This window comes from Papio anubis, chromosome 16 (genome assembly GCF_008728515.1).
Source record: "Papio anubis isolate 15944 chromosome 16, Panubis1.0, whole genome shotgun sequence".
NCBI classification, from domain to species: Eukaryota; Metazoa; Chordata; class Mammalia; order Primates; family Cercopithecidae; genus Papio; species Papio anubis.
In genome coordinates this window covers 13,664,054-13,720,658 of record NC_044991.1, presented here as the reverse complement: position 1 = coordinate 13,720,658, position 56,605 = coordinate 13,664,054, and the positions used below count along the sequence as shown (strand labels likewise).

At 50.4% G+C, this 56,605-nt stretch overlaps 3 protein-coding genes and 1 long non-coding RNA gene across 8 annotated transcripts; 2 read left to right on the top strand and 2 right to left on the bottom strand.

Annotated features, from left to right (window-relative positions):
- Positions 1 to 3,731: 3,731 nt before the first annotated feature.
- TEX33 (testis expressed 33) lies at positions 3,732 to 26,399 on the bottom strand. Of its 3 annotated transcripts, XM_009217234.3 has the most exons (7): positions 24,322 to 26,067; positions 24,066 to 24,166; positions 19,761 to 19,820; positions 15,779 to 16,245; positions 13,793 to 13,937; positions 4,088 to 4,198; positions 3,732 to 3,883 (listed from the first exon to the last, which is right to left on the bottom strand). In XM_009217234.3, exons 3-7 carry the CDS (start codon positions 19,780 to 19,782, stop codon positions 3,786 to 3,788), a joined length of 843 nt encoding a protein of 280 aa, XP_009215498.1. In that variant the 5' UTR covers positions 19,783 to 19,820; positions 24,066 to 24,166; positions 24,322 to 26,067; the 3' UTR covers positions 3,732 to 3,785. The 3 variants fall into 3 exon arrangements, with proteins under 3 accessions (XP_009215498.1, XP_009215499.1, XP_003905542.1); XM_009217235.3 differs by lacking the exon at positions 4,088 to 4,198 and having other exon boundaries at positions 24,322 to 26,399; XM_003905493.4 differs by lacking the exon at positions 24,066 to 24,166 and having other exon boundaries at positions 24,322 to 26,072.
- A 1,038-nt stretch (positions 26,400 to 27,437) lies between these two features.
- TST (thiosulfate sulfurtransferase) lies at positions 27,438 to 35,807 on the bottom strand. Of its 2 annotated transcripts, XM_017945292.2 has the most exons (4): positions 35,684 to 35,807; positions 34,426 to 35,041; positions 33,345 to 33,449; positions 27,438 to 27,904 (listed from the first exon to the last, which is right to left on the bottom strand). In XM_017945292.2, the coding sequence occupies exons 2-4, from the start codon at positions 35,018 to 35,020 to the stop codon at positions 27,606 to 27,608; spliced, it is 999 nt and encodes a 332-aa protein (XP_017800781.1). In that variant the 5' UTR covers positions 35,021 to 35,041; positions 35,684 to 35,807; the 3' UTR covers positions 27,438 to 27,605. The 2 variants fall into 2 exon arrangements, with proteins under 2 accessions (XP_017800781.1, XP_003905539.1); XM_003905490.3 differs by lacking the exon at positions 33,345 to 33,449.
- LOC103888352 lies at positions 31,780 to 32,888 on the top strand. The gene is made up of 2 exons (XR_652829.4): positions 31,780 to 31,855; positions 32,857 to 32,888. It is a non-coding gene; the product is annotated as an uncharacterized LOC103888352 (long non-coding RNA).
- Positions 35,808 to 35,923: 116 nt separating the features above from the next.
- Positions 35,924 to 46,673, top strand: MPST (mercaptopyruvate sulfurtransferase). Of its 2 annotated transcripts, none has more exons than XM_003905486.4 (3): positions 35,924 to 36,058; positions 40,798 to 41,416; positions 46,071 to 46,673. In XM_003905486.4, exons 2-3 carry the CDS (start codon positions 40,822 to 40,824, stop codon positions 46,367 to 46,369), a joined length of 894 nt encoding a protein of 297 aa, XP_003905535.1. In that variant the 5' UTR covers positions 35,924 to 36,058; positions 40,798 to 40,821; the 3' UTR covers positions 46,370 to 46,673. The 2 variants fall into 2 exon arrangements, with proteins under 2 accessions (XP_003905535.1, XP_003905534.1); XM_003905485.3 differs by having other exon boundaries at positions 36,035 to 36,156.
- The last annotated feature ends 9,932 nt before the right edge of the window (positions 46,674 to 56,605 follow it).

Here is a 56,605-nt window from a genome sequence, read left to right as displayed (position 1 = left end):
CTATTGTCCAGCTAAAAGGCATTTAGGTTGTTTTACTTTTTTTTTTTTTTTTTTGTATTTTTAGTAGCCAATGTTTTTGTATTTTTAGTAGAGCCAGGGTTTCACCATGTTGGCCAGGCTAGTCTCAAACCCCTGACCTCAAATGATTTGCCCACCTCGGCTTCCCAAAGTGCTGGGATTACAAGCATGAGCCACAGTGCCTGGCCGATAACAAGATCTTTTAATACTTGCCAGGTTGTTTTCCTATTGTAAACTACACTGCAATGGAGATCTTTGCACACGCTCCCTGTGCACATGTTCAAGGATTTCTCTAGGCTATGTAGAAATGGAAATTGTAGGTTGTAGGATATAATTTCAATTTTGCTAAATACTCACCCACAGCTCTTGGCTCATAATTCATCAAGTGTATGAAAGTTTCCATTTCCCTCATTCTCAGCTACACTTGCGTTTTAATTTTTGCCAACCTGATGGATTGTTTTCATTTGCATCTCTGATTATTGGGGATAATGAGCATCTTTTCAACTCTTCTCTGTGGCGTCTTTAGTCATTAACTCTTTATGTTCTAGCCAGACTGTAAATTCCTAGAAGGAAGGTCTGAGTCTCAAATGTAAGGCCCTCAGAGAGGACAGCCCTGTCCAGGTACAGACTGTCTGCTTTCTACCTCACATCTGTGCTCCTCCTTGAAGCCCTATCTTCCAAGCTTAACGAGTTACCTGCAGCTTGCCAAATACATCATACTGCAGTTTCATGCATACCATGCCCTCTGTCTGGAATGCTGTGCCTCTTCCAGTCCACCTGAACATCCTTACTCACATTTCATGATTCATCTCAAGATCCACCTCCTCTATGAAGCCTACCATATGACTGGCACTCCACCCCATCCCAGGCAGAGCTAATCACATTCTCCTTTGTGCTTTTGCTGGCCCCACGTGAACGTCTCACTGCATATGTAAGACTTCTGAGCATCTATTTACTGATGTATCTGTCTCCCCACTAGACTCTGAACTCCTTGAGGACAGGCACCATGTCTTATTTATTTTTGCACGTCCAGCTCATTGATCAGGGCTGGGCAGGCTCATATCATGGGTAGATAAGTCTCTCAGCCAGCTTGTTCCACATCAATCTCCTGCAGACTGCAAAGCTCTGAGGTCTGGACTATATGGCATTCATATTGCATATTGCATATTGTATTGCATTCATATTGATGTTTTCACTGTGCCTAGCAGGGCTGTTTGTGGTGCTCAGTCAACAGGCACCAGAACCACTCAGCCCTGTTAGGCACTGCACTGTCATACAATGCATACTGTCCTACCACTGCAGTACGATTGCCTGGTAGAATAGAAGTGACTTTGGATAGAAATTCCTGGGTTTGCACCCCAGCTTCCTATGCATATCATCTTGAACAATTTCCTTGGCCTCTCCAAGCCTCAGTTTCCTCACCTTCATAAAGGGGATGATAACAGCTTTGAGGACTGGTATAAGGATAAAATACAGTTGCATATATAAACCATGTGGCACATAATCATATTCATTTGCCATGTTATCAGAACAGCACAGAGTCTGCTTTAGCCACTAGACTTTGGGTAGCTCATTTTTTCAGATGTCACATGTGATGGGCACATAGTAGTTAATAAAGACAAAGTCTGGTGTTTCCAGTGCCCAGAACAGTGTCTTGCAGAAATTAAGTACCCTGTAAAGAAGTTGAACTGAACTCTGCACTTTGCACACAATTAGGTACTTGATAAATACTAAATCAAGTCAGATTCACTTCCCTGTGTTACGTTCTGATCCAATCCTATCTTTAAGTCATTCCCAGACGGCCATGGTGGCTCACGCCTGTAATCCTAGCACTTTGGGACACTGAGGTGGGTGGATCGCTTGAGGTCAGGAGTTTGAGACCAGCTTGGCCGACATGGTGAAACCCCGTCTCTACTAAAAGTACAAAAATTAACTGGGCATGGTGGCACACGCCTGTAATCCCAACTACTGGGGAGGCCGAGGCAGGAGAATAGCTTGAACCCGGAAGGCGGAGGTTGCATTGAGCCAAGATCGCGCCACTGCACTCCAGCCTGGGCAACAGAGCCAGATTCTGTCTCAAAAAAAGAAAGAAAAGAAAAGAAAAGAAAAGAAAAGAAAAGGAAAATAAAGATAAAAGTCATTCCCTTCTGTGGGAGGAGGGGCAGTTGACGGAGAAACAGGAACGTGTCTCCTCTTCTGGTAATGATTTTGATTCTTCCTTTTGCTTTTGATCTTTCAAAAACAAGACGACCACTGGGACAAACTATTATTTTGAGGTCGCCAATAAACCATTCCTGCATATAGTAATACTCTTAGTAATACTGTTATGTAGTCCCCTCTCACAAAGTCTGGGCTTGGCCGTATGTCTCTTTGACCACAGGGACATTGACAAGCCAGTGTAAGGCTTGATAAACCATTGCACATTGAATCTTGGCCCCTGAGGAGGCTCCTTCTTGAAACCCAGTCCACATTCCAGAAGAAGCTCAAGTGAGCCATGAAGAGAGGCCCCACGAGAGAGAGTGATGATCTGCCAGCCCCCAACTGTGGTTCTCATCCCAGCTGAGGCACTAGGCATGGGAGAGGAGCAGGTGTCTTCACAGCAGATGCTATACAGAACCAAAATGAGCTGTACCTCCTGAGCCCTGCCTAAATTGCTAAATCGTGAGCAAATTAGGGATCATGTCATTGTCATTTTAAGCCCACAAGTTTTGATGGTGTTTTGGAACACAGCAAATAATAACCCATGGGTAGAGCACGTTCTGAGGGTGCAAGTCAATGATCTGGGGGTGGAGTGTGCTGCAGGCTTAGAGGCTCATCAGGTGAAAAGCTTCAGGATCAACTGGAAAACAGAACTGTCTGACCTAGAACCCATTATCTGGGGACTCTACCCTGGGGCTCCAAGTCCCAGGGATCTTATGGGCTGAGGATGCTTTTGGCTGCTTAAACAATGAGGAGATCCTCGGGCTCACATTACAGGAAGTCCAGAGGCCAACAGCTTCTGGTCAAGTTGATGGAGCAGCTTGGGGAGGCCATGGAGGACCCAGAATGTGCTGCGTGGTCTGCAGTTCCCCTGGTCATAGGTGTCTGGCAGGAGTGGTCTGGGCTGCATGGTTCCTCATTCATTACATCAGGAAAGACGGATGCTCTCCCAGCATTCCCAGCGGAGAAAAGGTTTTCCCAGAAGGCTGCTCACATCCTCACGTTTCTTTGCATCTTATTGGCTCAAATTGAGTCACATGTGCATGACTGAACCAATCATGTGCAAGAGGTGGGGTTGGGGGTAGGAGTTAAGAATTACCATGAGACCAATCAAATCCACCACTAGATTGGAGGAAATGTGTGTGGCCAATTCCTCTGAAGCCCATGTCTCATGTCCGGGAGGAATGGATGTCTGGAAATAATTGGCATCTTCTAGGAAGAGCATGTAGAGTAAGATCGAGCAGTGCCCACTATAGGACCCCCTCACATAGGGCATGTGGGAGAAGCCAGGAACCCTGGGCTTGAGACAGAGTCATGCCCAGCTCTCATGTCCTTTCCTGGGATAATGGGTGAAAGTGCGTGTGTGTGCACGTGTGTGCAGGAGGGAGGACTAGGGAATAGTTTGGGCCTTCAGGGCTTCTATCTTCCCCTAGTTGGTCTCTCCAACACGGTACATGGGCTTCCACTCAAATGTGATGAAAGTCACCAAGCACAGAAGGACTCAGACCTGAGCCTTTCCTTATTGTTAGCACTTTATTTGAGTAGAAGACACCTCTACTGTGTCAAATCTAGTACTTTGAGCTCTTGGATTTGCTGTTTTCTCCATATTTCTCTTCCAGTGCTTTCTGCAAGTTCAGATTCATAGCATTTTTCCGGTGCCACCGTCCTACAGAGAGCAGGAGAGGAGCCAGCACAGATTAGATCATCCAGCAGTCTCTGGAGTGCCCAGACCCCAGGGATGACTCATACCTCTTCCAAGTCCACCCTTGGCTCTGTCTCCTGCTCTGATTTCTCTCTGAACCTTAGAGCCAACACACCCTGCCTGTGGAGGACAGTCCTTGCCTCCCATCACCCGCAGCTCCTCACTTACCCAGATCATCCGTCTTTCTGCCATGCCAGTGTTCTAAGTCCCTAACTGATTTCTCAATGACCTCTGGTGTGTAGGAAGCCTTCATGAGGCTCTTTGTCTCCTCAGCAGCCCCTGTGGAATGCCATGAAGAAACCCCGAGTGCCCAATTCAGTGGCAGTCAGGTACTCCATAGTTTATATTGGGTGTCAGTTTCCTTTACAGATGGTAAATTGCGGAAGGGAAGGGGAGTGAGAAGGGTTTCAAAGTAAAGTCATTTGGGTTCAAACCCAAACTCCATTATTTACAGATAGTATGGCCTCAGAGAAATGTTTAACCTCTCTGAGCTTCAGTGTCTTCAACTATACCAAGAAATGAGATTTTTTTTGCATGGCTGGGAAGACAAAATTATTGGACATTCATCAGGACATCTAGCAAGTGACAACTAATACTTGTAACTTAAGAAAACATCTCTATATTCAAAATTCAAACATGCACAAGCAAATACGTTACAATGATCAAGAGTCAGCAGAAACACCAAAGGACAAAATCTCCCAAATTAGCAAAGATTTGAATGATCAGATACAGAATACAAAATAAGTGTATTTAATGACTGAAACCATAAAAGAGAGAATAAAAATATAAGGAAAGAATAAGAAACCATCCAGAAAGAGCAGGTAGATTAGTAAGAGAAGCAAATGGAATTTCAGAAATGAAACGTAATAATTGAAAAAATTAAACTCCATGGATAATAAGATGCCTGGGACTTGCTTTGAAATAATCTTGGATGGGAGCGGATGGGTGGGAGAAAAGATGAGACAAGATCGGCTATGTATTCATCACTGTTGAGGCTGGGTGGCATGAGCAACATCTATTCATAAACTAAATTCTCTTCTTTTCCATAAGCTTGAAAATTGCCATCATAAAAGTTTAAAAAGAAATTCAATTAACAGGTAAAATAGCAGATCAAATACAGCTGAGAGAAAATGGTAAACTGGAAGATACACCTGAAGAAATTAGTATTAGGATGCAATATAAAGAAAAAAAAAGATGTGGGCTGGGCGTGGTGGCTCATGCCTGTAATCCCAGCACTTAGAGAGGCCGAGGCGGGCGGATCACCTGAGGTCCAGGGTTCGAGACCAGGCTGATCAACATGGGGAAGCCCTGTCTCTACTAAAAATACAAAAATTAGCTGGGCATGGTGGTGCACGCCTGTAATCCCAGCTACTTGGGAGGCTGAGGCAGGAGAGTCGCTTGAACCCGGGAGGCGGAGGTTGCAGTGAGCCGAGATCGTGCCACTGCACTCCAGCCCGGGCAACAAGAGCAAAACTCTGTCTCAATTAAAAAAAAGAAAAGAAAAGAAAAGAAAAAGATGTGGAAAACATGAAAGAGGCGTTAAGATGCTGGTTAAATGAGAATGCCCAAAACACATCTCAGTGGAGTTCTAAAAGGCGAGACTAGAAAAAATGGACAGAAACAAAATTTGAAAAGATGATGGGTGAAATTTTTTCAGACTTGAAAGATGTGAAGTCTTAGATTCAAGAATCATAGGCCTGGCGCGGTGGCTCACGCCTGTAATCTCAGCACTTTGGGAGGCGGAGGCAGGCAGATCACTTGAGATCAGGAGTTCGACACCAGCCTGGCCAATATGGTGAAACCCCGTCTCTACTAAAAATACAAAAAAAATTAGCCGGGCAGGTGCCCATAATCCCAACTACTTGGGAGGCTGAGGCAGGAGAATCGCTTGAACTTGGGAGGAGGAGTTTGCAGTGAACCGAGATTGTGCCACTGCATACCAGCCTGGGCAACAGAGCAAGACTCCATCTCGGGAAAAAAAAAAAAAAGGAATCATTATTCTCTAATCAAGGTAAGTCAAAGGAATTCCTTATCTAAGTACATCCAAGTAAAATTCAGAACACCAGAAACAAGAGGATGTTAGAAGTAGCCGTGGAGAAAAGAAAAATTACTTGTAAAGAATAACAATTGATTTGATTAATCATCAAAGACAGAAAAAAATGGATCAATATCAAAGTACTAATAGAAAACAATCAGCAATCTATATATAATATAACTACCTTCCAAGAAGGAGGACAAAATAAGACTTTTCTGAGAAACGGAGCCTAAAGTTCACCAGCAACAAGACCTCGCTAAACATACCTTCTAAACATACTTCAGGAAGAGAAAAAGTGATCCCAGAAGGAAGGCCTGAGATACAAGAAGGAATAGGAAGCAAAGAAAATGGAAACAGAGTAAATCTAAATATATGTTCATTATAGTAACAGCACCAGCATCTAATTTATGGAATAATATAATAATGGTGACGATGATGGGAGCTTCACATGAACTACCCATTGAATCTTCTCAACGACTCTTAAGAAGTAGATATAATTATTATGCCCATTTTACTGTTGAAGTCACTGAAGCACAGAGAAGTTAAGTAACTTGTCTGAAGTCACACAGCTGGTACATGAGATCTAGAACTTAAACCCAGACCTTGTGGCTCTAGGCTCCACAGCTTAAAGTACTTTGCTTATGTCTAATTCTAGGCGAGGAACAGTGGCTCATGCCTGTAATCCCAGTACTTTGGAAGTCTGAGGCAGAGGGATCATTTAAAGCCAGGAGTTTGAGACCAGTCTGAACAACAAAGCGAGAACCAATCTCTAAATATATATATATATAATATATATATTCTATATATACATATATATACATTCTATAAAATAATAACATGTAAGCTGAGGTGGAGGTCGGGAGAGTAATTAAAATTATTTTATTTTATTTTGTTATTATTTTTTTAGACGGAGTCTTGCTCTGTCACCAGGCTGGAGTGCAGTGGCTCGATCTCGGCTCACTGCAGCCTCCGCCTCCCAGGTTCAAGCGATTTTCCTGCCTCAGCCTCCTGAGTAGCTGGGACTATAGGTGTGCACCACCACGCCCAACTAATTTTTGTATTTTTAGTAGAGACAGGGTTTCACCATGTTAGCCACGATGGTCTCAATCTCTTGACCTTGTGATCCACCCACCTCGGCCTCCCAAAGTGCTGGGATTACAGGTGTGAGCCACCGTGCCCAGCCAAAGTTAAAGCCTTCTAAGGACCTTATAGTGTTCAGGAAAACACAAATGCCTAGATTAACTTTATAATTTGTTAACTATGCACATAAACATGTCAAAGGTAACCACTCAAAGAATAAGAGGAGTAGAAAAGAACAAATATCAGATTGAGAAAAATAAGAAAGCTGATGCAAATCCAAAAAGAGAAAGAAAAAGAAGCCACAAAGAAAAAGCAGCACAAATAGAAAACGCAAAATAAGATCATGGAAATAAATCCAAATAGTCTATATCAGTAACGAGAATCAATATGAATAAATTAAACCCATTCGTTAAAAACCAGATTACGATACTACCGAAAATGTTTTCCAGGTATATATCATTGAAAGCATATTTAAAAGGACACAAAGAGAGGATAAACGTGGAAGAACAGAAAAAGATACACCCAGGCAAACACTAACTAAAAGCAATCTGGTCTAACTATATCAGGCAAAATAGACTGTAGTGCAAAGGCATGATGAAAACAAAAACAACCGCAATTCATTAAGGTAATGCAATGATTCTGAACTTGCTACATTGAGGTAATTTCAAAATAGATAAGGCAAAATTGACAGAGCCACAGGAGAAATGGACAAAGCTGCTATTATAGGGGAAGATTTAGAGACACATATTTTAGTACCTAATAGATCAAGCAAAGAATATTAATAAGGATTAGAAGATTTGCATGGAAATCATTAACAAGCCTGTTCTATTAGACAAATGCAGAATTCCTTACCCAAGAGATTATTATTATTATTATTACTATTATTATTTTGAGACGGAGTCTTGCTCTGTCGCCAGACTGGAGTGCAGTGGCGCGATCTTGGCTCACTACAACCTCCGCCTCCCGGGTTCAAGCAATTCTTCTGCCTCAGCCTCCCGAGTAGCTGGTATTACAGGCGTGCACCATCATGCCCAGCTGATTTTTGTATTTTTAGTAGAGACGGGGTTTCACCATGTTGGCCAGGATGATTTCGATCTCTTGACCTCGTGATCTGCCTGCCTCCACCTCCCGAGATTTTTTTTTAATTATTTATTTATTTATGTATTTATTTATTTGAGACTGAGTCTTGCTCTGTCACCAGGCTGGAGTGCAGTGGCACAATCTTGGCTCACTGCAACCTCCGACTCCCTGGTTCAAGCAATTCTCTTGCCTCAGCCTCCTGAGTAGCTGGGATTACAGGCACATGCCACCACACCCAGCTAATTTTTGTATTTTTAGTAGAGATAGGGTTTCACCATGTTGGCCAGGATGGTCTCGATCTCCTGACCTCGTGATCTGCCTGCCTTGGCCTCCCAAAGTGCTGGGATTACAGGCATGAGCCTCTGCGCTCAGCCCCCAGAGAGATTATTTTTAAGCACACACAGATCATCTACAAAAATCGCCATCTACTGGGCTCTAAAGTGAATCTGAACAATTTCAAAGGATTTACATCATTACAGGGCTGTGTTCTCCAATGACAATGACATCAAGCTAGGAGATTGAATCCACCCCAAAGACAAGAGAGCAAACCAAGAAAGAGGAAGACACCAAATAGAGGAAATCAGAATTCCAACAATGGAAAGAAGCGAAAAAAAAAAAAAAATCATTGGTAAGCTGGTTCGGGGATCCCTGGATACCTGGACACAGAGGGAAATGGACAGGACGTAAGCTACCATTCTGCCTGCTCTGTGACTCAAAGACACAATGTCCAGGTGAGCCCAGTCAAGGCTTTGATTTGTACTTGGCTTGTCCTTACCATGGGCTCACCCTCTACTCTCCTCCCAGCCCTGCTGCCTGGAGCAGATGAGGACCTTCATGTTAGCCCACAGGGGTGTTCTGCTCTGACCTCCTTCTGAAGCTGGAGCCACGGTGAGTTGGGAGGCAGAAAATACACAAAGGGCCACTCACCCTGGCCATATTCCTGCAGGCCATCCCACATGGTCCCCCCGCAGCCCTGTCTGGTGCCTGGCTGTGGGAAGCCTATATACCGAGGACTCACAGCCATGACAACACTCTCCCCGCATGAAGTTCACTAAACTCTCAGGACACCCAAAGCCAGACTAAGACCCAGAGCCAGCTCCATTTTCCCCCATGCTGTTTTCATAGTAGTGAATAAATTTCATGAGATCTGATGGTTTTATATGAGGAAACTCCTTTCACTTGGTTCTCATTCTGTCTTGTCGGCCACCATGTAAGACGTGCCTTTCATCTTCCGCCATGATGTGAGGCCTCCCCAGCTACATGAGTCTATTAAACTTCTTTTCTTTATAAATTACCCAGCCTCAGGTATGTCTGTATCAGCAGTGTGAGAACTGACTATATTATATTTAATAGTGTAATGGTAGAATCAAGAAGGAGATAAGGATGCCTGTTTTTCCTGCTTATATACACCATTGTCCTAGACAGGTCAGCTAAGTGCTGATATAAAGGTAAGAAAAGCCTAGTGTTTAAGAATTTAAACTCTAGCCTCTGACTGGCAGGGTTTAAATCCCAGCTCTGACCGTTCCTACCTGTGTGGCCTTAATTAAGTTATTTAACTTTTCCATGACTCAATTTTTTTCATCCAGAAAAAAAAATGGGAATTGTAGCATTTACCACATGGGATTCATGTGGAGAATAAAATATATGTATAAAGTATTTAGACCAGTACCTGGCATATGTTAGATACAATGCATAAATGTAGCCATTATTACTATTCAAAGCACTCCTAAAGAATCTATAAATAATTATTGGAATTAATTGGTGAGCTGCATAAAGCTTCTGGATATAAGATTAATATACAAAAACAAAAAACTGCATTTACGTATACAGTATCAGAAGCAAAGTTAGAAAATAGAATTTTAAAAATATATCATTTTCAATAAGCAGCAAAAAAAGAGATTCTCCTAAATAAGTCTAACAAAAAAAACCTGCATGATGTTTATAGAAAAAAAAATTGCAAAATGTTACTGAGAGATATCAAAGGAAGACTTAAATCAATGGAGGTATACACCATATTCATATATTAGAAAATTCATTATAAAGCTGACAACAGCCCTTAAATTGAGCTGTAGATTCAATGTACTTCCAAACAAAATCCCAACAGGGTTTTTCATGGAAATTTCCATATATTAATAACATTTGTATGGAAGAGTAAAGGGCCTAGAAACCTAAGACATTAACTGGTGATGGTAGTGGAGGGGTGGTAGTGGGAGTATTGCCTGACCAGATATCAGGTCACTTATAATACCTTAGTGATTAAAAGTGTAATATTAGACCAATGGACAGAATAGAGCCTGGAAACCGATCTATGCATGTGTCAAAACCTGATGGATAACAGAGGTACCACTGCAGGTCACCGGGAGGAAAGATGAGCCTATTCAACGAAAGGTGCTGAGGGAATCAGTAATCCACATAAAGAAGGAATTGAAAATGAATCCTTACTAGGGAAAGATTTTTGTTGTTGTTGTTCCATTATTTTGAGGGCTGGGCACATAGATGCCCAAGGAGTGCCCGAGCTCATCATCTCACTTTTTATACAGCTGGGCAAGCTGCTGAAAGTTTCCTCAAGCCTAGTTTTACTACTTTCTTAAATGGCTAAAACTCACAAAAGCCGTCTACAGTTTTTGAAAATGAATCCCTACTTCATACTAAAAACAAAAATCAACTCCAGGTGGATTAAAGACTTAAATGTGAAAAGCAAAAATAAATATTTTAGAAGACTGTATAAAAGATGATCTGTATGATTCAGCATAGGATAGGAGTCCCTCAGCCTGCTCCCCTGGCACCTTCTCTAACTCAGTAAATAGCCATCTCATCCTTCCAGTCGTTCAGGTCAAAAACGTTGAAATCAACCTTAATTCCTGTATCTCACCCCTAAATCTATTCATTAGCATATTCTCTTCTCTCTGCCTTATACAAATATCCAGAATCCTACTACATCAGGCCACCTTCACCATTACCTCCCTGAGCTGCTATATTGCACAATGGTGCCTTCCAGAATCGTGCAGTGCACTAGCCCAGCTTCCAGGACCAAGCCACCATCATCTGTCCCATCTGGAGTTTTGCAGCTGCCTCCTACCGGTTTCCCTGTTTCTGCCCCAGCTCCCTATGTCCATTCTCCCCATAGCAATTGGAGTGAGCCTTTAACCTGAGCCAAACAGGACCATTCTCCTGCTTAAAACCCTGGCTTGGTTTCTCATCTCACTCCGAGTAAAGACCTTCCAGCAGGCTTCACGACCCAGTGTGTTTCCTCTGATGTCTTCTGCCTCACTCCTGTGCAGCCATACCAGTCTCACCAACCTCAAACAGCAAGCGCAAAGGCTAACCCCGGGTGGGTGGAGACAGAGAGGGACAGACGGATGGGCACACTGACAGTACTGTGCTGCAGGCTGAAGCCCTGATTCATAGTGTTTGCCAATTTCCAGAGTGTAAATACTACTAGCGTAGCCAATTTTAAGACAGCATTTATGTGCCAATCAGTGCAGCGAAACAATTGCCTCCTGTGAGCTGGCTCAAGCTGCTAGGAGCTCCAGCACATCCTTGGCACAGTTCTACTTCCCAGGCGGGATGATGGGACATGGACATTTTAAAAAATAGATTATATTGGCCGGGCGCGGTGGCTCACGCCTGTAATCCCAGCACTTTGGGAGGCCGAGACGGGCGGATCACAAGGTCAGGAGATCGAGACCATCCTGGCTGACACGGTGAAACCCCGTCTCTACTAAAAGTACAAAAAACCAGCCGGGCGAGGTGGCGGGCGCCTGTAGTCCCAGCTAATCAGGAGGCTGAGGCAGGAGAATGGCGTAAACCCAGGAGGCGGAGCTTGTAGTGAGCCGAGTGGGCGCCACTGCACTCCAGCCTGGGCGACAGAGCAAAGACTCCGTCTCAAAAAAAAATAAAAATAAAAAAAATAAAAAAATAAAAAATAAAAAATAAAAAATAGATTATTTTACATTTAAGTAGACATTATCATACAAAGTTGTATGGAATAGCTATTTGGTGACCGATACTTGTTAAAGAGAGAACTGGAAGGCAGGATCTGGAAGGCCCAGAACAGAGAGCAAGCAGAACTGTATTCTTGCTTTCCTCCCCCAGCACCATCCCTTCTCCAAACTCAAAGAAAAATCCAGAAAGGCTTCCAGTGGGTGTCTGGTTCCTCGGGTGACAGGGATCCGAGCCAGGTGGAAGAGGTTTGTCAGGCCTCTGGGAACACTGGAGAGGGCCTGGAGTGAGGAGAGAGGAAGGAGCCATACCAGAAAGAGTCTCATTTTGCAATGAGGCCAAATCAGAATATGGGGCAGAGAGAAGTCCCTGTGTGCTGTGACGGGCATCTGAGCCATCTAGAAGACCCTGGGAACAGGATCAAAGCTAGGGAAGAGACTTAGTGGTCAGGAAAAGACTATGAGGCTGTGGAGGCAGAAGGAACACCTGACTTTGAGTCCCAGACACAATGCAGACTACTAAAAGTTCTAGCGCAAATGATCTGAAATCTGCCCGTGAAGTGGAGCTAACAGCACTCTCCTCATCCCAACCAAACAGAACTACAATGACCCAATGGAAACCCTCTGTAAATGTCAGATCCTCCAACCCACCCTTCCTGTCTTCCCAGGTGGCGCCACCTCCAGGCTGTGGAGAAGAAAAATGATAGCCTGACAGCTACTGAGTGCGCACGACTTGCCTTGGCCAAGCACCTTCATGTGGCACTTCATAAAGTCCTGCCAATGACCCAGCGAGGGCCATACTCTCATTATCATCTCCACCATACTGAGAAGGCAGTGGAGGTTTGGAGAGGTTGAGGATCCCACCAAAGGTCACACCCAGCTAGTGAGCTGAGTTTTGAACCAAAAAAACTTGATATTGTCACTGTGAACAAAGGTTCCTGGGATGGGGCTGGGGGTGGGGAGCAGCAGTCCTGGGCCTTCTACTGAGTCCTGGGCCTCCTACTGGCAAATTAAGAACCAGAGGTGGGCAGGGTACAGTGGCTCACGTCTGTAATCCCAGCACTTTGGGAGGCCGAGGTGGGTGGATCAATTGAGCCCAGGAGTTTGAGACCAGCCTGGGCAACATGATGAAACTTTGTCTCTATCAAAAATACAAAACACAAAACAAAAAAAAATTAGCCAGGCATGGTGACATGCATCTGTGCTCCCAGTTACTTGTCAGGGCAGGGTTGTGGCTGAGGTGGGAGGATTGCTTGCTTGAGCGTGTGAGGTGGAGATTTCAGCGAGCCAAGATTGTGCCACTGCTCTCCAGCCTGGGCCACAGGATGAGACTTCAAAAAACACAAGAAGACAAGGGAAGAGAGGGGAGGGGAGGGGAGAGGAGGGGAGGGGAGAGAGAGGAGGGGGAGGAGGGAAGGGAAAGGAAGGGAAAGGAAAAGGAAGGGAAGAGAAGGGAAGGGAAGGGAAGGGGAGGGGAGGGGAGGGGAGGGGAGGGGAGGGGAGGGGAGGGGCCACAGGTGTCTGGGAGCGTGAGGGGCTGACTGCCAACTGGGACGAATCATCGACACATTGAGGACAGGGGTCTGGATGCTCCCAGCACTCGCAAGCTGACATAGAGGACACATGGGCATGAAATAAGTGTCCTTGGAGATGTGCCCTGGGGTAAAGGCTTTCCCTGCCCCATGCCTGGGAGACCATGGGTGTTTCCGGTTCCACCCTTTTCCCCTTTGACTTGACCTTGAAACAAGTTTGACCGCATGTTGTAGCCGAGATCATAGTAGTCTGAGAAGACGGAGGAGATTTCCACAGGATTCGGGGTCCTGCTGGGCCATGAGCTTGCCTTCTTCTGGCCCTCGAAGGCTTCATCAATAGCCCTTTGAGCCTGAGCAGAGAGGCAGGGACAACAGACCGGGGATGGGAAAGCAGTGTCAAGCCCCATATCTCCCTCCAACCCCTCCTCCCTTGACGCTGCCCTCCCCACCACGATCCCACCTTCAGCCTGCAGCCCTCAACCTGTTCACAGGGCTGGGGAGCTGGAGTATACAAAGGCCCCAGCCCCAACCCCTCTCAGCTGCACTGCCATGGGTGGGGGGCATCAGGTTAATGATCATAAAACCTCTTCCAAGCATTAAGCACCTGCTACATGCAACATTGGGGTGGGGGGTCTCTATAGGGTGCCACTCTTCCCACCATTTTATAAATGAGGAAAGCGGGCCTCTGGAGGCCAGAGATCACCCAGTTCACATGGCTGGCAGGCCACAGAGCCCTGGCTTGCCTCCTACAACTGAGGCATCACACAGGTCAGCTCTGGGTGGGTGCTTAGCTTTCAACAAGGCCAACTCCCTCTTCATACCAACAGGGAAACTGACACACAGAGAAGCTGAGCCCAGGCCCAGGGATAGAACACCTGGGTTTGAGTTCCAATTCTGCAATATATCAGCTGCTGACTTCGGCAAGCCTCTTCTCCGCTCTAAGCCTCAGTTTCCCTACATGTAAAATGTGAAGGCAGGGTGGAACTGGATGCTCTTTGAAGTGGCTTCCAGCTCTGACACTTGCTGGCTCAATGACACTTGTGACATAAGTTACAGGTGGGCAGAAAACACAGATTTCTGGATTCCAGCCAGGGACAATGGCGGCTGAAGAAAGAAAGGACATCTCTCAAGGCTGGGCAGGGTGGTGAGAGGTAGTGGCCATAGAGTCAACCTCAAATTGGGACAAGTTCCTCCAAGTGGGGCAGAATATGTCAAGATTGTGACCTTCCAGACTTGCTGGTGGTGGGGTCACCGCACTTTAAGATGACAGAGTGGAAGGGTAGCCTGGGAGAAGCCTGACCCCCAGCTTTTGTGACCCAAGCCCCTCCTTGGGACTTGGTTATACCATCTGTTAAAAATGAAGCAGTAACTCCTGCCTGACCTTCCACACAATGCAGTTGCTATGAGGGTTGAGATGCTGGCTTTGAAAGTATGTCTCAGAATGCCAGGGCAGAAAGAACACAGCATTTGGCCAAAAATGGTAAATGAATTTTATCTTAAGTTTCAGTTGATTCATAGTGACTGCCTGGAATGCTATATCGGGTGGAAAAGAGTGCTGGCATCGACTAGCGATGTCTGCCATGAATGCAGGCTGGGAGGGTTGTGATATACACACTGTGTATTTGTCAGCCTGACCTAGTCCAACTGCCTTGCTTTACAGATGTGGAGACTGAAGCCCAGAGAGGGTAAGTAATTTATCCAAAGTCACCCAGCATTTAGGGGTAGGTCCAGGATTCAAATCCAAGTCTTCCGATTCCCAATAAATGCTATCCATCCACTAAATGCTGTCTTCTTTGGGAGACTTGTTCAAATGGAAAACATCCAATTCACACAAAAGGCTTTTAACTGCAAAGTCATTAAGGGCCGGAGTTCCAGAACCTGCCGACCCAGTTTGCACCCTCGTCTCACACAATTGGGTGAATTTGGTTGACTGACTTAACCCCTCTAAACCTCGGGCTCCTTAACCATCAAATGAGGAGAATAATAGTACCTTCCTCATGGGTTGCTGGGAAGATGTAACAGCTTGTTATATGTGAAGCGTAAACAGTGCACAGTGCCTGGCACACAGCAGGTGCTCAGGAGATACTGCTTTCTAGTGTTATTATTATAGGGAGTCTGTACTCAAGAGTGAGTTTATCTTGTGTCCTCATTTTAAGACTCTGCATCACCCTCCTGGCCCCTGCTGTGACACCTGCTCCTCGGAGACCAGCTCGTCCACCACGTTGCTCCCAAACTTGTGGCGAATGTTATTAGGAATGATGCTGCCCTTCTGGTTCGTGGGCGTGCTCCTCTGGTCCTGGGCCCCCAAGCTGGGAACGTCATCTGTCCCCTGGCACGGCTGAGCGCCCTCTCCTGAGGTGGCCCTGTTCTCTCTTGAGGAGGATCGAGAGTCCCCGTTCTTCAGGGACCTGGACTGTAGGTCCATCCCCAGAGAATCCCTTCTGGCAGCAGTCGGAGGTGGAGGGGGAATCTCCGTCGAGTGGCACTGCCCTAGGGAGCTGCCTTGAGTGCTGGCTCCCCGGGGCAGGGGCTGTGGTGGCGACAGACCCTGGTTCTTGAACTTGGAGGTGTCCAAGGAACTGCAGGTCGTTTTCCAGGGATCCAAGACCTGCTGGCCCTCCTTATCGTTCAGGTGGGCCTTGGTCAAAGAGGTTGTACCTGAACAGGACAAAGAGAAACAGAGGGGGAGGGAGAGAGACACGCAGACAAGGGCAGAAAGTAGAGGATGGGGAGAGGGGCAGAGATGGGGGTGAGGAGGGGGAACAGACAGGCACAGAGCCCCAGAACTCCAGAGCCAGAGAAGGGGAGAGGGACCAGAGGCATGGATGGGAAATTAGGAGACACAAAGGGAGAAGACAAGTCAGCCTGCCATGCCTCCCATGGGCAGGGTTAGTCCACATTGCCTGGGGCAACAAGGGCTACCCCCCCAAGCGTGTCCCGCCTTGAGGCCTAGCTGTGTGACCCTAAGCAAGGGACTTGGCCTGTCTGCACTTGCATGCCCCTGGCTCCATTTGGATAGTTCCTTTCCCCACTTTTCCATCTTGAAACCTCCCCCTTACTCTCTGCAGTGAGAATCTGGCAGCAGTGGCACTGGCAGAGGCGTTCCTGGGGCCAAGCCACATGCCTGGGAAGTACTGGAGCTGGATGGGACTCCCAGACTTTGCCTCCAATGCAAGGCTGCTCCCCAATACCTACCTCCTCCCTTCGCCAGGGCTGAGAAGTGGCACCATCCCACTCACCTCCCAGGCTCTCTTCTCCCCACCTCTCCCTGTCTCCCATGTCCCTGCCCACGGCCTCCACTCCTCTGGGTCTCTTGCTCTCAGCCTCACAGCCTGGCCCCATCCTCCACCCCAGATTACAGCTGTAAATGTGTTTGGTGGTCTTCCCTCCAAAACCTCAAGATGAGTCCTCCAGTCCTCTTAAAAGATACACAGGGGCTGGGCATGGTGGCTGTCAGGCCTCTGAGCCCAAGCTAAGCCAACATATCCCCTGTGGCCTGTGGGTATACATCCAGACGGCCTGAAGCAACTGCAGATCCACAAAAGATGCGAAAATAGCCAGTTCCTGCCTTAACTAACGACATTCTACCATTGCGATTTGTTCCTGCCCTGCCCTAACTGATCAATTGACTTTGTGACGATACAGCCTCCTGGCCCTTGGGATAATGTACTTTGTGATGTTCCCCCGCCCTTGGGAATGTACTTTGTAGGATACGCCCTCCCCACCCTTGAGAAGGTCCTTTGTAGTATCCTCCCCCGCCCTTAGGAAGGTACTTCGTAATATTCTTCCCACCTTTGCTGACTCTCTTTTCCGACTCAGCCCGCCTGCACCCAGGTGATTAAAAAACTTTATTGCTCACACAAAGCCTGTTTGCTGGTCTCTTCACGGGCATGACAGTGACTCACACCTGTAAGTGGTCATTAAGGGCCTCACACCTGTAAGAGTTATTAATGACACGCCTGTACGTGGTGGCTCACGCCAGCACTTTGGGAGGCCAGGGTGGTCAGATCACTTGAGGTTAGGAGTTCAAGATCAGCTTGGCCAACATGGTGAAACCCTGCCTCTGCTAAAAATACAAAACGTAGGTGGGTGTGGTGGCGTGCACCTGTAATCCCAGCTACGGAGATAGGAGTATTGCTTGAACCCAGGAGGCAGAGGTTGCATTAAGCTGAGATCACACCACTGCACTCCAGCCTGGGCAACAGAGCGAGACTCCACCTCAAAAAAAAAAAAAAAAGTACATAACTTTGTTTCGCTTTTGTGTTTGAAATGAGACCAGAGTAGTGTGTTGGCTTTGTAACTTGCTGTTCAATGCACCACCCTGCCTTGGGGATCTACTCAAGGTAGTGGAGACAGCCCTAACTTCCCTTCGGAGCCCTGCAGGCCTCCACCACCACCCCACTGGGGAACATTCAGATGGGCCCAGTTTAGTTTCTCAGAGAAGGATGCTGCAGACATCAGGCTTTGGCAGCCGCTGCGGTTTTTATTTCACTCCCACAGATCCCTGCTCTGTTGTCACAAGTGATGGAGGTAGGGGAGGGCCCTTCTCGCCTACCCCTCGGGGGACTGCAGACCCTTCCCCAGGGCAGTGGGAGACGGAGACCTGAGGTTTCTCTGCTTCCCTGCCCACTTTCTCCTCGTCTTCCTTCCGCTTGGTGCCTTTGTCATGGCTCTTTGTCACCTACACGACAGGCAGAGGGAAAACCTGTTCCCCAAGACTAGACTTCCTTCTTTCTGTACTGGGCTGTGCCCCAACCGGCAGGCAGCCAAGCAGAGGGGCACCTCTGGAGACAGCTGGACTGTCAGGATGGACGGGCATGATGACCCTCCTCAAAAGAGCGGAGGCAGAGAGCGGGAAGACCACCCCCCATCTGGTCAACCTCAGCCCCCTCCCCCTGCTCCTAGGTGGACTGAGAACCCAGGGCAGGGATGGGCTTCTCCTGGATCAGGACAGCCAGTCCTGCACTGCCTCCTCTATCAGCACGTGCTGTCGCCATTGCCAGCTCACCCTCAGCCTGCCCTTTGGGATTATGGGCACGTTTATGGCCCAAATATGTCTTGTGTCTCTGACCTGGAGAGCCAGGATATTCACCAACTCATCAACTGAGCAAGACTCAACTACGTGTCAGGTGCTATGCCAGGCGACGGGGACACGACAGTAAGCTGAACAGGCCAACCCCTATCCTGTCAGTGTTGAATATCTGTTGAATGAATGAATGGATGCATGCACGAATGAATGAAGACCTGCTCTGCCATTTCAAGAATCTTATTGACACCTTTCCTCTACTCCATTCATTCAGCTGTAAAACGGGCAGAGTGAACCCTGCTTCATTTGCTATTATGAAGATCAAATGATTAGTCCGCAGAGTTTATCTAAATGTGGCTATGTATCAGGATTCCCTGGGCGTTCATTAAAAATACAGATTCCTGGGCCCCTCTCAGAGCTGCTGCATCAGAAAGGCCCTGAATCTGGAATCTGAGTGTCTAACAAGGCCCGTGGGCATTCATGACATTGGAGGAAGATTTTAGGAGGAGCGCTGCCCCAACTCACTAGACTCTCTTCGCCCCATCCCACCTGCCAGCCCCAGCCACCCTCCACTCACCCCTGGGGACCCTTCTCAGAGCAGGCCTGACTCCGTTCCATGCCTGCATTGAAATCTTTCCTCTCGTCCTCAGGGCAGAGTCCCTGCTCTCAGGACTCCTTGAAAGTGCCAGACCTCCCTCCCTTCCAGGCCTTTGCCTGAGCTGTTCCTCCTGCCTGGAACACTCCCCTCCACTCCTTGGGCTTTACACTAACCCTGGTCTTGGCTCACGTGTGACCCCGTATGTACCTCCCACCCACCAAGGCCAGGCCCCTCACCATGTTCCCCCACAGCCCTGCCCTTCTGGTGCACACAAGACTCAGACCACCTGAGTCATCCCCTCAGGATGGGGACCATATCGGGGTGAATAATCCCTACACACGGCAGGATGGGAGGGCTCAATAATACCAATCCCTTCTTTTTCCTTCTGTCTTCCAACAGAATGCCCCCTAGGAAGCCAGGGCCGATGGTGGGTCTGGCGGCCAACGCAAGACGGAAGGGGAGGAGAAAGGGCCTGTGCCCTGCTGCCCCAGGGAGTCCCTCCAGAAGCCTGGATGTGCATTCAGCACATCCCTGGTCTGCCCATCTTACCTGCTCGGTGGCCCAGCTCCATAGCCTCTTGCTGTGCGACAGGCAATTCCAAGCCTAGCCCTGTAAACAAAGCATCACGTTCCATCATCTCAGATGACACACAGAGTCTCTGTGAACAAGGATGAGCTGGGAGCTGAACAGGAAGGCCTGTGGCTGTCTGCCCACCCCTGATTAGAGGTTCTTAAGCTGTTCCTGGTGCCTTCTGGCACTGCCCAGACCCACGGAACCTCTGCCTCATTCACTCATCACCCCTGGCCCAGGGGCTGCCTCCTGGACTTATGCAGCCTCTGCCCTCTCTGAAAAGCCCTGGCCACCCCCACCCCACCCCACCAGTCCTCAAAGGCCTTTCTCAAGTAGCCTTGGGACCCTGGGCTCCTTTTACTCCTTCATAATCTCTTCATCTCCTCCTCCTCTTCTCCCCTATCACCACCACCCTAGGAGACCCTAGCAGACCCCTGGCTGTGAAGCCCATTGCCCCGGCCCCCAGCCTGGCAACCATTTGTCTTCCTGCAAATAGGATTGTATCCATTTGCTGACTGGTCATTCGTGGTCAGGGAAGGGAAGCAGCTTAGCCGCCATGAAGAAGAGCCAAGAGCAGGAACCCACACTTTGCTCTGTTGTAAACTCAGTCTTCTCCCTAAGGCCTTTGATTCAAATTAGAGGGGTAGTTTCAAAAGGCTCTGTAGCTTTCGTGCTTGTGTTTCGTTTTCTTATGTGATTTTTTTTTTTTTTTTTTTTTGAGACAGGGTCTCACTCTGTCACCCAGGCTGGAGTGCAGTGGCTCCATCTCGGCTCACTGCAAGTGCAAGCTCCACCTCCCGAGTTCAAGCAATTCTCCCACCTCAGCCTCCCGAGTAGCTAGGATTACAGGTGTGTGCCACCATGCCTGGCTAATTTTTTGTATTTTTAGTAGAGACGGCGTTTCACTATGTTGGCCAAGCTGATCTCTAACTCCTGGCCTCAAGTGATCCACCTGCCTCGGCCTCCTGAAGTGCTGGGCTTACAGACGTGAGCCACCATGTCTGGCTTCTTTTTCTTATTTCTGTTATCTTCTTTTATTCCATGAGGGTTGTCCCTCCACCGCTCCCCCCACTCCCAGGTTTTTGTGAATTTTGTAGTATAAATAAAATCTGGCCCTAAAGACACTACTACAAGGTAAGTGTATTTGTAATAAGGGAGGAATAGACACAAGTCAGATCTGGAAGGGATCTTTGAGGACTGAGACCCGAAGAGGGAGAGTGACTCTAAGATCATCCTGTAAGTTGTTTTCCTGGTAAGCTCAAAAACAGGTCAATTTTATTCTCAAAAAAACCACCAAGGAAAACACTCTATTAATTTGGACACTTAATCATTGTTTGATGATTGTGAAACTTCTGATATAACTTGCAATAATCCTACCCTTCTGATAGTCACATATTGTATGATCCCACCCCGCCTTGAGTGTAGGGTGGGCCTAGTGACTTGCTTCTGGTCAAAAAAGATATGACAAAACTGGTGAGATGTCACTTCCAAGATTATATTAGTGACTTCAGGTATTTGTTTGTTTGTTTTTGAGGGGGAGTCTCACTCTGTCTCGCAGGCTGGAGTGCAGTGTGGCACAATCTCGGCTCACTGCAACCTTCGCCTCCTGGGTTCAAGCCATTCTCCTGCCTCAGCCTCTGTAGTAGCTGGGACTACAGGCATACACCACCATGCCCGGGTAATTTTTTTTGTATTTTTAGTAGAGACGGGGTTTCACTGTGTTAGCCAGGATGGTCTAGATCTCCTGATCTCATGATCCGTCTGCTTCAGCCTCCCAAAGTGCTGGGATTACAAGCATGAGCCACTGCGCCCAGTCCATGACTTTGGTTTTGTTTGCACTCTTTCCCTGGCTCTCCTTAGTTTGCTCATTCTGATGACAGCAAATGCCATGTTTTGAGTTGCCCCGTGGAGCAGCACATGCGGCAAGAAACTGAGGGTGGCTTCTGGCCAAAAGCTCATAAGGAATAGAAGCCCTGAGTCCAACAGTCTTTGAAGAACTGAATGAATTCTGGCACCTGAGTGAGCTTGAAAGTGGATCGTTCCCCAGTTGAGCCTTGATATGAGAACACAGCCTAGATGACACTTTTGTTACAGCCTGTGGGATACCCTGGGCCAGAGGACCCAGCCAAGTCAGGATCCTGACCCCTATAAACTCTGAGATCATAAATTTGTACTGTTTTAAACATGCAGTGTCAAGCTTCTAAGCTTTATGGTCATTTGTTATGTGACAATACATAGCTGATACATATTTTGGTACTAAGAGTGGGGTGTTGCTGTAATAAATACTTAAAAATCTTGGACTGAATTTGGAACCAAGCAGTGTTCAGAGTCTTTAAGGATTTTGAGAAGCATGATAGGAAAAGCCTAAATCACCTTAAACAGATTTTTTTTTTTTAAGCACAAATCTGGAGTTGGAAGAAGCTGCCAGTGAGGGCCCAAATGGAGGTGAAGAATATATTACTAGAAATAGCAGAAGAAAGGCCCTTGTTATGTAGTGGCAGAAACAGTGACACTGTCATCTGCAGCTATGTGACTAATGAACTGAGTCATCTAGCCAAAGAGTTCCAAACAAAAGATTGCAGTTGCCACTTAGTTTCTTCTTGCTGCTTGTAATGAAATGTGAGAGGAAGGAGATGAATTGAAGAAGGGACTGTTAAAGAAAAAGATGCCAGTACCTAACTAATGGTTCTGAAGTCTCATCCTCTCCAGTTGCCAAAAAGATGCTAAAATTAAGAAATGGCTTCAGAAGACTGTCTGAAAAGTGTGCCCAAGAGTGTGACTGTGCGACCTGTTGTTAAAACTTCAGAAAGATCAAAGGATCAGGATATTACTCCGTCACACAAACGGCGCTTTAAAGACATTAACGATATGCCTGATGTATCCTCTTAACAGAACCATAGGACCTCTAGGAAGCTTAAGGCTCCTCAGCAGGAGCCCCAGTTAAAAAGGGGTGTGAGTTTTGTTCAGTGGAGTGAACCCCTGTAAGCTTTACTGTTGAGAAAACAACATTGGCAAAATGCCGGCAGCTTGGGGTAAAAGGGATAGAGACAGTACACAATGAAAAGATACCATTGGAAAAAAAAATAAAAATAAAAAAGACAAGTCAGAGAGTGGAAGCAAGAGTCCAGAAGGCAGAGCTGAGAGCCATGGAGAATTATTCCCAGGCCTTGAAACCTAACCAAGGCGTGTCCAACATTTGTGTGGCTGAATTTCAAAACTGCTATGGACCATTGACTCCATGTCTCCATTTTCCTCAATTTTGAATAGGAATGTCACTAGCTCTTATCCTATGCCTATCACATCATTGTATGTTAAGTGTGTTCAGGGCAAATTACTTAGTTTCACAGATCTATGATGGAGAAGAATTGAATTTGAAAAGCTGTACTTAAGGAACAACACTGGAGGAGACTCAGCCACATCTGGAGCTGATTTATATGACCAGATTCTAGCTTTTAAACTGATGCTTTAATAGGATGAGAATTTTAAATATCTTAGGAGGGGATGAATGTATTTTGCATGTGGAAGGGATGTACATTATTGGTGGCCAGAGGGCAGACAGTGGTAGGCAGTTGACATGGCTCCTAATCATCCCTGTTTCTTGGTATAATTCCCTCCCCTTTAGTGTGGACTGGACCTAGTGATGAATGGAATGTGGCAAAAATGAGGGATGTCACATCCATGATTAACTTATAAGAGACTACGACTTCTGTCTTGTTCACACACTCTCTGCAGCTCTCCTCAGCTCATCTGCTCTCATGGAAGCCAGTTTCCCTGTTGTGAGCTGCCTTATGGTGAAGTCCACAGGGCAAGGAACTCAGAGTGGCCTCTTGCCAACAGCTCCAAAGGAGCTGGATCCTGCCATGTGAATGGGTTCCAAGCAACACTTTGATTGCAGCCTGTGAGAGACCCTAGGACAGAAAAATCACCAACACTCCACCAGTACTCCCAACTCACAGAAACTATGAGAGAGTAAATGTTGTCTTAAGCCCATTAAGTTTTGGGGTGATCTGTTGTGCAGCAAGAGATAACTAACACAAGTCCTATGTCAAGCATTCTCACATCTGGTAAATTAGTCTGTCTTCACAAATACCCAGTAAGGTGTTCAGAGACACTACTAACGTATCCTCTTTCACGGATGGAGAAAATGAGGCTCAGAAAAGGCACAGGACTTCACCAGGTGGGGCTAAAATTAAGTTGCACATCTTCAAGCTAGGTGAAGTTCAAGTTAGCTCCTTCAAGTTGTCATTCTCCTCCTATCCCCATCCCCCATCCCCAGCCACCCACCTGATGTGTCCACAGCAGCTCTGTACGTCCCCGTGCACCGCCAGTCCAGAGCAGTCTGGACGGGCTACAATAGAAGTGTGGACTCACTTCCAGTTTCTGACCTGGAGAGAGAGATCCCAAGAACTTTGGTCAAAGAGGGCGGGAAGGTAGTTCTAGTCTGGGCAGTCTTCACTCACAAGCAACTCTGAATGGGGAAAAGGAAGATGAAACCTCATGTCCTGGAAGGACCCTGGCCCTTCATAAGTCTCTGCCTCACCTCTCCAATCTCTTTCATAACAGCAGGAAACACGTGAACCACACTGATGTGTGCTGAAGCCCAGGAGTGCAGATCGCCGCTGCAGAACTACTGGTAAAGACCAATGGATGGTTGCTGGGAAGTGGCCCTCCCCCAGATGTTCATTGGAGTTGCCATGGAGATCACTATACACAGGGCTCTGTTACCTCAGAGGGCTAACAGGCCCACTGCTAGGGAAAAGAGGCCAGGAGAAAGCCAGGACTGAGGAGGTAGGAGGGGCTTCATGTATTGTTCACTCTGTCATCCACTCAAGAATGTCAGTTGAGCACCCACTGCATGCCAGGTGTGTGCCAGGCACAGGAGGCTCAGATGCTACCAAGTGCAGAAGATGTTCTTGGGAGTTCAAAGCACTAAGTAGAGAGAAGAACTAGCTTTGTGTAGGAAAAAGGAGGAAGGACTTATGAAAGAGCCATTTGAGTTGGATCTTGAAGGATGCCTAGGAGTTTAACAGTTTCGAAGCGATGAGAATATTAAAGGCATGGATGTGTATAACAGCATAAATGTAGGTCAAGATCAATGGGGAAGGAAAAAGATGCATCTGGGGCTGTCTGATTTCTATGCCCAGGGATCAGGGACCTGGGAGTAAAACTAAAGCAAGAATGGAAGAGTGAGAGTCCCCTCTTCTATTCCTGAATAGCAAGGGTTACAGAAGGAGATCAACAAAGTTAAGTGACTTCTTTTCTGCAGAGAAGAAGGAAGCAGAAGCCACTGGTGCCAGCACTGGCCCATTCCTGCCTGGCTGTTGCTCAGCCTGGACAAAGAGTGGGTATAGCGAATGCCTCCTGCAAACTTTCAGGGTTTCCCCAGGAAACAGAGAGTACTGTGTTTAAACTTGGAGTCCCCAGAATCTGGGCCTGTCACCTATTAGACAAGAGACTGGCCAAGTTCTTTAGCTGAACTTTCTTCATATGTGAAACAGATATCACCCAATGCTAAGGATAAGGGTGATGGATGAATAAAATGATTTTTTGCAAAATGTAGCACATTGCCTTGCACAGAGACATCACAAGACTCTAAGCTACTTCCACAAGCAATCCATCAGCAAGTCCTTCAAAGTACACTAGACTTGGATCCCTTTGTCCACCTCCACAACTCCCCCAACTCCCTGGTCCAAGCCACCCCCATCGCTTGCCTACGTATTATCTATTGCTGCATGACAATCTTGCCATAAACTTCGAAGCTTAACATACAATTGTTATCTCACAGTTTCTTTGGATCAGGGGTCTACTCATGGCTTAGCTGAGTTCTCTGTGTTGGGATCTTAGCAGGCTATGATCCAAGTATTAGCCAGGGCTGCAGTCTCATCTGAGGTTGCACTGGGGAAGAATATGCTTCCAAGCGTATGTGGCCGTGGGAGGATCAGTTCCTTGCAGTCTGTTACACTGAGGGTCTCAGGCTTTCGCTGAGTGTCAGCCAGAGGCCATCCTCAGTTCTTTGCTATCTGGGCCCCCCAGCATGACACTGACTTCATCGAAGCCAGCAAAGAGAGGGTTCTCTTGTAAGATGGGATATTACAATATTGTGTACCATAATCACAGAAGTGGCGTCTGTCACCTTTGCCATAGGCTGTTGGTTAAAAGCAAGTCACGGGTCCCACCCACAGTGACAGGGAGAGGTCCACACAGGGCATGAACATGAGGGGGCAGATAATATGGGGACCACCCTGGAGTTCACCATATTCTCTGACAGTCTTTTCTCACTCAACAGCCCCGCAATCCTGTTAAGACCTATGTGTTAGATCATATGTCACCCCCTAATCAAAACCTTCCAGTAGCTCAACCACAGTAAAAGCTGACCTCCTCCCTTTTGTCTACAAGGCCCTACCCAACGTGTCCAACCTTCTTCTCTGACCTCTGCTCCTCCCACTTTCCCATGTGCTCCCTGGGTCCCTGCCATGCCAGGCTCTGCTGTTTGGGGGGCACACCAAGCACAGTCCCTTCTCCGGGCCTTTGCACTGGCTGTTCCCTCTCCTCTCCTGCAACTTCCTTCCCCCACATGTCTACATGGCTTGCCTCTTCACCTCCTTCAAGACTCTGCTCGCCTTCCCAGACCACCTTTTCTTAAAAAGCATCCCAGCCCACCCCACACTCCCTACTGCTCTTTTCCGACCTTTTCTACCATTGGACTTTATCGCCATCTGACATACTATGTATATTTGCTTCTTCTTTCCACAGTAGGGTCTGAGCCATATGTGAGATGGGAAGAGGACTGTTTTGTTAGTGGCATGGAAGTGAGAGGGGTCAACCCTCCAGACTACCAGTCCCTCCACTACAGATCCCACCAGCCTCAGCATTCAGCCCCATCACCCAACCTGCCAGCCCCAAAGCCAACCTCCTCAGCATCTCCTGAGCACCTATTTGCCCCAGTGCCAAGCCAAGGACAGACTTGGTCTCCGGCCCTCCAGGATCCTGCCTTCACTGGGAAGGCTGGATAGTGGGGAGCCGGGAGTCCTCAGTAGGTGGGGCCCAGAATTCTTCTTGCAACCCCAAAGGAGGGCCAAGACTCTTTCTGGGAAACTCGAAATCCAGCCACATGGGGCCAAGCTACCAGGTTGCTTTCTTCTACTGTGACTTCCTGATTCACCTGCCAGAACCTGGACCTTGTCCCAGGGCCAAAGCTTTCTCCAGCTCCTCCCTCCACCGCTCCCCAGGGGGGCCTTACTCTGGGCCAGGAAGGGTGCTCCAGACAGAAGCCACCATCCTTTCACCTGCTCCTGAGCATGGCCTGAGAGGCCCTGGGGCCGTGTGACACCTCTATGGACATACTGGCAAAGCCACCTGTCCTCCCACCCCTCCCCAGGAGGCTGGGGCTACAGCAGCTGGGGCTTCAGCTCTCCGGCTTTCTGGTTCCCCTTCCACCTGTCTTCCTGGTAGGACCCAGCGTGCTCTGGGACAGAGTTCACCTGACATGGGACAGCAGGAGGCTGTTTCTGCCAAAACTGAGTGAAAGCGTTGTCCTCGGTATGGCTTCCACAGCCGGAGGGGCTATGGTGGTCTCTGTCCTTGGTGGCGTCTCCAGAGTTTGAAAGAAATGGAAGTTTGGGGGCAAGGATGGAACCCAAGGAGAGGCAGGCAAACTACTCAGAAAAGGCAAAGTTTATTCCAGTGTTGACAGAGAGAGGGTGAGCCTTGCACAGCAATTCTAAAAACATGTCAATCTCCTTCACCTAAGAGGTATGAACCGGCTGCAAGTCATGGGGTTACTAAACCAGCCGCAGTTATACAATAAGCAGGAGACGTCACGGCTCAGGCCTTCTCAGACTTTCCCTGGGACACACGGCTCTCTGGGGGGGCCCGGCGAAACCACTCGGACCAGGAGCCATCGTACACGGCCACATCAGGCTTGCCGCAGAGGTAGGCAGCCAGAGCCACATGGCAGGCGGTGACTCCCTTGCGGCACGTGGCAATGAGAGGCTGCGAGAGATCCACCTTCTTGGTCTGGAACAGAGCACGGAGCTCTTCTGCGCTCTTCTCGAAGCCATCCTCAGTCAGGAAGTCCATGAAAGGCATGTTGACAGAGCCACGGATATGGCCCGAGTCCAGTCCTGGGCAGGGCAGAGGACACAAGTTAGGGGATGTATGAGGGGTGGGGACTAATGGAGCCTGGAGGATTCAATCAGCTGTAGCTGGAAGGATAGATAGCTTTGCAAATAAAAATCACATCTTTGCTCTGCTTGGAGCTCAATTTATTCCCAGCCCCACCTACTATCATTTCTCATGACTTAAGACGCCTGCACCTCCTCCCCTAACACCTGTCTTAAAGTCGAGATGCCCAAAAGCACACCTGCTTGAGAGGACAGCGGCATGAGTCTCAGCTCCACTAACCTTTACCTTGGGCAAATCATTTCACTTCTCTGAACCTCAGTTTTCTCATCTGTAAAATGGGCTCAGTGGTACATACCTATCTCACAGCGATGTTGAGAAGAGCAAATGGGACAACTTATTGCAAATGCTATGTGCTGAGAACACAGTGGTGAAAGGGAGAGACACAGCCAGGCCCTCTGGGAGATTCCAGTCTAACAAGAAAGATGCTAAATAGATAACCACATAACCAATCAGATATGTCACCTCATTTTACAGATGAATCCCCTGAGGCTTGGCGAAACAACACGGCTCACCTAAGGCCACACAGAAAGATGAAGGCAGACCCAGGATCACATCGGGGCCTCTGGTTTTCTGTGAAGCACACAGTTGCAGAAAGAGCAAGTGACCTGGTGTCAGACATAAAGTCAAATCCCACCTTGAGCAAGTGATGTCAGCTCTCTGAGCCTCAGTTTCTCCATAGGAAAAATGGAAATGAGAGTACCCACTGGGTACAGGCTGCTGTACGGAGCGGATGGCACAAGGAAAGTGCTGGCTTTGGAGGTTGGCCCACCCACGCTGCCATGCTGCACCCCCAGCCACTTCACCACCTACGGAGGGTGTAGGGGGAGAACAGGGACAGTGTGGGCCTTTTTGGTCCCCTCCAAGAACTTGGATGGAAGCAGAGTGGAGGGACTAGGCTGGCTCTAGGGTCCTTTCTGGAACTGTCTCAGTACCCAGTGAGGGCCCTCAGCCAAATCTGGCTTCAAAAGAGTCAGGAATTGGGACAAAGGGGAACAGGCCATGGCCAGAGCTGGTGCCACCAACAAGGTGAGGCCACAGGCCAATCCCACACATGCCCCAGGCCACTCCTCTCTTCCTCAAGCAGCCCACACCCTGGCAGGGGTGGGGGCTCCGTGGTTGGCCCCGCTCCCAGTGCCCAATCTGCACTTTGGCCTGACATAGGCCTATCTCCAGCTCTTTGAGCCCTCCTTGCTCCCCAGATCCCCATCCCATTCAACCTGGATTATGGGACAGGGCAGGAGCAGGGTGGCAGGAGTGGGAGGGGAGGGATCTGACTAATGTGGCCAAGGCACACACTGTAGCTGTGTACAGCCAAGCAGGCCCTGAACCTCCAAGCCTCAGTCTCCCTCCTGCAGAACGGGGAGAAAACCCCACCTAGGCAGGGTGCGGTGGCTCACGCCTGTAGTCCCGGCACTTTGGGAGGCCGACGTCAGTTCAAGACCAGCCTGGTCAACATGATGAAACCCCATCTCTACTAAAGATATAAAAAAATAGCCGGGGATGGTGGCAGACACCTGTAATCCCAGCTACTTGGGAGGCTGAGGGAGGAGAAACGCTTGAATCTGGGAGGCGGAGGTTGCAGTGAGCCAAGATCGCCCCATTTCACTCCAGCCTAGACAGCAAGAGCAAGACTCCGTCTCAAAAAAAAAAAAAAAAAAAGTAAACCCCACCTACCTCACAGGTGTGTGGGGAAGTGTAACTACTGCAGCTAAAAGAACCCAGTGACCCTGGCAGGCACATGATTCGGTATGTCATCATTCCAGTTATGTCCTGCTCCTTTCATCCTGGGGCCAAAGCGGATTCCAAAATCTATTAGTACAAGTCGAGTTTGATTGGCAGTGGTGTTTACAATCAACTGATCACCAGTTACAGATTTCTTTCTTCCTTCTCCACTCCCACTGCTTCATTTGAATAGCCTGAAAATAAAGAAGAAAGGCCAGGCATGGTGGCTCACATCTGTAATCCCAGCACTTTGGGAGGCCCAGACGGAAGGATTGCTTGAGCCCAGGAGTTGGGTAACATAGCAAGACCGTATCTCTATAGAAAAAAATAAAAAATAAAAATGAGCCAGGCGTGGTGGCATGCACCTGTAGTCCCAGCTACTTGAGAGGCTGAGGTAGGAGGATCACTTGAGCCCAGGAGGCTGCAGTGAGCTGTGATCATGCCACTCCAGCCTGGGTGATAGAGCAAGACTCTGTCTCAAAAATAAAATAATAATGAATTTAAAAAGAAAGTTTGATTGAATGCAATGTATAAAATTAGAGTTTTTGTTCCTGTTGTGTTTCATCTGTTTTGCCTGGAAACTTGAATCTAAGATGTGCGCCCACCCTTCCAATGAGGAACAACGGATCAGCTGGCATCGAGGGCATTCTTTCCCAAGAAACCCAGCTTTAAAATGTTTCCACATCCAGGCAGTGGGCCGGATTGAAGCGCATTTGAAAGCACAAAGGGTTGAATCCTGTTTTGTTTTGTTGCCCCCATCGCTGATGACACAGCCCCACTGTGTTCCTCTGATTACATAAAGGGCACCTCTTCTGAGTAAAGATGAAGTCAGGGAGTTTCTGTAGAGCGGGCTTCCCACACTGGGCCAGCTGGATGGGGTGAAGTGAGGGGAGCTCAGGGCCTGTCTGGGGCATTTAAATGAACTGTGGGAAGGGCTGAGATGAACCTGGGCCAGAGAACTTTCAAGAACAGCCAGTTGGTGGAAAGGCAGGTTGGGCCGGAAAGCAGAGGCTCCCATGCTTCTCTTCCCAAGTCTAGCTGAAGGCTTCTGGCTCTCCCTGCCCCCAGCAGGCATCCCCCCATGCCCATAACCTGTGGCACCAGGCACTTGACGGCAGGTGCTCTCAGGAACGTTATCCTCCTCAATCCTCACAAAGCAGGGGAGATTATTCTCTCAGCATTGCTGGGGAGCCCAGGCTCAGAGAGGTAAGGTCACTTGCCCCAGGACACACAGCAAAGGTAAGTGAAGTCTGATTGGTCGGCCCCCAACGCCTGTGTTCTTTGACCACCCTGAGCCTCCCTGGAAAAGGAGACTGAGGCGGGGAATGGATGAGATGACCTCTTATGCTCAACTACTGGAGTTCACATCCCTCAGGCCGCTGGTAGGTGTGGATTTTTAAGGCCAGCAAAAAGGTGTCTGGCCCTTTCTGCTTTCACTAAGGAATCCAGAGCAGGCAGCCCCAGAAGGCAACCCCTTAACTCTGGCCAGGAGGAGGCAGCCCCGCACCCTCCCCGCTCCCTCAGCCCAGCTCCCAGCCCTGGGAGGGAGAGACACGCAGAGTGGATTTTCAGTCCCATACAGCAGCCTGGAAGCCACACCGTGGAGCTGTGACCTTTCCCTCAGCCCCTGGGTTTGCTTACAGCTCACCCCACCCACAGCAGTAGCCTTGGGAAACAGCCCCACCTTGAAGCCTGGCAACTTGGGGTCAAGTCTCAGCCACTTTGCCTTAACAGAGAAGCCCTTTCCCTGTCCCCACCCACAAAGTGAGACCAAGCCTACCCTACCCCTGCCTGCCTCCCCTTGCAGGGCTGCTGCAGGTGTCCAGAAGAGACTATGTAAAAAGGGTTCTGTAAATAAAAGTGCTCATTAGGGGGTCGATACCCTTCTCCCTTCTTCACCCTCACTCCCTCCAAGAAGGGAGGCAAAGAAAATTAACTTGATAAAGAAACTGGGCTGGATAAACTCCTACTCTGCCTCTCTCGCTTCCTCCAGCCCTCCTCTCAGGTGAGCAGCGCTCCTTTCATGAAGAACAGTCAGCGGTGAAGGCACTAGCCTGAGGCTACGCATCAGTATCACAGCTGGATGGAACCTCACATCTGGCTGACTCCAGGACTAAGGGCTTGTGGAAGGACAAAACTACAGTCAAAGAGGAAGGTGTTTGCCTAAGGTGGGCAGGAAGTGGCTGCCAGGTGTCTAGGCTCTGCTTCCCGCTCCATTTGGGGCCATTTCTTCCAGAGATGATCAGGCCCAAGGCCTGATCCCACAGGCCTGCCACCCCCATGCCCCTGTGTGTTACACCTGGACCGCTGAAGCTATAGGGTACCTCCCCGATCCCACATCAAGCTGGGAACCATAAACTTGGCAGAGCCTCATGTGCCTTTGTGTCCCCAAAATATCCTGTATGGCAGGTCAGCAAAGCCTCTTGGAGGAGGGGGTTGGGGGGGAAATGCCACACCCACCAGGTTTTGTATTGTCCCTTACCCTTCTCGAAATCCCTTTCCAGCCACTGTTACTTTTTTTTTCTTTCTTTCTTTTTTTTTGTTTTGAGATGGAGTCTTGCTTTGTTGCCCAGGCTGGAGTGCAGGGCGCGATCTCGGCTCACTGCAACCTCCACCTCCCGGGTTCAAGCATTCTCCTGCCTCAGCCTCCCAAGTAGCTGGGATTACAGGTGCGCACCACCACGCCTGGCTAATTTTTTTTTTATTTTTAGTAAAGATGGGGTTTCACCATGGTCAGGCTGGTCTCGAACTCCTGACCTCGTGATCCGCCCATCTCGGTCCCCCAAAGTGCTGGGATTACAGGGGTGAGCCACCACGCCCGGCCGCCACTGCTACGTTTAAACAAATGCATACTCATGTGGGTAGGGCTGCCGTGACTCTTCTCATTTTATGACAAGGAAACCCAGAGAGGCCAAGCAACTGGACTGAGGTCACCCCAAGGAGGAGTGGCTGAACTGAAATGATAATCTATGTTCCCTGGTGCTCCTGAGGGAAACTGGAGGAGGTGGGAACAGGATCACAGAGGAGGACCTTCAGCATCCTGGGCCTTCAGGAGGCATTACCCACTGCAGGCCATTTTCCTCCTCTGAGCCTCAGTTTCCTTATCTGTAAAATGGATGAGGACATTGGGCCTGGTACCTCCAACCTGTCCCTTCCATTTATTTCCTAGGTTGCTTCAGGGCAGGCTGGGAAGCAGCAAGAGAACCAATTCCACTGATCCTCCCCCAGTGACAGCTTAAATCCCAAGGAGAAGAGGTATCTTGAACCAAGGCCAGGAGAGGGCTGCAGGCGTTCCCAGCTGGGATTCTCTGGGAGGTGCCAAATGAACTTGAATCTTCAACTCCAGACCTTCAGAGAGCAAGCAGGCAAGAAAAATATGGGGCCTGGAAAAGCTGCGCTGGAAAGGGCAGAGACCTTGCTGTCCTGGCTCTGTCACTAGCTACACAGCCTTGGCCCCTGCCTCTGTGCACCTCAGTCTCCCCTCTGTCAGATGAGGTCACCTTTCAGGCCCTCCAGCTCTAAGAGTGTGCAAAACAGTTTTCCCAGAATTCTCTCTGTGGGAGGTACAGACCGGAAGAGATGTTTTCCAACAAGTCAGGCAAAATGTTGCACATGAGTTAGATTCTGTAGAGGAGCCCTGATTGAGGAAAGACCCACCAAGGAGGTGCAGAGGACAAGAGAGGACCCTGCTCCTGGAGATGGCCAGGCAGGGGCTGGAGGGCACTCGGCAGGAGTGATGGCAGCGAGACTCCAGTCCTGCATCTAGAAAAGGGAAGACCTCTGAGGTTCTCTGTGGTTAGGAGGTTCTAGAACTCAGCATTTCCTCTCCTGAGGCTCCCCCCAGCCCTCAAGCAGTATCCAATCCACCTGGCCTTCCCTTCCACAGGAGGGGAACTTCTGAGTCGCCTTCCTGGGGCAACTAGCAGAGGGGACACCCTCCTAGCCCTGGGAAGTAGGGGTAGGGCAGCACGGGGCGCATCCGGGTTTATAGCCCTGGTTTGAAACAAGGCAGCATTGGGTTTGAATCCTGGCTTCCACCACTTAACTGAGCAAGTAACTTCATGTCCTGGCATCAGTCTCCCCAACCCCCTGCCGCCAAAACAGGGGCATTGAGCTTTGTTCGCTGAGATAATGCGGTACCAAGTGTCTGGCATGAAATGGCAGCTGCTGTTACAGCTCTGCAGACAGGCTGCAGCTACCTGGAAAGGTTAGGGAACACGGCCTTTGCAAACACCAGTCAGGGGCCCCAGGAAAGCTAGCTCTGGGGAGAGGGGGATCCTGGGGGAGGGACACTGTTGATGTCTGTAAGGGTTTCTGTGGGACAAGAGAGGCCTGGAGAAGCTGGAAATGTCCGTGGGAGGTTTCCGTACAGCAATGCAAATGCTGGCTCAGGGGCATGACACCCTTAGGTATATCCTAGCACATGTGGGGCAGCTGGTGCCTGGGAGTGGAGGTGGTGGACATGTCACCAGTGACATCTGCTGATGTCACTCCACACAGATGCTAGATGGCTTCTTAGTACATGGCTATGGAGACACATTCTTGGGTCCTTGTGCATCCAAGCTGAAAAAGCCTTAGGTTTGTCTCCACCTTCTGGTTTTATCGATGGAAAGACTGAGGCCTACATGGGAGGATTGAAGCCATGGGACGGACCCTGGAGAGGGTCCCAGTCATCCTTACTCCCTATCCTTCCACGGGGCAATATTCCCCAGGGACCACCCAGCACTGGGACACCTACCTACTGCATCCGGCTCCGGCTCGGTGCCCAGGAACCGCCCTTGAGACCGTGAATCCACCAGCTGGAACCTCTTAGATTCAAGGTTCTCCAGCACCTGCTCGTAGTTCTTGAGCAGGGAGCGGTCCAGTGTGGCTTTGAAAACGGCCGGTTCTGGGCGTGAGGGCTCGGATGTCACCGGGTGGCCCTCCTTCAGCCAGTTCCGGAAGCCACCATTGAGCACTGATACGGTGCGGTGGCCAAACACACGGAACATCCACCAGACCCGGGGAGCATAGAAGCTGCCCAGGTGGTCGCCATCATACACCACCACGTGCGTGTGGTTGCTGATGCCCAGGCGGCCCACATAGTCGGCGAAGCCAGCCTCGCTGGGCAGCATCATCTCGTAAGGCGACGCCGTGTCCCGGCACTCCTCTATGTCAAAGAAAGAGGCGCCGGGTACGTGGCGCTCGAGGTACTCCTTGCGGGCCTCTCGGGTGCCTGGTGAGTACCAGGACGCGTCCAGCACCCTCAGGCCGGGCCCCAGCTTGCCAGTCCTGATGGACTCCGCCAGCCACTTGGTAGAGACCAGCGCCCGGTAGAGCACCTGATGAACCATGGCTTCAGCTCTGCGTGTCACCTGGCACGGGTGGGAACCAGGAAAGAGAGACAGGCGTGAGGAAGTCGGTGTGTGCAGTAGGGTGAGGCCTGGGAGAAGCTCTTTCTCCCTCCGCACTCCCCCGGGTTCCTTGTTTACTGCAAGCCAGCGGGGCTGTGGCGTGCAGCGGGGTAAGTTTGCAGATTCCCTCTGGAAAGCCGGCCCCGCCCCTCCCAGCGGGCCTGGGGGCCCAGCGCAGAAGCGGGTGGGGCAAGAGTTTCCGAGGACTCCAGATAGGGGTGCTTCCTGGGACAGGGGTCTGGCTCCTAGAAGCTACAGTACTCGATCCCGCCAGGAAAGAGCAGTGAAAATATGCCCGGGATGGGGGGCGATGTCATCTTGGGCTTATAATCCCCTTTCCTTCCAAGGCAGAGGGGGTGGGCGCACGGCAAGGAAGCTCCGCGAGCCGCGCACAGGCCATCGCCTGCGGCCTCCCCAGGCAGCCCGAGCTCGCCCGCCTCCAGAGTGCCCAAGTCCGGCCCGCGGCTCACTGCCCTCTGCCCTAGGTGGTTCAGAGGTTCCCGGGGCACCCGGTCCCACTCTCGCAACGCTATCCTTCCCCGGGCAGCAGGTGACCCGGCCGGCGGCCCAGGCGCCCGGCCGCCGCCCCCGCCCCGCACTCACTCGCCCCAGACTCCGCGCCGGCGCTCGCCCTGGCCCGCTGGAGAAGTTGGCCGGTTCAAACCCCCGGCCGCAGCTCCCCGGGCGGCGCGCACCACCGCGCCGCCGCCAGAGGGGGGACCCTGCTCCGCCCGCCGCCACCCCGTGCCGTCCCCGCGCCGCCGCTCAGCGCCTGCACCCGCCAACCTCGCGTGCAGAGCCTTCGGGACCCGCGGGGGTCTGAGGGGGACGCCGGGTGGCGCGGGGGTGGCGCGGGCCCGGGCTAGGCGGAGCGGGCGTCCCCCCACGGCCCGGCCGGTGGAAGGCGCGGGCAGCAGCGGCTCCGAGTGGCTAAGGCGGTGGGCTGTGCCGGAGTCTCCTCCCTTTGGCCAGCTGCAGGTTGGTGGCTGGAGGAGGGGACAGCTGCGGGCGCGGGGAGGGGGCGCCGCGCTGCAGGGGCCATGGCGGAGCCGGGAAGCCAGGAGTCCGAGATCCTGGTAACTGCCAAGGCGTGGCGGCTTGCCTTTCCGGAGGGGGAGGGAGTAGCTCTTTGGGGGTGCGCGGCGCGGGGCTCCCGCGCGGGACCTGGGCGGAAGAGGGGGCGCAGTCTAGGAGAGAAGTCGCGCCGCTACGTTGGCACTAAGGGTGACTGTCCGCTTGGGGCGGCCTGCCGGGTGGGGTCGTGGCGAGTGACGGGTGGGGAGCCTTGGGTGGAGGTGGGGTGGCCTGGTACCACCAGAGAGGGTGGGAGAGAGAGAGGAGGACAGGGAGACGAGACCCTGGTGACCCAGAGGCCCCAGAAAGAGCCACTAGCCAATAGCTTGTTAGTGAGTGAAAGGAACTAACGTTGTCAAGGCCTGCTTGGTGTGGCACTTTGCTGGGTTCTCCCGTGGTGTGACTTAGTTCCCACAATAACTGAGGAGTAGGCCAGAAACTTACTAAGACAGGAGAGAGCGGCAGAGCGAGTTGCTGGAGGACACACCCAGAGTTGAGGCCAGGCCGGGTCTGATCCTGGTCTGAAGCCCACGTAGTACCGGTTGCCTTTGCTTACCTAGCTCTTCCCTGAAGCCTCGTGCTTTTAAAAAAAAATTGCTTGTTTTTAACTTAGACCATGTAATCATAAGTTGATGTAATTCAAGTTTTAATAATAGCTGTGTTTAACAACCAGTTGGCAAAATTCCTGAAAAGCTCACTGTGGGGGACTCCATTGCTCCTCCCTAGCTTTTGCAGAGGCTAGCCTGGAACGCTTTCCTTGTTCCCCAACTCCGACCTTTTGTTTTGTTTTGTTTTGTTTTTTGAGACAGGCTGTGGTTCTGTGGCCCAGACTGGAGTGCAGTGGTGCCATCTTAGCTCACTGCAACCTCCACCTCCCAGGCTCAAGCGATCCTCCCACCTTAGCCTCCCAAGTAGGTGGGACCACAGGCATGTGCCGCCATGCCTGGCTAATTTTTAAATTTTTGGTAGAGATGGAGTTTCGCCATGTTGTCCAGGCTGGTCTTGAACTCCTGGGCTCAAGCGATCTGCCCATCTCAGCCTCCCAAAGTGCTGAGTTAACAGGCATGAGCCACCGTCCCTGGCCTCATCCCCCTTTTTTAAAAAAGGTTTTGTTCTAAAATGCTCACAGCAATCCTCAAAGCCTAGTGTCTGGTGGTTGGGGGAGGGGGTGGGCAGGAGGGACCAGGTAGGGAGGTCCTAGAGGAGTGCCCAAGCTCTGCTCCTCAATGGGTACCCTGGATCCAGCCTGCTACTCACGCTTGCCTCAGTGCAGCTGTGTACCCTCCTGACATGAGCCTGGGGCAGTTATGTCCTAGGGTCCTCCACTCCCAGGGCACCCCCACCTATGGTGATCCTGGCTCCTGAATCACACAGGCACCTGGTTTCTACCCCTCCCTGACACCCACAGGCTGCCCTCACACCCTTCTTTATGGCCCACAGTCCTTTGTGAGAAGTGCCAATCAAGCAGGGAGACTGGGGCAGGTTGACTTCAGATCTCTGAAGTCCCACCAAGCCCTGAAATTCTAAGATTTTAGATTTGCTGCTGTCAGTTCCAGGGCCACCAATGAGAGTAATGGAAGAAATAATGCAATACTATTATTATTATTTTGAGATGGAGTCTCAGTCTGTCACCCGGGCTGAAGTGCAGTGGCGCGATCTCAGCTCACTGCAACCTCTGCCTCCCAGGTTCAAGCGATTCTCCTGCCTCAGCCTTCCGGGTAGCTGGGACTACAGGCTCATGCCACCACGCCGAGCTAATTTTTGTATTTTTAGTAGAGATGGGGTTTCACCATGTTGGTCAGGCTGGTCTCGAACTCCTGACCTCATTATCTGCCCGCCTTGGCCTCCCAAAGTGCTGGGATTACAGGTGTGAGCCACCGCGCCCGGCCTAAACCGTTTTTAATGATTATTAAAACCAGCCAGATGTAATGCATGACGGTTGCCCCTTCTACTTTTATTGTTTAATCTTGGCTCTAAGAGGTGGAGGTGGGAAGCTCCATTATAAGGAACAGAAACTACCCAGAGACCCTACACAGCCACTGTCACACAACCAGTTAAGCAGTGGAGTGGGGTTTACATTGATTTTGGGGGCTTTCTGGCTCCCAAACCAGGGCTCTTTCTACTCTAAATGGATGATTGGGTGAGGGAAACAAGGATCCCCAAGAATGGGGGACAGTGTTGGGGGGTGCACCAGGGCTGCTGTGGTTCCCACAATAGGGTTCCTCAGGAAGGAACCTGCAGCAGCTGCCAGCACAGCGCCCCCTAGCTGAGATGTAACTCAAATAATGGGGATTCCCCTTAGCCAAAGATCCCTTGGCAGCCTCCCTACTCTAAAGACCATGCTGAGCCTTCCTGGGCCCCTGGAAAAGTCAGATTCGTCTGGACTTCCTCCTACTCCAGGAAGCCTTCCCACCTCTTCTGCTGCCACCCCAGGCTGACACAGGGGCCCTCTGTGCTCAACACTGAATTCTAAACTGTCCTCAATTTCACTGTCTCTTGCCTGCAGCCTGATTTTTACCCCCAGGGCTTGGCAAAGGCAAGAGGGCTCAGTGTCCCGCACAGGGCCTGACTGCATGGGTGAAGTGGGTTCCTAAAAGCCAGCTGCCGCGAGACTGTGGGGGTGGGCACAGGGTGTCACCCTAGAACTCATTAGGCCCTAGTCATCGTGGCACCTGGGGCAGGGGAAGTCCAGCCTGAGGGGGTCAGACTCTGACTGCCAATCCTGAGGCTGCCTTCTGTGACTACAGGCAAGGCACTTATTCTTCTAATTGCCAGTGGCCTCATTCATAAAGCAGGCATCCTAATACCTGCCCAAGGCTGTGGTGCCTAACATGTGACCTGGCCCACAGAGGCACTCAGTCCACAGATGTTGTTCTCTACCTGCCCCCTTCATTTCGCCGGCAGGACTGCCTGCATTGGGTGTCAAGGTTGGACCTCGCACAGGGGATAAGTGGGGGCTGACCTGCAGCCCTTACTCCACACACCCAGCCATATGCCCTGGTGGGGGCTCAGCCTCTGCCTGGCAGAAGGGGCCCTTTCCTCTCACCTGCGCAGTGGTGGCTTCCCAGCACAAAGGGCTTAAAGTGTTTGGGGAGTCTACACCCAGGAAGGCTGTGGGCTGGCCTGGCATAGCGGGCTGGCGAGCTGGTACACTGTCAGCCTGTGGCATGCAGGAAGGATGGAGAGGAGAGGGAGGGAGGGGCGAAATCACTGTTGCTGCTGCTATAAGGGCCAGAGAGAGCCCAGGCTGGACAGACAAAACCTGGCCTCACCAGGCTCCTGGAGCCTGCACAGAGTGTGTGGCTGAGAAGTCCGGATTCTGGTGCCGGACTGACTGCCTACTGAGAAGCCTGGCACCACCGGGTCAGGTTAGTGCACTTTTTCTTTTTTTTTTTTTTTTTTTGAGACAGAGTTTCGCTCTTGTCCCCCAGGCTGGATTGCAATGGTGCGATCTCAGCTCACTGCAATCTTCACCTCCTGGGTTCAAGCAGTTCTCCTGCCTCAGCCTCCTGAGTAGCTGGGATTACAGATGCCCGCCACTAAGCCCAGCTAATTTTTTGTATTTTTTTTTTTTTTTTTGAGACGGGGTCTCGCTCTGTCGCCCAGGCTGGAGTGCAGTGGCCAGATCTCAGCTCACTCCAGCTCCACCTCCCGGGTTTATGCCATTCTCCTGCCTCAGCCTCCCAAGTAGCTGGGACTACAGGCACCCGCCACCTCGCCTGGCTAGTTTTTTTTGTTGTTGTTTTTTTTTTGTATTTTTTAGTAGAGACAGGGTTTCACCGTGTTAGCCAGAATGGTCTCGATCTCCTGACCTCATGATCTGCCCATCTCGGCCTCCCAAAGTGCTGTGATTACAGGCTTGAGCCACCACGCCCGGCCAATTTTTTGTATTTTTAGTAGAGATGAGGTTTCACCATGTTGGCCAGGCTGGTCTCAAACTCCTGACCTCAGGTGATCCACCCGCCTTGGCCTCCCAAAGTGCTGGGATTACAGGCGTGAGCCACTGCAGGAGGCCAGGTTAGTGCCCTTCAGTGAGCCTGAGTGTCCTCCTTGAAACGGTGACAATAATATACCAAGCCTCTTAAGATCCCTCATTCAACACATACTGGAGAGTCTACTGTGTCAGGCATTGTTCTAGGATATTGTTAGGATTTAGTGGTGCCCAGCAAGAACTCAGTAAATGCCAGCTACTGTTCCTATTAGGTGGCCAATATAAATGCTTGATAAGTGAATGAATGACTTCCATTTGGGACTTGGTTGCAAATAAAGCCGAGCTGCATCTTAGGGAAGGGTGGAGACTTTGCCCCTGCTTGTGCCTTGAAGCCAGCAGAGCCTTGCCCTAGGATACCTCCACCCACCCTCCTGCCCAGCAGGTGGAGGTGAGGGGCGCATCCTGGGGCTCTCCATGAGGTCATGGTCATTGGGTCACTCGGAGCTTGTGTTTATATGAAGCCTGGCAGAGGGAGGCCCCTGGCTACCCACCTCTGTGCCCGGGTTCACCACCGCTGGTTTCTGCGTTCTCTGGACTCTGCCCTGCATGGGCCGCACCTCCCCCGCTGGCCCTCGCCCATGCTCCAGCCCCAGCCCCAGCCCCATCGGCAGCCTCTCCTTGCTTCCCTCCTGACATCCTCCCTGTCGCCCAGGCCCGTAGTCCGAGTGTGGCCACCATGGCTCCGCCACAGCTCTTCCGCGCGCTGGTGTCGGCGCAGTGGGTGGTGGAGGCGCTGCGGACCCCGCGCGCTGGGCAGCCCCTGCAGCTGCTGGACGCCTCCTGGTACCTGCCGAAGCTGGGGCGCGATGCGCGACGCGAGTTCGAGGAGCGCCACATCCCGGGCGCCGTCTTCTTCGACATCGACCAGTGCAGCGACCGCACCTCGCCCTACGACCACATGCTGCCCAGCGCCCAGCATTTCGCGGACTACGCAGGCCGCCTGGGCGTGGGCCCGGCCACCCACGTCGTGATCTACGACGCCAGTGACCAGGGCCTCTACTCCGCCCCGCGCGTCTGGTGGATGTTCCGCGCCTTCGGCCACCGCGCGGTGTCACTGCTTGACGGCGGCCTCCGCCACTGGCTGCGTCAGAACTTCCCTCTCAGCTCCGGCAAGAGCTACCCCGCTCCCGCCGAGTTCCGCGCTCAGCTCGACCCCGCCTTCATCAAGACCTATGAGGAGATCAGGGAGAACCTGGAATCCCGGCGCTTCCAGGTGGTGGACTCCCGAGCCGCCGGCAGATTCCGCGGCAAAGAGCCCGAGCCCCGAGACGGTAACGCGGGAGAAGGGGACGGGTGGTAGTCGGGGGCATGGCCTGTGTCCTGAGCATTTTCCTGGACTTGACCTTTCTTTTATTTTTTTAATTTATCTTCCTTTCATTTCGTTTTTCTTTCCCTTCCCTCCTTTCCCCTTTTCCCTTCCTTTCTTTCCACAGGGTCTGGCTCTATCCCCCAGGCTGGAGTGCAGTGGCACAATCATGGCTCACTGCAACCCCAACCTCCTGGGCTCAGGTGACCCTGCCCCTCAGCCTGACCTCGCCTTTAAAGACCACTGCATGAGCTGGGGAAGGAGATTTGACTTCCACTTGCCTCGGTGACTTCGTTTGTTAAGCAGAGCAATAATACTGGCCACACCCCTCCTGGGCTTTGGCCAGTGACTCTCCCTAATTCCTTGGGAACGCTGGTTGCCCAAACAGCTTTCACTCGAATTGTGAGTGAGGTGTGGGGGGGTCACTGTGGAATGTTGGGGAGCAGGCCCCAGTGTGAGAGAAAGCCCCAGAGGGATGGTCCTGATCAGAGCTGCCCATGCCCCTGAGGATGGTGGAATCAGGGCAGCGTCAAGGGCTGCATAAGAGGAAGTCTCTCCCAGGGGCCAAAGCTTGGAGAGCTGAGGGCGGAAGGGGGATTAAACAGAAGTGGGTAGGGCAGACCCTTCTGCCTGTGGGCTGGATTTCCTCAGGCAAGAAGCCTGTGGGTAAGTTCTGTATAATGCGGGGAGGGGTCCCCACAAAGCAGACTGGTCAGTGGTCACACTGGTGTGAGTCTTTCAAACATCCCGTGTGAGTATATACTGTCATTGTACAGAGGAGGAAATGGAGCCTTACTCAGCGTCTCAAGAAACAACCCAGTCAGGATTCAGACTCGGGAGCCTGGGCACTTAACAGCCATGAGCAACCAGGAACTCCCCAGCCCTTTCTCTTGTGCCTTCAAGAGTGCAAGAAACTGACCACTGCCCCTAGGGAGCTCTCTGAATAGCATTACCAGGCCTACAGATTGGGTTTGGAGCTGCTTGGGCTCACCAGCATTGTTTTGGATGGCCTGAGGGCAAGGACTGTCCCTGCTCTTAATGCATCCTGAAGATTAGCTCAGTACCTGGCACAGAGTCCATGTGCCAGAGAGGTCTGGTGAATTCAGAAGGTCCCTGTCACATGGACTCCTGCAAAGCAATGTTGATGTTATCAGAACCATAGGAAACAGCTATATCCAACCATTTTTGAACCTACACAGGGGTCAGTTTCGTGTGGTTCCGCCTAATGAGAGCACCACCTTGATCCTGTTGGGTTCTCCATCTCAGCCCCAGGAGGTTGAGCAGCACAGGGGAGCTAGCTGGTGGTGCCACATTTACGTGGGCTTTGTGACACATGACGGGTCATCTCATCTCTGAACCGCAGCTTCTGCCCGTGTAGACTGGGAGCAGTAACCCAGAGCATAAAGACGTGGTAGGGGCAAAGAGAACAAGTGTGTAAAGCACTCAGCTCCGGGTTTTCATGCACAAGTGTGCTGCACACAAGAAGGTGCCTAACACATCTCAGTCGTACTGGCTCATCTATAGAATGGGAGGTGATACACGCCTAGCGGGCTTATTGTCAAAACAAACTAAGCTCAGTGCAGCTGGATCAGTGATGAATATCACTGTCATCATCATTCCCACTCCGCATCCTGAGGCCTGGCCAAGTGACCCTTGTGATGTGCCACACCAGTCCAGCAGGCAGGAGAAGCATGCTTTGCTTGGTGGGGTTCAAGGTGTAGGGACGGCCCTCCCTTTACAGTCACCACCCTGGGTTGAGAGTTTGTTTTCTTCCTTGCTCTGAGCTGGTCTCTATGTGATATCTGACCAAGCCCGGTTTCTGTGTCTGTTAAGTGGGATGTGTAACCCGTTCCAGCCTCTCCGCGGACACGGGAGTGCCGTCTCTATGCCAGGGTCTGAGAATAGATACCGATACATGGGCCAGCAGCTCCCGTGGGGTGTCACTCCAGTGCAGAGGGAAACCAAGGCAGAAGCTGGATAAGAGTCTGAATGGCTCAGATTTGAATCATTAGTTTTTTTTGGGGGGGGTTGTTTGTTTGGGTTTTTTGTTGTTGTTGTTGTTTTGAGATGGAGTTTCGCTCTTGTTGCCCAGCTGGAGTGCAGTGGCACAATCTCGGCTCACCACAACCTCTGCCTCTCGGGTTCAAGCGATTCTCCTGCCTTAGCCTCCCAAGTAGCTGGGATTACAGGCATGTGCCATCACGCCCGGCTAATGTTTGTATTATTAGTAGAGAAGGGGTTTCTCCATGTTAGTCAGGCTAGTCTCGAACTCCCAACCTCAGGTAATCTGCCCACCCCTGTCAGCCTCCCAAAGTGCTGGGATTACAGGCGTGAGCCACCGTGCCTGGTCCAAGCATTAGTTGTGAATGTTTATTTTGTTGCAAATCCCAGTCCTGCATGAAAATGGGAATGTTAGTAACCCCTGCCTCAAGGTAGGGCAGTAAAAACAAAAAACATCCTGGGAGTCTGCAGAGGCAGGGGCCTTTCCCATCCCATTCTTGGTTTTTTTTTTTTTTTTCTTTTTTTTTGAGATGGAGTCTTGCTCTGTCGCCCAGGCTGGAGTGCAGTGGCGCAACCTCGGCTCACTGCAAGCTCCGCCTCCTGGGTTCACGCCATTCTCCTGCCTCAGCCTCCCGAGTAGCTGGGACTACAGGCGCCCACCACCATGCCCGGCTAATTTTTTTTTTATTTTTAGTAGAGACAGAGTTTCACCGTGTTAGCCAGGATGGTCTCGATCTCCTGACCTCGTGATCCTCCCGCCTCGGCCTCCCAGAGTGCTGGGATTACAGGCGTGAGCCACCGCGCCAGGCATCCCATCTCATTCTTTCTGCTACAGTCAAAATGATCTTTTAAAAATGGAAATCTAGGTTGAGCAAGGTAACTCCTACCTATAATTCTCACACTTTGGAAGGCTGAAGTGGGAGGATCCCTTGAGCCCAGAAGTTCAAGACCATCCTGGACACGATGGCAAGCCCCTTCTCAATAAAAAAAGAAAGAAAGAAAGAAAAAGTAACAGTAAAAAAGTAAACATAGAAACCTGAGTTCCCCCTGCAGTCAGGTCAAAGCCCTCAAGTCTTAACTCCAGGCCTGCTAAGGCGTTTCCATCCGCTTTGGCTTCCCCTTTGGGCCTCTGCCTCCTCACTGTCTGGGCTTTCTCTACAATGACCTAAAACCCCTCCGAGCAACAGGTGGTTACCTCGCCTCTCAGATTCCCTTTGCCCGGGATGCTCTAGGCCTCCATCCACCCAGACCCCTTTATGTGACTGAATCCTGCTCATCCTTCGGGGCATTCTCAGAGAAACTTCCTCCACCCGCTGAGCCCCCAGCCAGTGTGGCATGATGGTGGGAGGCATAGACTTGCCTGGGTTTACTCCTCCTTGCCCTCTGCTAGCTTGCACAAGCTAGTCTTTGTACTTCATTCTCTTCATCTGTACAAAAGAGGATAATCATTTCTTTCCCAGAGAATTTTGGGGTGTATTAAAGGAGAAACAATAGCTGACCGTCTCCAAACAGTGCGTGGCACAAAGTAAGCATTCAGTAACATCAGCTATTGGCCGGGCAAAGCTCCTATATTCCCAGAACTTTGGGAGGCCGAGGCAGAAGGATTGCTTGAGGCCAGGAATTCAAGACCATCCTGAGCAATATAGTGAGAACCCATGTCTATAAAAACCAAATTAGGCCAGGCGCGGTGGTTCACGCCTGTAATCCCAGCACTTTGGGAGGCCAAGGCAGGTGGATCACCTGAAGTCAGGAGTTCGAGACCACCCTGGTCAACATGGTAAAACCCCGTCTCTACCAAAAATACAAAATTAGCCTGTAATCCCAGCTACTCGGGAGGCTGAGGCAAGAGAATCACTTGAACCCAGGAGGTGGAGGCTGCAGTGAGCCAAGATCGTGCCACGGCACTCCAGCCTGGGCGACAAGAGCAAAACTCCGTCTCAAAAAAAAAAAAAAAGAAAGAAAAAAAATTAGCTGAGCATGGTGGCATGTGCCTGTAGTAGTCCCAGCCCCTCAGGGGGAAGCTGAGGCAGGAGGATTGCTTGAGCCCAGGAGGTTGAGGCTGCAGTGAGCCATGATTATGCCACTGCACTTCAGCCTGGGCAACAGAATGAGACCCTGTCTCAGTAATAGTATCAGCTATTGCTATTACTGGCGTTATTTTTTTTGACATGCCCCAGGCCACCCAGTAGGGCATTTTTGGAACACCCATTATGCTTGTAAGTATTCAGTTGCCTGTCTGTCCTGCCAGATTAAAACTCCTTGCCTGCAGGTGCTGCACGTTCTAGCTAGGCAGGGGTCTTGTTTATTGCTTTGCTGTCCCTAGGGTGCATAGTCAGGAAATCTTGGGGGCCAATTCTTAGATTCAAAGTTCAGTCAGCAATTTGGCAGATGCATTAGCCTTAGATGGTACTTAACGTCAGTATCACCGTGTATAAAATGGGGACTCCTCTAAACAGTGCTCGAATTTTATCGTTGTGATAATTAAACGAGATGGTGGATAGAAAGGATTTAGCACCATGCTTGCATGGCGTGATCTCAATATCTCGGGCATCACAAATACGAGGCACCATTCATAGCACCCTTCTATTTGTCGCCTCCTCTCTGCTCCCCTGCTGTAGGCATTGAACCTGGCCACATCCCCGGTACCGTGAACATCCCCTTCACAGACTTCCTGACCCAGGAGGGGCTGGAGAAGAGCCCTGAGGAGATCCGCCATCTGTTCCAGGAGAAGAAGGTGGACCTGTCCAAGCCACTGGTGGCCACGTGTGGCTCTGGAGTCACGGCCTGCCACGTGGCACTAGGGGCATACCTCTGCGGCAAGCCCGACGTGCCCATCTATGATGGCTCCTGGGTGGAGTGGTACATGCGTGCCCGGCCCGAAGATATCATCTCAGAGGGCCGGGGGAAGAGCCACTGAGGCTGGGCAGGACGCAGGCAAGCTCGAGTGATGCTGGCCACCAGCAATGCCTGGCCTGGTAGCTCTGGCTCTGCTTTAACCGAGAGAGTGTTTCTTCATTCAACTCAGGTGACTTTTGGGTGACATCTCAAAGGCCAGGAATCCCGTTGACTTGTTGGCTGCCCGTGGGGGTGGGAGGAAAGGCAGAGGCGAGCCCTGGAGGAGGGAGGCTGCAACTCTGAGCTGCCCACATGGTGCTGAGCTGGGGCCCCGCCTCCTTTCTGTTTTATTTTTGAAGAAATAAAACCACCAAGTGCTAAATCTTTGTAGCGCTGGGGCTGCCTCGGTTTTCCTAAGGAGCCAGGGGTTCTGTCATGCCCAGCAAAGGTCACTCTGGGGAGCCTGAGGGTCTTGGACATCCTGTCTCTGCCTTCTGAGCAGTGCTGGGGCCCCAGAGCTCTCCGCTCCCCTGACTGGGCTAGCACCTAGCAAGCTCTCCCTTAGCCCATAATCCCAGGCATTCTCCCTTCTGGCATCTGGCCTGTTTAAGGTGAATTTTGCTGTGACATGTCTGTGATCCCACCCAAAGCTACTCTCCCACCACCTGCCCTTCTAGCAGGTAAATAGTACATCTCATTTCCAGAAGATGGGTCCAGAGCTTAACAGGAGCCTGTGCCATGCCAAGGAGGAATGTTCCAGCCCAGCTGGGATATTCTAGGGAAGGGCTGACTGGGCTGAATTAGAGGAGAACCTGGCTGTAAACTCTGGAAGCGCACACTTGGAGGCTGGTCTCTGGAATTCCCGGAGTGGGTGGACCCAGGGAGTTTGATTCTTTCTGCTCAAGGAGAACCTCTCTCCCCATTTCCCAAGGATAGGGGCTCCATACTCCTTGCCCTGGATTTATCCTTTGTGCAGAGGTGGATGTCGGTGTCTGAGAAGGCCCCAAATTCCCCCCTGCCCATCACGACCTGGATCACCCCTCCCTGCCTTTCCAGCCCCCAGGCACCATCTCAGCAGGCAGGGGCAGTGTCCTGCCAGGCAGCACTGGGGAGATATCTTATTGGCCCTTCCTTTGGAAACAAGACCAGAGAGGGCGTTTCTGGCCTCTGCACTAGATGCCAGTAATGCTGCCCAGTTATGGCAACTGAAAGTCTCCAGATGTGGCCAGCTGTCTCCTGGGGGGCAAAAATCACCCCCAGTTAAGAACCACTGCTCTAGGGGCAAATAACACCATTCGCCACTGCAGTCAGGAACAGCGTAGACAGGGAACCCAACGTGGAGGGGCTGCCTGATCCCCATCATGAGCACCTTCTCCCAGAAGTGGAAGTGAAGCAGTTTGGACACTCCCCTCTTGCTGGCCGGTCTTAGATAAGCTTTATTTTTTCTTCCTGGAATGGATCTGCCCCTTGGAGGAGACAAGTTTGTCTGCAAACATGTGAGGTTCTGATCTAGCTTCTGGTCCCAGCCACTCCACACAAGGCTGCCTGACCTCAGACATGCTGCCCAGCCTCTGCAGGCTTCGATTTCTTCCCCCGCCCCCACCGCCCCCCAAGACAGAGTCTTGCTATGTTGCCCAGGCTGGAGTGCAATGGCACGATCTCAGCTCCTTGAAACCTCTGCCTCCCAGGTTCAAGCTATTCTCCTACCTCAGCCTCCCGAGTAGCTGGGATGACAGGCACTCACCACCATGCCCAGCTAATTATTGTATTTTTAGTAGAGACAGGGTTTCACCATGTTGGCCAGGCTGGTCTCAAACTCCTGAACCTCATGATCCGCCCAGCTCTGCCTCCCACAGCATCGAGATTATAGGCATGAGCCATAGTGCCCAGACCCGTTTCTTCACCTTTAAAACGGGCACAATAGTACCTTCCTGGCCAGCATGGTGACTCATGCCTGTAACCTTAACACTTTGGGAGGCATAGGTGGGAAGATCACTTGAACTCAGGAGTTCAAGACGAGCCTGGACAATATAGTGAGACCTCATCTGTATGCAAAAAAATAAGAAAAAAGATGAGCCAGGCAGAGTGGCATATGCCTGTAGTCACAGCTACTTGGGAGGCTAAGGTGGGAAGATCGCTTGAGTCCAGGAGGTCAAGGCTGCAGTGAGCTGTGAATACACACCACTGCACTCCAGCCTGGGAGACAGAGCGAGAGCATATCTTAAAAAAGAAAAAAAAAAAAAAAAAAAGTACCTTTTTGAGCAGTATGAGGATTACATGAGATAATCCATAGAAACTGTTTTGCTTGGTGCAGAGTAAACATCAAGTGTTTCTTTCCGTTAGTTTTAAAGGAGTTTTATTTATTCAGCATGTTAAGTGCCTTCTGCACTTCTGGCCCTGGAGGAGAGAGAGTGACAAATAGAATTGTGTCCCAGCCCTCTCAAAGCTTTCAAACTAGGGAGGAGAAACTAGTCTTTTCGAGTACATTTCCAGAGAGAAGGGGGTGCTGTGAAATGATCTATTTCACAACAGACTAATTTTACAGGTGAGAAAACAAGCTCAGAGAGGTTCAGTGATTCGCCTCAGGGCACACAGCTAGTTTGCTAGAGGAACCTAACTGGAGTTAAGAATTCTCCAGGGAAGGAGTTTCTCCAGCGGATCTTGCCTGCCATGGTTTTCCAGATTCCAGGATCAAAGTAAGAACAGAAACACGTGAGAAGCTCAGGGAAGATGGCCACATGTTTCTCAGCTCCACAGGGAAACCTTGAGCAGTGGAATTCAATCAACGGGTTTGGGTTAGGTGCCCTTCCCCTACCCTAGTCCAACCTCTAGCAAGGAAACCAAGGCTGATCCCAGCCCTGGGCTTTTTTTCTCCTGGGATGGTCCTCGTTGGGTATGGACAGGCTCAGAAGTGACCTGCCCAGAGGTGGGAGATCTAGCTGTACCTTTCTAGGACTCACAGAACTTCAGCTTAACTTTGCAGGAGTTTGTTAGGAATGAACTAGGCACACACCCTCCCCCCAGCTCTGTCCGGCCTCCTGCAAGCCTGAACTCCTAGAATAATTAACCACTCACTGCAGGATCCTGGCCTTTGCCAGGGCCTGCCCCACCCACCCTGTGTGTTCGAGGCAGGAGCTTGCAACACTGAGCAACAAGAATGATGAAACTTTTATCCACTTGGCAAATATTTGCTTGGCGCCCCCTCTGTGTCAGGAGCAGTTGGAAATGCGTTTCCCAACCTTGCCTAACCAGCCGCGCTGGAATGTCTTCCACTTCCTGGGTCATTGCCGCCAGGGATCAAAGCCCCCATCCACACAGTGGCCTGAATATGGATCTATGCAGTGATCTGGTCCTGGTGCTGTGGAATCAGCTTTGCACCAGGCCCCAGAAGGTCTGCGTTCCAGAGCCTTCCTGTTGGGGCCTCAGTCTTCTCATCTGAAAAATGGGAGCAAACTCAGTTCTGCCATGCCCAGTGTGGGTGTGATGTCACATCAGGTAAGGCTCAAAATGAAGTCAGCTGTCACACCTACTGAAATAACCTCAGCTATATAAGCACAGTGGAGCTTTATTATCCTTAACTTATGGAGGATGAATCATTTGGGGGAAGATGAAATGTTGAAATGTTCAGGTTAACAGAAAGTGTTATTTTAAGCAACTAAATTTGTCGCCTATTAACCTGGTAGGGGTGGAATGTGGTAGGCTGATCTTGCCTGAACTTCCAGTGGCTTTGTTTGGTCCCTTGATTGCACAGCGATACCTGCAGGAGCTCCTTGCCCTTAAACTGTTAGGACTTTGGGGTCCTCAGGTCCTCGATACTGAATCCTAGCTGATTCCCCTTCTGGTTTCCTGTCCCTGTTCTCTGGAGTCTGCCTCGGCCTACTTCAAGGCGGGCCTGCTCTCTAGATAATGCCACCGTTCGGATGGTTTCAATGACTGTGCTGAGCCAGTGACTCTGGAATCGGGGCCTCCCGCAACTGGATTCCTCCTGAACTCAGACCCCTGAGTCGTGGCCTGCCAGGCCCCAACCCTGCTCCTCCACCTGTGTCCCCTGTCTCAGCATGCACGGTCACCACCTGTGGGTCACCCAGGCCCAGACCTGGCAGCAAGCGACCTGAGACTCTGTCCCACTTAACTACAGCCGGTCAGACCTCCACCTCTACTCCCATTGCCTTTGTCCAGGTCCCCCACCCAGCCCACTCCCAACACTCAGCCTGTCTCCTCCATTCGTTCCAGGGCACTTCCTAGGGACAGGCCCTGTGGCAGGATCTGGGGGCATGGAGGATAAAGACCAGCCCCGAGAGGGGGCATTCGCCTCATGGGGCGGGATAGACATAGACCCTGGCAACAACGTGGCGAGGAGTATCTGAGAAGTGGAAACACAGAGAACCACCATGGGTTGGGGGGGGCTGGTTCTGGGTCTGAGAGGCACCTCCACACCTGCACATAGTCCCTTTTATGAATTCCCTGGACTGTGCCCCCTTGCTCCAGGGAGAGCTGCAGCAGGGGACGGTTCAAAGGGCAGCCTCCGGAGCACCCTGACCTCCAACTCCCTGGCCGTGAGTGTGGGCAGAGGGGCCTGGATTTCCTCATCTGTGACATGGCAATAATCCACTTTATAGGACTGCTGTGAGGATGAAAAGATTTGGTTCATACATAGCACTGAGAGCAGAAACTGACCCAATAAGCACCAAATCCACGGGTTGGTTGGTTTGTTGTTTGTTTTGAGATGGATGGAGTCTCACTCTGTCACCCAGGCTAAAGTGCAACGGTGTGATCTCGGCTCACTGCCACCTCCGCCTCCCAGTTTCAAGCAATTCTCCTGCCTCAGCCTCTGGAGTAGCTGGGATTACAGGTGCGCACCACCACACCTGGTTGATTTTTGTATTTTTAGTAGAGACGGGTTTTCACCATGTTGGACAAGCTGGTCTTGAACTCCTGATCTCAAATGATCCACCTGCCTTGGCCTCTCAAAGTGCTGGGATTACAGGCCTGAGCCACTGTGCCTGACCATGGTGTTGTATTGTTACAGTTACTGCTCTCCTGCCCTGCACCTGCCCCGCCTGCCTCCCTTGGCTGGGCTGTAAACCCTTGAGGGGTAACGTATCTTATTCATATTTCCTGTCCTGGCACCAGCACAGCAACTGACATGGACGGGGGTGTTGGGGCTCAGAAAGCGTTGCCCTAAAATATGGTGCTCTGACATGAAGCAGCCTCAAAGTCTATCTGACCTCTCTGCCTCCTTCTCTAAATTCTCTGTCTCTCTCAAAGTGCAGGATGACACTGTTCTCTGAAGTTTCTTTATCTATCTAGAAACTGGACCTGCCAAAGGGGAACACAATTACCTTTTCTGGAATATCATTAGCCAGAGGTTAAAACTCATATCCCAGAGGATATGAGACTGAACATTAAACACCACACCTAGAGCCCAAACTTCATCCCAAACCATTATCTGCTCTCTTTCCCATTCAAGGTCCAAAAAAAATTATTAATTATCGTCTAGACCTTGGACTCATTCGTTTCCCCCTAAAAACCATTGACTGTCCTTCAAATCGCCACGTGTCCCCCATCTCTCCTTCCCCCATGAAGAAGGGCGTATGTACCTGTACCCCACTGGGTTATTGGGTAACCATTCTGTGATTCCCTCATGCTCTGCACGTTGAAATAAATTTTGCCTTTTCTCCAATTAATCTTCCTTTTGTCTGTCGATTTCCAGTGAGCCTTCACGAGGAGAAAGGGAAGCTTTCCCTTTGTCTCTGCAGGGGCCAGTGAATGTTTAACATATACATAAATACACCGGCAGGGCTGAGACACCTTCATAATCCTTCCTGTTTACTGTCTCCATATGCCAGAGAGGATGCTAAGTGCTCTGCCTCCATTTACTCTAACAACTCGGAGAAACGGGTGTTATTATTCTCCATTTTACAGGTGAGGGGCATAGATAAGTCAGGTGATTAAGGTTGGGAGTTCACGATCAGCCTGGCCAACATGGTGAAACCCTGTCTCTACGAAGAATACAAAAAATTAGCTGGACATGGTGGCAGGCGCCTGTAATCCCAGCTACTTGGGAGGCGGAGGCAGGAGAATCACTTGAACCCCAGAGGCGGAGGTTGCAGTGAGCCGAGATCGCACCGTTGCACTCCAGGCTGGGCAACAAGAGCGAAACTGTCTCAAAACAAAACAAACAAAAAAAAAATTCAGGTGACTTGCCCAAGATGACAGGAGAGGTTAGATCTGGGGCTGGGCTCTGAATCCTGGACAGAATGACCACAGGACTTTTGTCCACTACAAGACAGAATTGGGAAGGGGATCACAGAAGAGGGAGCAGGCTTCTCTCTGAGTGGGGTGGTGTCATAAGCCCCCTAAAACACATAGGCATGTATGCACATGCACACAAACACATGCACGTTCACACCTTTGTACACAGGTGAGGAACAGGGCAATCAAAGGCTGATTTACTTGCCTGGCTAGCTGTATGCTCTTTGATGTGTTTCTCCAAGACTTTTTTTTTTTTTTTTTTTTTTTGAGACAGAGTCTCGCTCTGTCACCAGGCTGGAGTGCAGTGGTGCAATCTCGCCTCGCTGCAACCTCCGCCTCCCCGGTTCAAGCGATTCTCCTGCCTCAGCCTGCCAAGTAGCTGGGACTACAGGTGCGCGCCACCATGCCCAGATAATTTTTATATTTTCAGTAGAGACGGGGTTTCACCATGTGGGCCAGGATGGTCTCGATCTCTGGACCTTGTGATCCACCCACCTCAACCTCCCAAAGTGCTGGGATTACAGGCGTGAGCCACCGTGCCCAGCCTCTCCCGGACTTTTTTTTAATGCTGCCTGATTGACTTCAAAGTAAAAGCAAGGACAGGCATGGTGTCTCATGCTTTTAATCACAGAACTTTGGGAGTCCCAGGCAGGAGGATCACTTGAGGCCAGGAATTTGAGATCAGCCTGGGCAACAAGTGAAGACCCTATCTCTTCAAAAATATAAATTAGCTGGGCATGGTGGCGCACACCTGTAGTCTAAGGTACTCAGGAGGCTGAAGAGGGAGGATCACTTGAGCCCAGGAGAAGTTCAAGGCTGCTATGAGCCATGACTGCATCACTGCACTCCAGCCTGGGCAACACAGCAAGACCCTGTCTCTAAAAAAAAAATAAATAAAAAGAAAATAAAAACAAGAAAGCATGTGAATATTAATTGTATTCACTTCGGCTTATTCCTTTTCTTGAGGTGCCTTTGTCACCTTCTGCAAAGTGGCAGGTAAACGCCCCTCCTCTAAACTGCGGAAAGCGAATCGGGAGAAATTCAGTACCAGGCTGTACTTGCTTTTCCGATGGCTGGAGCTACACATGCACCGTCTCAAGTGGGAATAAGGAGCTGAGCATGATTCTAGGTAGGAGAGATGCATGATGGGCAGGGACAGGCAGAAACTACTAGAGACAAGAACTGCTGTGGGCTGGTTGGGAGCCCCAGGCCAGGAAGAGCATCTCTAAGAGCAGATCAGAGCTGCTGAGGGTAGTGTGGATCCTTCGGTGTGCCCACCCTCATGTTACCTGCTTGTTCACCATGCCCCTGGCTCTGAGACATTTCTGGCTACCTGGTTGCCCTTCCTCGGCCCTGTACTCATGTCCAGCCTCTGCCATCTTGACTCAATGACCCTTGGCATGCTCCATTGAAGTGTCTGCTCTGGCCATGCCAGCTCCCACCTGAATTTGCACACCAACCTCCCAAACCCTCCCAGGCTATCCTCTTCCTCCTTATCTATTGCGTGGGCCATGCCAAGAGCCAGGCTGAAGCAGGCAGTGGGGAAAAAGAGAAACCAGGCGGGGAGGGGATGCGTGTGACTGTGAAGGGAGGACCCTAAGACCCTGCATGGAGGCTTCGCCAGTGTTCTGCCAGTGGTCAGCTGAGGCGTTGGCATGGGGCTTGGGCCCCTGGGGTCGGAAATAGGGCAGGATGGTCAACCTGAGGTGAACAGAAAGAGGTTTTTTGTTTTTTGGGTTTTTTTTGTTGTTTTTTTTTGAGATGGAGTCTCGCTCTGTCGCCCAGGCTGGAGTGCAGTGGCCGGATCTCAGCTCACTGCAAGCTCCGCCTTTCGGGTTCACGCCATTCTCCTGCCTCAGCCTCCCGAGTAGCTGGGACTACAGGCGCCCGCCACCTCGCCCGGCTAGTTTTTTGTATTTTTTAGTAGAGACGGGGTTTCACCAGGTTAGACAGGATGGTCTCGATCTCCTGACCTTGTGATCCGCCCATCTCGGCCTCCCAAAGTGCTGGGATTACAGGCTTGAGCCATCGCGCCCAGCCCAGAAAGAGGTTTTGGAATTGAGGTCCTTCCAGTGCAGCCCTGGAGGGTGGGAGCAGGAAGGAGAACAGGAGACAGAGACAGGAGCAGGGGTGGGGTGGGAAGCCGCCAGGAGCCAAGGGAGGAGGGGGCAAGCCCCAGAGGCTGCGACTCGCCTGGCCTGGCCATTGCGCAGAAGGCGCGAATGTGTTAGGCTGGCTGGCAGATTCAGCGTTGGGGCAACGGATCACAATAGAAAGTGAGGCTGAGTATCATTAAACTAAGTCACCTGCTTGCCATTCGAGGACAGCAGAGTCCAAACAGGAGTTGCAGGAACTGGGCTCTGAATTATTACACTGAATTGTTTATGTTCCAACTGATTCTGCTGCCTTTAAAAAAAAAATTGGCCATAAGAAATATTTATTAAAGACCCAAAAATAAAATGGCAGAATAAGCAATTAGAGAAAGTTGTGAATTCATGATTTCTAAATAACTGGTTTTTAAAAAATAAATTATTGGCCGGGTGTGATGGCTCACGATTGTAATCCCAGCACTTTGGGAGGCCGAGGTGGGCAGATCATGAGGTTGGGAGTTCGAGACCAGCCTGGCCAACACAGTAAAACCCCCCTCTACTAAAAATACAAAAATTAGCTGGGCATGGTGGCATGCGCCTGTAATCCCAGCTACTTGGGAGGCTGAGGCAGGAGAATCACTTGAACCTGGGAGGCAGAATTTGCAGTGAGCTGAGATCACGCCACTGCACTCCAGCCTGGGCGTCAGAGCTAGACACCATCTCACAATATGTATTATTGTTTCAGGAGACAACACCTGTACTCTGAATAAATCTTAAAAGGTACCAAAGGATTCACGGGAGCCTCTCTCCCAGAGCAGCCCCAGTGAGTCAATTCCTTTCTCCCAGGCGAACACTATGTCAGTTCTTGTGTATCATCAGAGACGATTTGTGCATCTAAAATAAAGCACATATATATGTGTATCTTTTGTACATATTGCCTCTCTCTTTTTTGTCCATAGCATTTTGTTTTCAGATAATATGATAGTATGCCTGAAAAACCCCAGAGAATTAATAATAAAAGTTACTCAAACAATAAAAAAAAAAATCAATGAGGTATACAATTAACATATGGAAAATCAGGCTGGACACAGTGGCTCACGCCTGTAATCCCAGCATTTTGGGAGGCCAAGGTGGGTGGATCACTTGAGGTCAGGAGTTTAAGACCAGCCTGGCCAACATGGCGAAACCCCATCTCTACTAAAACTATAAAAATTAGTCAGGTGTGGTGGCATGCACCTGTAGTCCCAGCTACTCAGGAAGCTGAGGCACAGGAATCTCTTGAACCCGGGAGGTGGAGGTTGCAGTGAGCCGAGATCATGCCACTGCACTGAAGCCTGGGTGACGGATTCAGACTCTGTCTCAAAAAAAAAAAAAAAGAAAGAAAAAGAAAAACAAAAAACTAACATATGGAAATCAGTAGCCTTCATACACTCAAACAATAGCCAGTCAGAGGATATAATGGTAGGCCAGGTGCAGAGGTTCACACTTGTAATTAATTCCAACACTTTGGAGGGCCGAGGTGGATGGAACATGAGAGGATGGCTTGAGCCCAGGAGTTCAAGACCAGCCTGGGCAACAGAGTGGGACTCTGTCTACTTTTTTAAAAAAAAGAGAAAGAAAGAGAGAAAGAGAGAGACTCCAATGGTAGAGAAAATGCTCAGTTACAATAGCAACAAAAAAAAAATCAAAAGGACAAAAAAAGCAACTTAACAAGAAATGTGCAAAGCCTATTTAGGATAGCTTTAAAATAACCTCCTAAAAGACTCAAAAGTAGGTTTGAACAAATGGAAGACATTGCTCGTCCTTGAATAGGACAACGCAACGTCATAAAAATGTCAGTTCTCCCTAAGATAATTTAAACATTTGACCCAACCACAGTAAAAATATCAACACGCTTCTTTATTGGGCTAAAAATGCTGACCCAAGTCCACGTGGAAAATCAAACATGCAAGAATAACAGGAAAACTTTGAAG

Excerpts from the sequence above, each read along its gene's own strand:
- TEX33 (XM_003905493.4), bottom strand. The coding sequence starts at position 19,782 with ATGGAGCTGGGCCACCGAGCAG. Across the intron at positions 16,246-19,760 it reads GGAGCTGGGCCACCGAGCAG|GTACAACCTCTTTGACCAAG; the intron begins GTAAGATGGGCA and ends TGTCCTGTTCAG. Across the intron at positions 13,938-15,778 it reads AGCTGGTCTCCGAGGAGCAG|GCTCAAAGGGCTATTGATGA; the intron begins GTGTCACAGCAG and ends CTCTCTGCTCAG.
- TST (XM_017945292.2), bottom strand. The coding sequence starts at position 35,020 with ATGGTTCATCAGGTGCTCTACCGGGCGCTGGTCTCTACCAAGTGGCTG. Across the intron at positions 33,450-34,425 it reads GCCGGAGCCGGATGCAGTAG|ATGCAGGACTGGAGTCTCGC; the intron begins GTAGGTGTCCCA and ends TCCCTTTTCTAG. Across the intron at positions 27,905-33,344 it reads TTGTCCTCTGCACCTCCTTG|GACTGGACTCGGGCCATATC; the intron begins GTGGGTCTTTCC and ends TGCCCTGCCCAG.
- MPST (XM_003905485.3), top strand. The coding sequence starts at position 36,121 with ATGGCGGAGCCGGGAAGCCAGGAGTCCGAGATCCTG. Across the intron at positions 36,157-40,797 it reads GCCAGGAGTCCGAGATCCTG|GCCCGTAGTCCGAGTGTGGC; the intron begins GTAACTGCCAAG and ends CCTGTCGCCCAG. Across the intron at positions 41,417-46,070 it reads AGAGCCCGAGCCCCGAGACG|GCATTGAACCTGGCCACATC; the intron begins GTAACGCGGGAG and ends CCCCTGCTGTAG.